The 62,587-nt window shown below is 50.2% G+C and overlaps 4 protein-coding genes and 1 long non-coding RNA gene across 6 annotated transcripts; 2 read left to right on the top strand and 3 right to left on the bottom strand.

Moving 5' to 3' along the window:
- Positions 1-14,882: 14,882 nt before the first annotated feature.
- On the top strand, positions 14,883-19,641 carry LOC123045606 (probable protein phosphatase 2C 40). The gene is made up of 9 exons (XM_044468720.1): positions 14,883-15,420; positions 15,526-15,697; positions 15,906-16,056; positions 16,154-16,217; positions 16,758-16,865; positions 17,410-17,535; positions 17,645-17,892; positions 18,784-18,986; positions 19,064-19,641. The coding sequence occupies exons 1-9, from the start codon at positions 15,199-15,201 to the stop codon at positions 19,096-19,098; spliced, it is 1,329 nt and encodes a 442-aa protein (XP_044324655.1). The 5' UTR covers positions 14,883-15,198; the 3' UTR covers positions 19,099-19,641.
- Positions 19,642-20,591: 950 nt separating this feature from the next.
- Positions 20,592-22,769, bottom strand: LOC123045607 (mitochondrial uncoupling protein 3). The gene is made up of 2 exons (XM_044468721.1): positions 22,359-22,769; positions 20,592-21,283 (listed from the first exon to the last, which is right to left on the bottom strand). Exons 1-2 carry the CDS (start codon positions 22,731-22,733, stop codon positions 20,747-20,749), a joined length of 912 nt encoding a protein of 303 aa, XP_044324656.1. The 5' UTR covers positions 22,734-22,769; the 3' UTR covers positions 20,592-20,746.
- An 888-nt stretch (positions 22,770-23,657) lies between these two features.
- On the bottom strand, positions 23,658-30,153 carry LOC123045605 (zeaxanthin epoxidase, chloroplastic). 2 transcript variants are annotated; one of them, XM_044468718.1, is made up of 16 exons: positions 29,455-30,153; positions 27,139-27,301; positions 26,958-27,032; positions 26,759-26,859; positions 26,558-26,673; positions 26,191-26,402; positions 25,919-26,010; positions 25,632-25,746; positions 25,322-25,425; positions 25,058-25,103; positions 24,903-24,967; positions 24,707-24,796; positions 24,560-24,614; positions 24,339-24,427; positions 24,159-24,246; positions 23,658-24,030 (listed from the first exon to the last, which is right to left on the bottom strand). In XM_044468718.1, the coding sequence occupies exons 1-16, from the start codon at positions 29,931-29,933 to the stop codon at positions 23,950-23,952; spliced, it is 1,971 nt and encodes a 656-aa protein (XP_044324653.1). In that variant the 5' UTR covers positions 29,934-30,153; the 3' UTR covers positions 23,658-23,949. The 2 variants fall into 2 exon arrangements, with proteins under 2 accessions (XP_044324653.1, XP_044324654.1); XM_044468719.1 differs by lacking the exon at positions 29,455-30,153 and adding an exon at positions 27,768-28,360.
- A 1,182-nt stretch (positions 30,154-31,335) lies between these two features.
- Positions 31,336-35,990, bottom strand: LOC123045602 (mitochondrial phosphate carrier protein 3, mitochondrial). Its single transcript, XM_044468717.1, has 6 exons — positions 35,561-35,990; positions 34,673-35,034; positions 34,540-34,583; positions 32,068-32,282; positions 31,848-31,972; positions 31,336-31,689 (listed from the first exon to the last, which is right to left on the bottom strand). The coding sequence occupies exons 1-6, from the start codon at positions 35,864-35,866 to the stop codon at positions 31,632-31,634; spliced, it is 1,110 nt and encodes a 369-aa protein (XP_044324652.1). The 5' UTR covers positions 35,867-35,990; the 3' UTR covers positions 31,336-31,631.
- Positions 35,991-36,423: 433 nt separating this feature from the next.
- On the top strand, positions 36,424-37,535 carry LOC123045603 (uncharacterized). The gene is made up of 2 exons (XR_006421521.1): positions 36,424-37,050; positions 37,153-37,535. It is a non-coding gene; the product is annotated as an uncharacterized lncRNA (long non-coding RNA).
- Positions 37,536-62,587: the final 25,052 nt, after the last annotated feature.

The raw sequence follows: 62,587 nt of genomic DNA, 5'->3' as shown, positions 1-62,587 counted from the left end.
CTGGAAGGTGCAACAAACTCATCAAGGTCAATTCCGTCGGCGATCCGAGTGGCAGCCGCAAGGAAAGTTTCCATAAAGGACCTGAAGTCGTGTTTCTTGGTGTTGGCCACCCGGAGGGCCGCCAGCTTCTCTTCTCGCGCATCTTTGCAGTGGACTCGGGCCAGACACAGAGCAACATCTGCACCACACCGAGCCGAGGACTTCTTCCATTCCTGCACTCGACCAGGGGTCGTGTTCAAGCGAGCCATCAGCGACTCAAGGTCATTCTGAAGTGTCTCCCCAGGCCAGAGCGTCGAGTCGATGCGAGATGTGGCGGCCTTCAGCCTTGCGAGATAGTCCACGACAGCTGCAACACGAGACTCCAGTCGGAAAACATCCATGGCAACTTCGTCGTTCACCGGAGAATTGACGGGGTCGAGGTTTGGCTCCAGCCGGCTAGTTTCTTCTTCAAAGTTTTGGCAAAATTCTGCAAGGATGATCACTGAGTCAAGGGGATGGTCGAATGGAAAAAACCACGATTGGAAATGTTTGCCGAGCATAGAGGTTTACCTTCAAGCATAAGAAACAGCTTCTTGGCAAGACCACTCAGGAAGGCCTCCAGATCATTTTTCTTCCCAGTCAACTTACTGACTTGGTCGGTCAGGGCAGCTTTATCAGTTTTCAGTCGACTGACCTCCTTGTTGGCGATCCCAAGAGCAGCTTTCAGATTGGTATTGTCTTGTTCAAGCTTGGTGACTGAAGCTAACTTCTCGTCAGCAAGCTTGATCTTCTCAGCTAGTTCGAGGTCTTTCTTCTGTTGGGCCTCCCTTACCTTACCTGCAAGTTACAGCAAGATCAGTTTTTGAAACAAGCAAGGGGAAAAGCAGTCATCAGGGTCTCACCAAACATACCTTCGGTCTCCTCCTTTGCCTTCGTCAGTTTCTCCTGAACCAGCTTCAAGCTCAGCTCAAGTTGAGTGTGCTTGTTTTCCAGCTCAGAGTAGTGAGCCACAAGATCACAGGAGTTCTGCGAAGAACCAATCGACTAAATGTCAAATATAATTCACTTCCGAGTGAAAAAGGAAAAATCACACGTTTCTAAGACTACAGCCGAATACAAGCATTCGACCGTAGTCTCGGGGACTACACCCAGTGGGTGCACTCAGCGTGCCCCCACTAATCCTGTTGAAGATAAAGTTGACCAGTCGACCTCAAAAAAAAAGAGGGGGATGTATTCTTTAAGACTGTAATCGACTGCAAGCAGTCGACCACAGTCTCGGGGACTACACCTAGTGGGTGCACTCAGCGTGCCCCCACCGGTTTGTGAAGTCCAGTCGACATAGTCAACTGACAGAAAGATCGACATCATACAGCCTAAGGCCGACTGCCAGCAGTCGACCTTAGCCTTGGAGACTACACCCAGTGGGTGCACTCAGCGTGCCCCCACTAATCCTATTAAAGACAGAGTCGACCAGTCGACCGGATTGCGAAATCCAGTCGACTTGGTCGAATGACAGAAAGGCTGAAATTATAAAGCCTAAGGCCGACTGCCAGCAGTCGACCTTAGCCTTGGGGACTACACCCAGCGGGTGCACTCAGCGTGCCCCCGCTAACACGGAGTTTAATCGACACACCCAGTGGGTGACTATTGTAAATTCTGGAAAGGAAAAGTTTTTGGTAGCATATCCTAACAGAACAAACGGTGGTCGACTGACCTGAACATTGCTTTGGAGGGCAGAACTGGCGTCATAAGCCGCTTGGCTCGCATCCCGGATGGTCTTCAACTGCTCCATCATGATTCCTGCCTGACGTATCGCCTCCTTCGCCGCGCCAGCTTGGTCCTCTGGGACGTGGTGCGTCGTGAAGAGGGAGGGCTGCTGAGCACTCGTCAGTGGATTTGCGAAGGACACCGTGTGTCGAGTGGTGTTCTCCTCCTCCGCAATCAGAATCTCAGGCGCCGTCACATCCTGGGGCACCCTGCTGGCGGACGCTTTCCTACTCCTTCTGCGCTTCAGCGGTTCCTCATCCTCATCATCATCAGGGAGATTGATAACAGCATTGGGTGGAGCTACAGAGAAGAATCAGGATCAGAGATCGTGAGTCAGTCGACTAAAAACGGCGTTAAGAATATAGTACCTGGTTTTGAAGTTGATGCGTCCTCCATCTCATGGTCATCAGCCCGGGCTGAGGTCTCAGAAGTAGCAGCACTGCAACTCCAAAGAATCAGTCGACTAACTTCAGCGTCAACCAGAGACAAAGTTCACACAAAATAAGAAGACTTAAGCAGCACGATTACCCTGATATGGTGGGGATGGACACCTTCATCTTCGGCAGGAGCTTGGTCGGCTTCGACGGGGCCGCCCTGGGCTGCTTCGGCGCCTTTTCAGTCGGCACTGGAGAGGTGGTCCGAGGGCGCTTGGTCGACTGAGCAACGGTCGCAACCCCCTTGCCACGTTCAGTCGAAGGGTCGTGGACAAGCTTCGACTGCCTTTCTGAGCGCGGTGGTACGACCTCCTCCTCCTCTTCTTCCTCGTCTTCAATGTCATCTTCATCACCGTCATCATCATCATCGTCATCATCATCCTCAGCAACGTCCGAGTCCCATTCCTCCTCCTCCTGGCTCTCGCCCCCACTCGCCTCACCCTCCTTAGTCGGAGCTTGTGCCCCATTGGGCATCGAGTACAGCTCGGTGAGGGCCTGGTAGATATCAAGACAAGGATCAATCGACCAGTCGACAGGATAAACAGAAACGAATATGACAAGAACACAGTGGAGAGCAGAGCAGACATACCTTGTTTGGATCGCTGTTGTGGTCGAGTGGAGGAATCCTTCTGGCTCCGCGTGGGTTATCCTTGTTTCCGGTAACGGCGGTCATCCATCTTTCCAGAGTGACATCGTCGACTGCTTCTGGATGGACTCGAGTCTCGTCTTCAGTCCCACAGTACAACCACATGCAGTGGCTCCGGAACTGAAGGGGCTGGATTCGACGCCTAAGGAAGACCTCCAGGAGATCCATGCCCGTCACTCCCTCCCGAACCAACTGCACCACGCGCTCCATCAACATCTTCACGTCAGCTTTCTCCTCCGGGATCAACTTCAGAGAGGAGGGCTTGTTCACTCGGTCCATGGTAAACTGAGGGAGTCCACTCGACTGCCCCGGCGTCGACTGGTCCTGGCAGTAGAACCAGGTCGACTGCCAGCCTCTGACTGACTCGGGAAAGGTCATGGGCGGGAAGGTGCTCTTATTCCTCACCTGGATCCCCAGGCCCCCACACATTTGGACGACTCGGGTTCTTTCGTCGCCTGGTCTCGCCTTCTTCGCGGTCTGAGAGCGACACGTGAATATATGCTTGAACAAGCCCCAGTGCGGTCGACAGCCCAGAAAACCCTCACACATGGACACGAACGCAGCAAGATAGGCGATAGAATTTGGGGTAAAGTGGTGGAGCTGCGCTCCAAAGAAGTTCAAGAAGCCACGGAAGAAAATACTCGGCGGCAAAGAAAATCCACGATCAACATGGGTGGCCAAGAGCACGCACTCACCCTCTTCTGGCTGGGACTGCCACTCCTTCCCCGGAAGCCTCGCAGCTCCATGGGGGATCAAGCCCTCGTTGGCCATGTCGAGGAGATCTTTCTCTGTGATGGTCGACTGGATCCAATCTCCTTGGACCCAGCCCTTCGGCAGGCGGGATCTGGACGAAGACTCGCCGCGGCTGGTGGATCTCCCCTTCGCCTTCTCCGTTGCCGACACCTTCTTCGCGCGTTCCAGCGCCGCCGTCTTCTCCTTGGCCATGGTTGCCGGTGAGACGCGCAAGGGGAAGTTGTGCGGAGGCGAGAGCGAGCGCGCTGGGCGGAGACGAAGGAAGCAGGGAGGGAGAATACTGAGGCACAGTACAAAAACCCTCGCCGGGCGCATTTATAAGGTCCCTTCCGAGTGGATGACAGGTGGGCCCGGTCGATCTAATCATATCCAGGAACAGTTATGCAGGCGGGTTACGTGGCGAAGAAAGTGGCGTAGAGATCGAGGCGTCTCTGTCCCGTCCCATCCGAACGCCGCGGTCCGCTCCGCTTCGCGCGCTTCCCCAAATTTCGCATCCCGCGGAATCCGCGAACGGCAGATCGGTCTGTCAGACGCGGGGTTTCCTGCGATCCGTCGCTCGGAGATCGCGAAGCCCGAAAGATCACTCGATGAAAGAAGAGAATGGATCGAGTCGACCGAAGACAAGTTGCTCACTATCGACGAAGAGATTCTTTGGTCCAGAACAACGCACGACCAGTGTGCAAAGGTTAATCGGAAACAACATCAACTCCATCCTCACTCGAAGCCTCAATCCATTCGGGGGCTAATGATGGGGTCATGTACCTAGGGTAGGGTCACAGACCTGATCTAAGTACCTTGCTCAAGGACACCCTTGGAAGAGGTCACCTTCCAGTCGACCAACGAGGGACTCACTCGACTGACTTGAAGGACTCGACCACAAAGACTCACTCGACCACCAGAAGGTCAAGAGGCACTCTCCATTGCAACGGCCTGTAATTAAGTAGACTTTATGATAGTAAAGACACTTTATGTGGGGCGTAACCAGTAACACCCCGGACTTAACTCACCTTAAACCCTCTCCTACGTGGGCTGGCTGGGGTCCTGGCGCACTCCATATAAGCCACCCCCCTCCACAGGTCAAGGGGTTCGGCACCTTGTAACTCATATACTCATAATCCACTCGACCGCCTCCGGGCTCCGAGACGTAGGGCTATTACTTCTTCCGAGAAGGGCCTGAACTCGTACATCCCTTGTGTTTACAACCTCTCCATAGCTAGGACCTTGCCTCTCCATACCTACCCCCCACTCTACTGTCAGGCTTAGAACCACGACAGTCGGCGCTCTACCGCCCGTAATGGCCATACAAGCTCAACCGTGTCCCTTCCGAGGTGGCCTAGCGGCCGCTGGAGCACCGTAGCTTGCTGCCCGACCGCCGCGGCCGAACGGATCAATGACGAGCCTGGGGCGGCGACAGCACGACGTCGTCGCCTTCCCCACGCCGACGAAGGACATCACGTGGCCTTTTTCATCTCCTCCCAACAACAACTAGCCACCGAGGTCCCGCCAATCGGATATCCCCTCCTCGCCCACAAGATGTTCGATGAAATTCTTACAAAGGTCAAAAACATCTTTTGCGTTTTTTGTAAGCACTTGTAGAATTTTAGCTTGATAGATAGTTTCGTGTTATGGATGAGTTTGTGTGACTCCAACTATTGCAAAGATTCCTCGTCGGATGAGGATTTTGACTTGACCGAGGAGGAAGATATTGATACGATCATGATGATGATGCACAAGAACAAGAGACAGAAGCATGGCGGTTCAATTTTCGGTCGTGAGTTTATATGGAGAGAACTGAAAGAGGTGGGCGACCGATTGATGCGCAACTATTTTGGCTCAAATCTTCGTTATCTAGAGAGGTACTTTCGACGCTGATTTAGAATGTCCACGTCCTTGTTTATTCACATTTGCAATGTTGTGAAGCAACATACCACATTGTGCATGATGGCCTATGGTATTCCGGAAGATTCCAGCGATGATAGCTTGGCAATGGGAGAGCACTTCAGTCTTCTTCGTCGGACAATTTTGCGAAGACGGTAGTCAATGCGTTTGGTCTGGAGTATTTAACAGCACCTAATGGTCACGACACAACAAGACTTTTGGAGATGAACAAGCCTCGTGGGTTTTCGGGTATCCTTGGCTCCATTGATTACATGCACTGGAAGTAAAAGAACTACCCTGTTGAATGACCTGGACAATTCAAAGGACGCAACAAGAATGCCGCCACCATTTTCATTTTTGATGAGGCCGTGGCCGATCAGGAGACGTGGATTTTCCATGACTAATTTGAAATGTGTGGATCCTGCAATGATATCAATGTGCTGAAGCAACCACCTCTCTTTTCACAGTCAGCCAACCGAAGAACTCACACCGATGAAATTCCAAACAAATGATCGCACATACAACTTTAAGTATCTCTACTATTAAAGGGGAATCTGTCGTCGTCGTGATGGTTCAACCAGCACCCCCTCCCTGCTATCGCCAGAAAAATAGCCGCGATCAAAACCACGCATGACTAAAAAAAAGATTTGGGTCAACGAAACTCCACGCACATGCTACACGATTCCCATCGCAGCACTTCCCACGCGAAAATCGCTCGCTCTCTTTTCCCCTCATGACCCCTTTCCTGCAAATGACAATTGCCGCCTCTCAGTATCGTGCACATCCGCCATCTGATCCCTAACCTTCACTTCCCTTCACTTCTCTCCCTTGTCTGCCCACGTCGTGCTGCACTTCACAACTCGCCGTCGCCCTCCGATGCTCCAAGGACGGAGCCCCCATGGCTACCTCTCCATTGTCGTCTCCGTCCAAGCACCAACACATGGCAAACCACTGTCGTCGTCGGAGGGCGATGGTGTTGGCTCCTCCCGCCACAGCGCCCCAGAATCTCGCCCCGCTACCCGTCGACATCGGACGACACGGGGCAGGCGCAACAGCTCGTAGTGGAGCAGCCAAAGAAGACAACAGGCTTGGTCATCGCGCTCATCAAGGAGGAAATCGTCGTCATCTGCTACCTCCGCTACTCTCCGTTCTACCCGGCCATCGACGTCTTCGGTTTGCTTCCTCCATGAAATCGACGTCGCGCTCCCGTAGACAGGGTTCTTCCCGCTAGCTGCACCCGAACAGGTGGGTCGCGTACGACGGCGGCTCCACGGTGTCTGACCTCTTGCACCGGCGCCACCACCTCGCGAAAGCATGTCCTCCTAGCGAATGGCGCTAACTGCGCGGTGGCCGTCGTCGGCCACGAACTCGGTCCTGACAGTGCAGGCAGTCAGGCTTCATGTGCAAGCAGGTTTTCGAGCCTCCAACACACGTCATGCAAGTGGCAACAGTAGCCACGGCCCACGGGCGGGTAGCCGATGGATGGAATGGGGAGAGGGAGAAATCGAGGATAGTGATGTTGGGGTCCTTAGAGCAACTTCAATGGGGCGACCCATTTCGTCCGCCCGCGTTCGTTTGGATCGGCGCGGACAAAAGTGGCGGCCCAATGCCCCGATCCAAACGGACGCGCGTCCGTTTTTCGTTCGCGAGCGACCCATTCTAGGCCCAATTTTGAGCCGGATTTGCATCGGCGCGGACACGAGACGGACGCGTGCGCACGTGCCTACTCCTCTCCCCGGGCCCGCCTGTCGGTGGCAGCCACCACTATTTCCCCCCATTTTTCCCAAAAAGGCTCCCGCCCGCGCGCGCCCCCGCCCCCCAACCAGCCATGGAGGACTCCATCGACCTCGACCTCGATCTCGATGCCGCCGCCGGCCTCGCCTCCCTCGCCTCGTCCGACACTGTCGCCCCCTCCGGGAAAGGCAAGCCTCGTGCCCCGCGCAAGACCGCCGTGATGGCCAAGCTGAAGAAGACGCTGACACCCGAATAGCGGGCAAGGGAGTCGGCCAAGAGGAAGGGCCGGAGGCACGCTGAGGACGCGAGGGATGAGGCTGCTGCGCAGGCCGCCGCTGTCGCCGCCACGCAGCAAGAGTTCACCAACGCCCGCGTCGCCGCGACAACGAGGGAGGCGCTCTACATGCTTGGGGTAAACCCTAGCCAGCACGGCCTCGTCCAAACCGCCGTCGCCGCGGCCAGCACCGGCTCGTCGGCGTTTCCTCGGATGGTGATGCCCGACTCACCCCGCGCATCGGCTTGCAACCCGGTCCCCGGCTTCCACGTCTACCCACGGGCCTCCCGCCTCTTCGGGGAGTGCTCACCCCGCGCAATGGCTTGCAACCCGGTCGCACCTTCCACGCCCGCGCCCGTGCCCATCGACCTCAACGCCACCCCGGTGGTTGGTGGCTTGTCGTCCGGCGGCACGAGGAAACGAGCGCGACAGGCGCCGGCCGGCGGTCTCCCGGACGCCCGTAACCTGTTCGAGGAAATGATGTCCGCCGTCGACGAGGACTACATACAACACCTCATCTTCAAGGGTGGTGCGCCGGGTGCTGGCTCCGATCCCGAGGAGACGCAAAGCCAGGACGGCCGCGGGGCGTTCACGCCGGCCGCTGGTGATTAGGTCGGCATCGACCTGGATGGCTTCCCCCTCGACCACGAGTTCCCGGACGACTATGGGCTAGAGGAAGAGGACGAGTGCGACATCGAAGTGGAGCCTTTGTTCGAGGACGAGCTCGCCAACCAAACTGCCGGTCCTAAGTCGAAGCGCAAGAGCAAGCGCAAGAAGGCGTACACAGCTGCCGAGGACAAGGTTCTTTGCAAGTGTTGGCGAGACATTGGACAAGACCCAAAGATGGGCGCCGAGCAAAAGCATTCAACCTTTTGGACTCGTGTGCACCGTGAGTTTCATGAGCGCAAGAAGTTTTCACCTTACCAATTTGTGAGCACGCGTGGGTGAGTCTCCATTTCCAAGCGGTGGAGGGTGATCCAACAAGAGTGCAACAAGTTTTGCGCCACCCTTGAGAGTGTCAAGGCCCGCCCCATGAGCGGCATCGGCGTGCAAGCCATGGTATGATAGCAAGTGAAAGATCGAGGATGTCGCCTAGAGGGGGGTGAATAAGCGCTTTAAAATAATTACGGTTTAGGCTTGAACAAATGCAGAATAAACCTAGCGGTTAATTTGTCAAGCACAAAACCTACAACAACTAGGCTCGCCTATGTGCACCAACAACTAATGCTAAGCAAGATAAGCAACTATGTGATAGCAAGATATATGACAAAGAACAATATGGCTATCACAAAGTAAAGTGCATAAGTAAAGGGGCTCGGGTAAGAGATAACCGAGGCACGCAAAGACGACGATGTATCCCGAAGTTCACACCCTTGCGGATGCTAATCTCCGTTTGGAGCGGTGTGGAGGCACAATGCTCCCCAAGAAGCCACTAGGGCCACCGTAATCTCCTCACGCCCTCGCACAATGCAAGATGTAGTGATTCCACTAAGGAACCCTTGAGGGCGGTCACCGAACCCGTATAAATGGCAACCCTTGGGGGCGGTCACCGAACCCGTACACTTTGGCAACCCTTGGGGGCGGTCACCGGTACCCGTCAAATTGCTCGGGGCGATCTCCACAACCTAATTGGAGACCCCGACGCTTGCCCGGAGCTTTACACCACAATGATTGAGCTCCGAACACCACCAACCGTCTAGGGCGCCCAAGCACCCAAGAGGAACAAGCTCAAGGGTACCAAGCACCCAAGAGTAATAAGCTTCTCAACTTGTAACTTCCACGTATCACCATGGAGAACTCAAACCGATGCACAAATGCAATGGCAAGGGCACACAGAGTGCCCAAGTCCTTCTCTCTCAAATCCCACCAAAGCAACTAATGCTAGGGAGGAAAATGAGAGGAAGAACAAGAAGGAGAACACCAAAAACTCCAAGAACTAGATCCAAGGGGTTCCCCTCACATAGAGGAGAAAGTGATTGGTGGAAATGTGGATCTAGATCTCCTCTCTCTTTCCCCCCCAAAACTAGCAAGAATCCATGGAGGGATTGAGAGATAACAAGCTCGGAGAAGGTCAGCAATGGGGGAAGAACACGAGCTCGAAAGGATAAGGTTCAATGGGGAAGAAGACCCCCTTTTATAGGAGGGGGAAAATCCAACCGTTACCCCACTGAACATCCCCGCACAGAGCGGTACTACCGCTAGGGAAGGGCGGTACTACCGCTCCGGGCGGTACTACCGCTCAACCCAGCGGTACTGCCGCGCTGCCAGGGCCCTAACCCCAGGGCGGTACTACCGCTAGGGAAGAGCGGTACTACCGCTTAGGGCGGTACTACCGCTCCTACTACCTCCCTTAGTGCCGCAAAACCCGACACAAAAAACTTCGTTCGAGAATCGAGGCGGAAGTAGCCCAGACACACAGCGGTACTACAGCCGAAAATCCCAAGCGGTACTACCGTTCGGAGAGCGGTACTACCGCTCTGAGAGCGGTACTACCGCTGGGGAGCTTCGGCGGTACTACCGCTGTGGTCGCGGTACTACCGCTGGGGCCAACCTTATGCCTCAACCACGAAAACAAAGAATACTCCAAGGAAAACCAGAACTGCCATAACTTCTTCATATGAGCTCCGAATTGAGCAAACTCAAGCTTGTTGGATAGGGCAAGACGAGTAGCATTAAAACAGCGACTGGTTATAGTAAGAAGAGGCAGGGGAGGTATGCTTAGCAAACAAAGGAGTGAAACCTCCAACCGAGAAGAACCGGCATACCCTCCAACATCGAAAACATCATAGAAGATGCATGAGAACTCCGTTTTCGATGAACTCGAGCTTGTCATAAAAAAGACCATGAGCTCCAAATCTCACAAGGAGAAGAACCAAACAAGAACCAAAAAGATGATGCAAGGATGCAATGGTTTGAGCTCTCTATGAACGATACGATCAAGCAACTCAACGAGAGCCCCCCTTGATGGTACGGCAATCAATCCTATAACCCGGTCTCCCACAACTACCGTGAGACCGGTAAAATAGAAAACCTATCAAGGGCAAACCTTTGCCTTGCACATGATCCACTTGAGCTAGATGATGACGATCTTCTCCTCCTCAAGATGGACCACCTTTCTTGATTGCTTTGGCTCGATGAAGACTAGAGATTGCTCCCCCATACTCCACTATGGGTGAGCCACTCTTCTGCACATCTTCACAAGTCCATTGTCGCCACAATGGACGGCAAGCTTCAAGCATATGATCTCTTCGTGATGATCCTACTTGAACTTGCACACCGCAACCTAACCCCACAAAGAACTCTCACGAAGACCATGGGTTAGTACACAAAGCGTGATTGACCATGTTTACCATACCATGGGATCGCTTGATCCCTCTCGGTACATCTTCTATGCTTTGTGTGTTGATCAACTTGATTCATTCTTTGACTTAGTCTTGATCAACCTTGAATCTTTCCAACTCTCTTCATTTGGATGATGTCTTGAAGGTAAACATGAATGATCACACAATCTTCTTCTTCAAGACATGCTTGCAATAAGCTCAACACTCACATGACCAATCTTTGGATAATTCCTTAATGGCACCTTGGTCAACTCATAAACTCCTTGAAACCAACACATGGAATTCAAGAAAAGCCTATGGACAGATCCTTCAAATATAACTCGAGACAACCATTAGTCCATAGAGATTGTCATCAATTACCAAAACCAAACATGGGGGCACCGCATGTTCTTTCAGCAAGCAAGTCGCCCTCTTTTGTGCCATCAAGATCATCCTTTTACGTCTTCATTTTGCATGGAAACATTTTGTAGGCATTTCAAGCTTTGGAGGCATTCAAGGTTCAACACAATGGCAAGTGCTTCAACCTCTCCCATTGCTATCGGGTCATCAAGGACGAAGAGAAATTCAAGGCACAATATACCGCGCTCAAGGCATGTGGGGGGAAGGGCGCCGTGGAGGATGTTGGGGAGGGCGATCCGGCACGGCCGCGGGGGAAGACCAACTCCAAGAAGGAGGACAAGCGAGATGCGGCCACCAACGCCTTGATCGCAAGCGTGGACGGCATGATGAATAAGAAGGACTCAAGAGAGGAGGAGCGCCGGCGTTTCAAGGCGGAGCAAATGGATGCTTTCATGGAGATCCAAAGGAGGAGGCTTGATCTTGACGCCGAGAAGCAAGCCAAGATGTTCGAGTTCGAGGCGGAGAAGCAAGCCAAGATGCTAGAGATCGAGACCGCCAACGCCAAAACAAAGGCGAAAGAAGTGGCTCTTGCAAGCATGATGACCGGGGTGGAGATCATGAAGGTGGATCTCAACGCCTTGTCGCCAAGGAAGAGACCGTGGTTCGAGAAGATGCAGGCCGACATGCTCAAGTTCAACGACGAGTGATCTATGGCGTTGAGGGGCCATCTTTTTTGTATGCCAGCAGGTGTGCCGGCATGACCACGGGAGCCGCGATGGCGTGGTTGAACTCAAGTCCCACCATTTTTTGTGTGCTGGCATGTGTGCCGCTCGGCTGGCGAGTGCGCCAGCATAAACTGTGGTGCTTTCTGAGACCGGCATTGTATGCCGGCGCTGGCATGGTGTCGGCATGAGACATGAACGCTGACATGATCGGCCGCGGGTCTTTTTTATTTAAAAGTTGAATGCAGACATGAAATGGGTCGACGCATTGGGCACATTGCCGACCCAAATGCAAAACTGGGTGGACGGTGGACGGGCGACCGACCCAAACGGACAAAAAGCGGACAAATTCGCCGTCTGTTTGGATCGCCCCATTGAAGTTGCTCTTAGCGCGCACATACACGTTGTTGTCGCGTGGGATGGAGGAACCAGACGGCCGGCCGGGAGTACAGGCAGCACAGGCATGGTCCTATGGTCCAAGGGGTGGGCGATGCAAGCGGTAATGACCCAGCCTTTTTTTCTCGTTGCTAGCTACGTGTGTTTTCCAGTTCTGTTTGTTTCCCCTTGTGTGACGAAAACACAAGAGGCGGCTTATACTATCATAAGTTCAGAACAGACAACTCTAATCTATTACTAATACTGTTACTAATGCACTCCTAATATTCAGTGGAAGGACAGGCAAAGAGTTTGTTTGCATTCTTTTTGCTTGATCTCTTGGATTACATATCACACATATAATAACATGCTTGTGTAAGTTCTTCTGTTTTTGCAATTTATTTCAGCTTTCTATTTGTGATAGTGCTCATTTGCATATGCCAAAAGAACCAGAATGTGCTTGCTCACGTAGTCACGTCAGTCATCTGATCGATGGCATGCTTGCAATCAGCAGAAAATGCTTACTTTACCCGCAAAAAAAAATATGCTTACTTACTTAGCACCTTGTTGACTGCGAGCTCAACAACCATGGTGGATATGTTGTATCTATGTAGCAGAGATGCAGAACTACAGGTGCAAGCAGACACCACATACTGAAATTCAAAACTGTGCAATGCTTAGTGTAAACAATCCGGTTATGTAGAGTTTTGATTTAAGTTGTTTGTCAGTTGAGAAGACTTATCTACCGACCGATGTAGCTGGCACTATAATCTCTCGCTCAAAAGATGTTGAGAAAATGCAAAAACAGTCATGATGGCTGAAATATATCTGATGGATCATCCAACATCCAATTTACCGAATATTTGACATAGAAAGGACATCGTATGTCACTATGCATGTGTCAATTTTCATGTTGTTTGTGCAGTTGAAGACAAGGGCTAGCAATGGAGAAAGAGTGCACATGGGGGCCGAGAGGGAGGTAATGAAAGAAAATGTTTATGTTTATAGCTAAACGGTGAAAAACTGAACATATGTTATGTTTGGATGCATTTGACAAATAGAATAAGTGATGCACACATACTGAGGTTATTGCGCATCAAGGGAGAAGATATTATAAGCTTGGTGGTTGTTAAGTTGCAGTTGGAAATTTAATGTGGGCAGTAGCATTGCTAATCTATCTATATATCACAATGGGGTCATTGTTAAACACTAATAGCAAGTGTGACACGATGGCACAACAAAAAAATCGCACTTGGGAGGTTAGGAGGACCCGGACCTGGGCGAGAAAGTAAATGGGAGCGAGACCGCAATGTTCTGGGGTGGTGTGAGTGCTCCAAGTGACCGAGAAATATGACATCCACTGTAGGTGGTGCTATAGAAGATCGGATAGGAAGGCGCGACAGAGAAGGCTAAATATGAAAAGAAAGGCGAGAGCTCACCATTATTTTATTTTATTGCGGGGAAGAGCTCACCATTATTACGCTTAGAGTGGTAGGAACAACATGATAGAACGGAGACATGTCTGGCGTTAACAACAAGCGATAGACGAGAGGCGGTCGTGAGCAGACATTTCAAGATGATATCTCAACATATTCAAATACCACGTACAACATGCACATTATAAATTACAATAATATTTGACATAGATATTTTCATCTCTAAATTTGTTTCTTCGTGGCAACGCGCGGGCATGGAGCTAGTTACCTTTAGGCTAGTCATAGTGGGGAGTAACTTAGAGTAGTAACATACGCATACATATGTTACTAGTCTACTCTCTCCATCCGCGAATAAGTGTACTTCTAGCTTTTGTCTTAAGTCAAAGTTTTAAAACTTTGACCAACTTTATGAAAAAAAGTAGTAGCACTTATGACACTAAATTAGTATCACTAGATCTGTTTTGAAATGTATTTTCATAATATATCAATTTGATATCATATATGTTACTACTTTTTTGTATATAGTTGGTCAAAGTTTTAAAACTTTGACTTAGAACAAAAGCTAGAAGTACACTTATTCGCGGACAGAGGGAGTATGTTACTACCTTCATAGTGGGTAGTGTCATAGGTGTGGTAACATAGATGCTTTCATTTATTACTTTTTAGACTCATTATGCATTGGGAAGCGCTATGTGATGGTAACATATTATGTTACTCTATTTGCCTCTCTTCTTATTAACTACTTGCCACATCACCATTTTTACTTACGTGGCATCTATGTTACTACCTATATTACTCCCACTATGACCAGCCTTAAAGATGACATAACTTTTGTGAAGCCAGTTTCAAAATATCTCAAGGCGCAGCCACCTGTTGCTGCTACTTTTCCATGTCGTCTTCCCCTATGTCGACCCAGCCGTGCATAGAAATGGAATCGTCGTTACAGTCCAAACTCGTTTTTGTAGATACTCACGGGACTCACTTGGGACTACGATCGGGTAGACTACGCCTTCTACTATCCTCTAAAAAAAAAAACCGACCTCGTCGTGTGACAACGGCAGACCCAGACCCGACCCAGCCCACCTTTGTGGCGCGGCGCGTCCGTTAAAAACGCAACGCTGGGCGATTTGATTGGTGGCGCGCAATAAATTTGTCCGGCCGGGGACGGCGCGCGTGGGAGCGGGCTGGATTTGCGCGTCGTCTTCCTCTCTCTCTCTCTGGGAGCGGCGCGCCCCATGTGAGTGCCGGGCCCCCCACCACCCTCGCCGATCCCGCAAAGCAACAGCTCGCCCTCGCCTCGCGCGCCCAGGCAAAAAAGGCAGCGGAAAGTTTTGGGGCCGCTTGCTCGCTCGCGCTACCCGACCACACCACCACCGCCAGGCCAACCCTCCTGCCTGCCTGCCTGCCTGCCTGCCAGCGCGAGCCAGAGACCCGTCCCGCGCGCGTGCTCTCTCTCGCCCAGCCAGCTAGCTAGCCCGCCTGCCATGCGCGCCGGATCCGCGGCTGGGATCTGAGCGACGATGGCGGTGGCGGAGGTGAGGACGCCCAGGCGGCGCCACGGGAGCATGGCGCTCGCCGACCTGCTGCTGCGGGAGGCGTCGGCGGAGCGGGCCGACGCGGCGGGGGGCGAGCGGCCCGGGGTCGCCGCGGGCCAGGCCGCGCGGGCCAGGAAGGGCGAGGACTACGCGCTGCTCAAGCAGGGCTGCGAGCGCCACCCGGGCGCATCCTTCTCCGCATTCGCCGTAAGCTCCCCGTCCCCACGCGTCCGCTGCATTTTACACACTTCATCTCGCCCGGCGATCTGCTGTGACTCTGAGAGGTGTCTGTCTGGCTCCCGCTGGTTGCAGATGTTCGACGGCCACAACGGGGCCGCCGCCGCGGTGTACGCCAAGGAGAGGCTCCTCGCCAATGTGCTTGGCTGCGTCCCCGCCCACCTCACCAGGGACGAGTGGCTCGCCGCGCTGCCCAGGGCGCTCGTCGCCGGCTTCGTCAAGACCGACAAGGATTTCCAGACAAGAGGTCAAATTCCCAGCTCCCATTTTATACATGGAGCTAATTAAGACCCTCCATTCCTAGTACTACTACTAGTACCAATTACTGCCATGTCTAGAAGTACACACAGCTTGGGTGGTCATCAACTCAAATTGGGCATGGCCATGCTCTCGTGCTGCTAGTACGCTCCTACAGTACCAGTGCTGAACCTTGTTTGTCCTCTCCTGTCTTTCAGCACACTCTTCGGGGACAACCGTGACGCTCGTCATAATCGACGGCTCCGTTGTGACTGCCGCATCTGTCGGCGATTCTCGATGTGTTCTTGAAGCAGAGGGTTTAATTTACTACCTGTCGGCTGATCATCGTTTTGATGCTAGCGGGGAGGAGTAAGATTTGTTTATATATCACGAAAGCATTAATTCCGTTGCTCTCTTCATGAGTATATGTCGCTGCTTCTTATCACTTTCTGGTCTCCATTTGTAGAGTTGGACGTGTAACAGAATGTGGAGGTGAAGTTGGCAGGCTAAATATTGTTGGTGGAGCTGAGGTTTTGCTCTTCATCTTTTGCTTCTCCTCAAGTTTTCCCTCTATTTTGCGTGTTGGCAGCCAAGGAACTTTCTGAAGTTGGATCTTTATATTTTCATGACTTTGAAAAGATGTAGCTATGAAAGTGTTGCTATCCGTTAGCGACTGATTTGACTTGTACCAAGTTACTACGCGTAGAATTTTCATTTGGTGACTAGGGCTTGCTGTTTACTTCAAATTCGCCCCTTTTTAATTGTTTGATTGTTTCTTTGTTATTTTAATCTGCAGGGACTAATGAATCAACTTATTATACAAGTACTAATTTTTGTTTAGAACGACACTTACCTTTTTTTTGTGTACCTAGGAATTTTAATAAGTGCCTACTCTACATGCTGTCGAGTGTTCACCGTTCGGTAGTTCATTTCAAAACTTTGCGCGTGCACATTATCACGATTACATATATTGTATATAAATCTTCTCATGTTTCCCTGAACCATAATTGTGTTAATAGGTCTGATGCACACCTTTAGCTTGACCCTTCTTTCCTTCATTGCCCACCCAGATTGGCCCCCTTAGATGTTGGCCAGGAGGTTTATGCCTATCAAGATCAATTGGTGATCAGGATGTTGGTGAATTTATCATTCCTGTTCCTTTTGTGAAGCAGATCAAGGTACAATGTCCTAAAGTTTTCTTCACGTCTGTTCTGTACAGAACCAAATTCAAAACGTCACAATAAAAGTGATAGGTACCAGAAGTTCTACTCTCTGAATATTCTCGTTGTCTTCGTCATCTTTATTTTCTTGTCACTTTGTGAAATATCTATTTTGTGTAAATTTGATAGACATTGGTGTTCTGCAACGTATTGCAGAAGCACAACCTGTAAAATTCAACACCATCTGAAAAAATCCTAGTTCTATTTTGTGTATTGTACGGAAAAGATACGATATATTTGCAAACATAGCAAGAGTCTTGTAGCAGTACAGATTTTTGTGGTTCACAAATAGTTCATATTTTTGCATGATGTTTCTCAAGTGCACATGTATGTGGCACATCCACACAAAATCCATATTGCCTCTTGAAATATACAAGGTGCATTTTGCAAAAAGTTTTGCCTGTACCCATGTGTGAAAAATCCGCATTCTTGTAATAAAGTGTTTTATGAAGATTTTTAATCATATTTTGGAAATATTAATGTCTTCTAATGCTTGCTACAGCTATCTAGTACTGGAGGTCGTCTTATTATTTCAAGTGACGGTGTTTGGGATGCCTTGACTGCCGAAATGGCTTTTAGTTGCGCACGAGGGCTTCCTCCAGATGCTGCAGCGGATCAAATTGTCAAAGTACAGCCACTTAACCACTCATTTCTTAGCATACAACCTGAAATCCTCAGTTTGTACCATGTCTTTGTGCATTAGAATAAAATTGTTCTTTACTGTTGATCTTTTGCAGGAAGCAGTGGATTCAAAAGGATTAAGGGATGATACAACTTGTATTGTTATTGACATAATACCACCAGAAAAACCGAAATCCACTATACATTCTCGAAAGAAGGCACGGAATGGTTTTAGTCTTTTGAAAAATATATTCATCAGAAAAAGAACATCAGACACATTATCGCATGCTGATACGGAACGTACTTCTGAGCCCGACTTGGTGGAGGAAGTCTTTGAGGATGGGTGCCCATCTCTACTAAGATGGTATGTTCCCTTTCTCCATCGCGTCGATGGATCCATACTAGTTCACACACAATTATAAGGTGAACCCAAAGCTTCCTGACTAAACAATAACTCGTACTTGGGAAACACTTCCTCGCTACTCGTGCTAAACTAATAGTAGTGGTTTAGCTTTCTGATAATTTGTATATGCTGGAAGCCTGGAACACAGGTTCTGTTAGATTCTGTGACAACGGTTGATGCTATACATCTAATAGAAAATATCATTTTGATTGAGCATTGGGTACGGGTTTTCTACTATATAACACCTTAACATCCAACGAAACTGGGCATAGCCCTTTCGACTGAAGTCAGGTTGGTACAGGTGTTTCTGTGTTTAGGCTATCACATGTTAGATTTGTGTTTTATTTAGTACATTTGGCTAGCATTACATTTTACCAACCAGGCAATAAGTCTTCTTTCGACAATTATTATTTTAGGGCGCTATACTTCCTTTGTAGCATTGCTAAATATTTGGATTCAGTCCTTCAAGATTATTTTGTCAAAAAATATGATTCGATGTTTGATTGGCAACAATTGTCATGTCTCGTGAAAACACCATATTTTGCCATACGCCTTGTTGGGTTCCACCATAGATTGACAACAATAGGACAACTCAAACTCCCCCACCATAGTGTTCATCCAGAACTTGACACAAACATCAAAAGAGAAAGAAATGTCAGCCATCCAATCCTAAACTTATGGCGAAAGTTCAATTTTCGACACTGAACTTTAAAACCATTTAAAATACTACCTTGAACTATTGAAGCTGTGTAAACACCTTATGAAGCTGAATGGCTTACCAGTTGGGTTCATCCAAACTTTTTTATTGTTATTATCTATTAATTGCTGTCATTTTATTTCTGGTGAATGCAGGCTAGACTCTGAGTATCCAGTCCGAAATATGTTCAAGCTCTTTGTATGTGCAATTTGTCAAGTAGAGTTAGAGTCTGGTCAGGGGATATCGATACACGAAGGTTTGTCAAAGCCAGGAAAGGTGTGTCCCTGGGATGGTCCGTTCCTTTGCCACAGTTGCCAGGAGAAGAAAGAAGCAATGGAGGGAAAGCGGCCCTCACGCGGTATTATATCTTCCACTCTTCTGACCTATTTTTCAGCCTGAAAGCCACATTTGGAATAAATCTTCCTATACTTGCAGATTCCTCCTCAAGAAACAGTGGGTCAAGCGAGTAGTAACCAAGGGCAAGAGTCATCTCCGGAGCAACCATCTAACGATATTCCGAAAGACCGACGCATAGCTGACACTTGGCACTCTTGCAATGGTTGATCTGTTAGATGTATTATCATGGAGTTAGGATCTAAGATGAACAGCTGGATTAAGAGGGAGGGAGGGACTTGTGTTGAAGCGCCAAAGCAAAAGATACTCCTCGTCTTGTGATGCTATGGAGCAAGGGAATTGCCTGTTGATACCAACATGTTCAGTGGGCTTTCTCTCAGTGGCGGCGCATAAACAGGACGAAGGCGTGTTAACGGCTACCTCTCCTAAGGTCAGCCACCATGTAAATTATCCATCGTATAGAAGCGTGACACATAGCCGCCGCGTTGTATTTGTCAAGTAGGATTAGCTGTGAGATCCTGAATTTCATTTTGGGCAGATCTGAATTAAGGTCACTTGGCCCGTCCCCTATCGGAATCATGCCCGTGTCTTCCATGGTTCAATACTGTAATTAACACCTAAGGATTAGCTGTGAGTAAACAAGACATGTTCACCTTTTCTTTGTACCCCTGTATTCCTTGTTAATGACGTGACGGCTCACTCTTCCGGCTGGCAAAATTTATGGTTTTGACTGTATCTAGATTTGACAATATGGGCAAGAGGATGATAAAAGCATGGCTTGTTTGCCCAGTACACGGTGCTTAATTTAGATGGCCATAGCAACTGCTGATAATTCCTCTACCCGGTCGCCGGATTGCTCAGCACTACAGTTCAGCCTGTGTTACACTTGTAGGGATGTTTGAATTGGTTCTAATTTTTATGTACCTACCGGGATTTACCGTGCCAAGCAAGCCCTTGGCGCCTCTTCTTTCTCTCTCTCTAAAAAAACACTAGCGCCTCAATCGAAACATTGACCTGAAAACACGCAGATGCTAAATGAAAACCCCTGAAAATACGCAGGCTTTGCACAACCGTCTCTGCACGCTTGTATTCAAGTGCAATCATTCTTCAGGTTATCTTCAGTTCCTGCTCTCTGCGGTGGCGTTTTGACCAGATTCTAACTTTAGCAGCAACTGAAATCTTTGCAGAACACGCTCATCTAACTTTCACGCTTACTTATCAGATTCCCGCAACAGACTTAGATACTACCACCTTGCACCTGATTCCAATGCCCATGAGTCGCTGTGCAATGAATATGATAGAGCAGGTAGTCCGCACATGAGTCGCCCTGGCTCCCCAAAAGAAGCACATGACTCCGGGGATCCACTTGAGCTCCTCAAAAGAGCTGGACAGAAGCCAGAAGCGACCTGGTCTGCGCACATACACATATTGTGGTGCAAGAGATACCGAGCACCTGCAACAGGTCTGCAGTGCAAGATGACTGCTTGTGCGCACATGAACACAAAAGGGCGAGCTTTCGAATTCTTGTCTGAACAGGGAGTACATGAATAGCACCCAAAATGAAGAGTATGAGGAAATGTGATTTGTAAGGAGTGACAAATCTATGAGCTTGCTGCTGCACCATCAGATATAGACTTCAGAGTTCAGACCCAAATTAAACGTAAATGCACATGGGCACAGTAATACGTGGCCACAGACTAAAGGTTCAGAAATAACAGTATCTTTGATATGTATGCCTCTTGCATGAAAACTCAGCCAGCACTATCAGAACGAAGAAATACCTGATGCCTGTCGGAGTTTTTCGTAGGAAACCCAGAACACAAACTGCCATGGGCCAAGCCTGGCCCATGTAGGTAAGAAACCCTTCCACAATGCTGTCAGGCCCTCATGTTTGACGGTCTTGACCAAACAATCATAAGAATTCCTGTATAGAGCTTTCGCCTCCAGGCCCTGGTTCATCATCCTGGTTTTGATCACATCCGCTGGGCAGCTCAATGTAGTCGCAGACAGACCAGAGGCAACAGAGGCCAGTGTGTGAGCATACAGATTATCGTCGCAGATCTGCTTGCGGATGATGAAATGCTTTGCCTGGTCATAGCAGGTCAACTCGCCCATGTTGACAAGAAATGCTCGCTGTGCATTAGGACCAACCCCCTTCCAAAGTCCCAACAAACCTTCTGCACGGATGATTTTTGTGAAGGCATCTAAGATTCCCGTGTACCGAGATTGAATGCCTTGGGTCAACAATCTGCTGTCTGCTTGCATCCTTACCTTTATGAGATCAGCTGGACTTGCCACCACCTGCACTGCAAAGTAGGAGGCACATTAACTATTGCGTTAGATAGCAATATATAGGGCAAGGAAATACTTACATTTGTTAAGAGACCATGATTCTAAATCTAGCACATAACTATAACATGCTGATCACTCGCTGTTTCTTTCCTTCTTCAAATCACATATTTCTCCAGGGATACAACCATGCAAGTACCATCTATATCACGCAAGGGGTGTAGTGATGAATTGCCAACCATCCAGGGGAGGTGGAGGGGGTTATGTTGACTAGTTCAGTTAGATGATACTGATTCAAATCTGTACATAATTTCTCATCTGGCCATCAGAAACACCGCACCTCACACCTATTTGCCCATTGTGAAGCCTAACAGCGAGCAATATGATTGAGGCCTGGATGATAGTGCTAGTCAAACCATATTGTATCCAGCAAGTTCACAACCCTGATGGGGCATCACTGAGTACCCTGGACCTCAGTCCCGAATCCTACGCTGTGAATTGCAATCCCTAGTCCCTAATCACACTGACGTAGAGTGTGTGACACGCACCGTGTGTCCGTGTCCACTAAAAGTTTTGATCACAATCTTATAGTTCATTGAAGCATTATTAGCCGATGTAGCGGACATGATTGAGGTTGATGCCACGGCCAAGATGGACGCCACTGTGGCTTCATGTACCACGGAGGTATTAGCAAATATAGTCATCACATGAGGATAAGGTGGAATGCCAGCAATATTTATAATTTAAGTTATGTAATGAAAAAGATACACCCCTAATACACTTCTTCATACGTATGTAAAAGAATGGCGATGCTTAGCAGTGTTTAAAATGAATAACGTGTTGCGGCATCCAAAAAGCCATGCTATTTTCAGATATACATTCTCTTAGTTCTCCAACGGACATGATTTCAGATTTACTATTTTGAAAGCGTAATATTACCAAGTTCTCAATCTAGTTCAGGAGATCACATTTCTCCACCATAGCACAGATCAAAAGCTCCCTGATTAGCCAAGCGGAATTGCACACGCCTTGCAGGCACAAGAGCATCGCACTTCTACGGATCTGATATTCACAGAGATATGTTTACCTGCGCGGCGACGCCGGAGGCTCCCCCAGCAACCGCCTTCTCGAGGAGGCCCACCTCCCGGCCCCCGCTGGCAAGGGAGGACCGGAGGTGCTCGTAGCCGACGATGCGGAGCGGGGTGTAGAAGAGGTGCCGGAGGACGGCGGGGGAGAGGCCCCGGTAGAGCCCCCCGTCGCGGACGAGCTCGCCCGCGACGCGTAAGACGCCGCCGCCGCCACCCCCACCACCACCACCGGTGCTGCGGTGGAGCTGGAGGCGCGTCTTGAGGGCGTCGAGGGGGAAGGTGGAGACCTCCGCCGCGGCGGCCGAGACCGACGAGAGGGAGACCTTGGCTAGGGTCTCGCTCCCGCGGCGGTCGCCGGCGGCCCGGGGTGACATGGCTTACGAGGACAGACACCTCACTCGGCGTACCGGTGGAGTATACATGCCTACCGCGCGTGCATCTGGACCGAACAAGGATGATCCAACGGCTGTAGAATCGGTCTGTGCGGGGCTGCGATCAAGTGGTTCCGCCCCAGATCCCGCACCTCGACGGCGAGCCACGGTCGCGGCGGCGAAGACCACACCACCGCGTGTCTTGGATCCACCGTCATGATCCTAAGGTTCAGCCGCTGACGATTACTGGCCTCCTTTGGGAATTTTGTACTGCCAAAGGATAGGAATTTTGTAGATTTTTTTTTAGGATCTTTTGGTTTGTAGGCTTACCCATTCCTATATAGCATTGGAACCAATCCTTCACATTTTGAATGAAAAAAAATTATCATCACATGCATCAAATGACATATATTTTCTTATACGAATTGAGATACATTTCATCTCCCTTCATGTGGTTTTCTTTCATCATATCCTATGAACCGAAGGAGGCTGTCACGACCCAAACATGGATATGGGACGGACAGTCAGATCAGTACCAATATCGAGTACAAATCAAGGGATACAAGGGGAATTTGGGGTGAGGACCAGCAGAAGAGGGATGAGATACAGGTAGCAGAAAGGTGAGGAACGGAAGCAGGGGGGTGAGAAGGTTCAGACTTTTCAATCAGTTCCATGCCTTTCCCATGTGCTGCTCTCTTCGTTTATAACCAGCGACCTCGACTCCTGTAGTTGGGCCAAGCCCAAGCACCACAGCCCCTTCCGAAGTAAAGCCCAATGAGAGCATAGCGGCATGACCACTCGGGCATGACAGAGGCCTTAAGGCCTTTGTTGGTTCCTTGGTCCTAAGTATCGCTCTTACAAAGAGAAAATATCAAACTACAAGCTACTGGTGCATATACCTTAGAACGAATCCATTGCGGCATGGTGTTCATGGTGTATTAACATGTTTTCTGTATTGCAATGTGAACACGTGTTAATAGCACAACAATGTACGTATTACAGTGGCAACAGCTAAAATTGCCTACCCCTATTTTACACCCTGAGTTCTTTTCGTAGAACTGCAACGTAGTAATTCTGTCAGAAACTATTCAAAATCCTGCTTTGGATATCTGGATGAGTACAAAAATTACAATTCTTTTTCTTTCCGTGATGCAGTGTCGGCTGTTTACTGAAGAATGCTGTACAGTGGCTGGTGACAAGGGATCACTGAAGTCCCCACTCATGCTGCCTGCAGAACTTCTTCTCCACCTCTCGCGGAGTCGTATGGAAGCGTGCTCAGCACCTTCACCCGGAACATGGCCTGCAAATTTGCTCAAGTTGATCAGAGTTCTGAATCCAGAAGTGGGCATTTCACGATGAATCATGATTGACTGGGTCATCGGGCAGATAGGAAGCAAAGGTAAGATATGGAGAACAGGATACGGCTACCTTCTTGTCTGAACCAAATTCGATGGCATCAGAAGGGTGGAAACGAACTGGGAAGTTTGGAGGTAACCGGTAGCGTCTGCCTTCGTTGCTGGAGATTTCACACGGAAGAGAACGGGTTAACATTGTAAAGTTTTGACTTCTGGAGCAAGAGAGTGGAATCAGGCTGCTCTCAGAACTTACTCGTTAAACCATGTACCATGCTCGCTTCCGAGATCGGTCAAATAGAAACCCTTATTCTTGCATGTGATAGTAGCATGGATCTCTGATACCTACAAGGAAGTTCAACAGATCAAAGGGAAGTTAAGAAGTTTATCGACAAAGGAAAATGCAGCCATGGGTGCAATTTTGAGGATTAAACGGGTAACACTAAAAATTTGCCACATATCATTTTAATAACTTACTTGTGGCAAGGGGAACGACAACGAAGAATCAGAATTGCTCGGATCTGGTTTGCTTCTGCCAAGAAAAAGAGACATTTGTTTTATTCTGCAACGCCTTGAGGAAAAAAGTGTTGTATAAAGATAAATAGTTTTGCTATGTACACCTACCCAATAGAGAGTGTCCTCTGTTCATCCCTGATCAAACGAATGGGCTGCAAGGCAGAGTCGCCTCCAGAGCTCATAGGGAAGAGGTACCACCTGTGAATAGTGTCACTCAAATAACTACTCTTTTCAAAGGCGCTGAAAGTAGTATGCAGAACATGTCTGGTTCAAAATGAAACCAGAGGATAAGCAATGAACTTACTCTCCACCCATAGCTTGTTCCAATGCATCGTCATCCTGAAACCATCGACCAAGCTGGTTGCTTGCCTACAGTGGGATGCTAAATGTCAGAGATTTTCAAATAGTTATCTTGTTTTGTACAGTTATTAGGTGTTTACATGTCTTTTAGAAATATACCTTGTCAGAAAGCCGGCAACTTAACGGTCTTCCTTCTAGCTTTGAACTGCATATCAAAAACAATATTCATATCGTATTTCCATCATGATTAATAGATGGAGAGTAAGAAGAGACAATTGGGAAGTCCTTCTGTGCATGGTGAGAAGGCATCTAACCCTAATGAAAATAAAATATTGTTCTGTATTTACAAATTCCATTAAAAAGTACAGCACCATTTACTTGTGAGCTCGAAATGGAAACAAACTTATAGCTCAAAAAAATCACCTGTTGCCACCTAAAATCCAGCTCAGCATCAAAGGCATTCCAACCTTGATGAAAAATCTGCCGCCAACTCTTCCAGGATGCGGTATCCTCAACTTTGTCAAAAACTACATGTGACAAATATCCATATAGTAATTTTAGTCTACATTGTTTGATAATACTCTTATGAAGCAGGCAATCTAGTTTTAAACCTTGCTTCATATATCCAATAAAATCACGGGTGGCCAACTCAACAAGCAGTTTTAATCAGGCCGAGAGACAAAAACCAACTAAATGTGTTTAGAAGTACAAAGCTGTGTAGTTCTTGACTTACCGACAAAGGTCCCAGACCCACACCTAGATATGGTCTGTAAGTGGTAGCCATGATTGCCGCCATTCTTGCCAATCCATGTATGATAGCAACACGTAGCTTTCTCTCCTTCTCATAACTGCAGACAAACATGCAAACAAATACCATGCCCATCAGTCAGACTTACCAAGGACATAATAATAGGGCAGCTTTGGAATTGGATTCTGTTAGTATTCTACTGGATGCTAAAAGCAATACCATCTGAACAAACTAACATGCTACGAGTACAACACAAGGAAAGAAATAGTTACCTCCTCAAGGAGGAAATAACGTCCACAGGAGTTCTAGACTTGACACTCTCTTCCCAGGCCTTCTCAAGCTCTACAGCCAGCTGGTAACCATCCTATAGCAAGTGACAAGTTATTTTAGAGCAGCAAGTAGCTGGTAACCATCCTATAACAAGTGACAAGTTATTTGATCAGCGAGTACTATGTCTCACAGCACCAAGGCAAGAAACCTATCCACCGTGCTGAATTTCTGATAGTGACAATGATATCATAGGCATGGCTAAGTAATTATGTACCTCAATAGCCATGCAGCCACCCTGTCCCAGATTTGGCTGCATAGCATGGACAGAGTCACCAAGCAAGGTGACACGACCTTTCCCCCAGTTGATAGTAGGTGGCCGGTCGTATATATCCCGGCGAAGAATTGCTTCCTCCTCAGTTGCATTTAGCAGATCTATGACATTATCACACCAACCGCTAAATATCTCGAGCAGTCTTTTCTTTTTGCCTGTCAATATACAGCATTAGTGGATGAATGGATGACAAGCACATAGGCAATGCCTATCAAATATATTTCCCCCATTCACATCATAAACTATACGACTATACGAGGAAGGTAGCATTTAACTAACTTAGTGCAAAAGCTTCCCTCTGGGCACTCACCATTCTCAGGATCAGTACCACCAGCAGGTTCCTTGTGAAATGCATACCACTGCATTTTACCACCACCAACGTCTGAGGAGACAAAATATTGTTTGTGACCAAGAAACACTCGGTACCTTCAACAGAGGAAGAAGAGGAGGCGCATTAGTATTTCCAATTAGAGGAAATGACAGTGCTCATTCTAAGATCTGAGCCGCATACCCGACTGTGTCAATATCAGGAGGCACAAAGTCTGCAATTCCGGTGTAGCAAGTGTATTCTGAATAAGATGCATCCGTTTCGCCAAAAAGCGACTTCCTCACCTATCCAATGAACTTAATATTAATTCAGGTCCCTCAAAATAAATCTGTGTTGAGGTCATCTTTGATCCTATTTTTGAAAAGGCAACTGACTACATTACCTTTGACCATATGCCATCTGCTCCAACCAAGAGATCACCTTCAAATTTCCGCCCATCCTCCAATATCGCGGTGACCTGCAGTTATCCGCCGAATGTTACAAACATTAGACTTTTTCCATAGCATTGTGAGCCAGTTTTGCACTGAGATGACCACTCAAAGACAACTGAACTGATGGTTCACCTTGTTGCCATCATCAGTAAAGTCGACAACGTGGCAATCGTTCATTATAGCGTCGTCGCCGACGGCACGGGCAAGAATCTGCTGCAGCGTCATGCGGCTAATGACCCTTGTGACCGGGAGCCCTCTGTCAGCCGCAGGAGTGAAGGTATCAAACTTGATGTACCTGCATACCAACATGGCTCGGTCAAATGGATCTTGAAGCTGATCAACTAGCAAATTCAAATATGCAGTAGAATAAGCACAAGTAAGTACTCTACATGTTTAATTTAATTATACAAATCAACATCGATAAGTAAGCAACAAATTACATTGTATTATTCATTCGCTCGTGTTGCTATCATTGACTAATTGCAGGTCTACTATGATTAACCAATCAAGTGTGAGCTGTACTACTTGCTATGGTATGGCGTACTAAAGCAGGTGAGCAAGAACTGCTACCAATCGGGTTGTACCAAGTGGCGATAGTGCACTGTAGCACATGAACAGAGTCTTCTTAGGCTAGCTTGCACAAGAACTTGATGCCAGAGAGAAATCCCAGCATTTTTAGGCGCAAGCGGACAAATCCTTGGTAGTAGTATAACAAGCAACCAAGCAGTGGGCTACTCGTGTGAGTGAAACGTGATTAGTACCAGGAGCCGGAGATGCCGTCGACGATCCCGTTGACGCGGTCGCCGGTGATGCATCCGGCGTCCATGATCTGGTCGGCGGCGGGCATGTCGACGGCCTCGAGGACGGCGAGCGCGTTGCTCTGCAGCTGGATGGGTCCCCGGTACTTGCCCTCCCCGCGGACGGCGCTCATGTCCCTCTCCAGCACGAGCACCTGGAAGCCCTTCCGCCTGGCTGCAAGCGCGAAGGTGAGGCCGCCGATCCCCCCGCCGGCGACCAGGACGCGCGGCTTGGGGTCCGGCGGCCTGGGCGCGTGCATTGCCGCGTCAGCGACCTCCGCAGTGCACCTTACGGAACCAGAAAGGCAGACGCAGCGCCCCTGCGGCGCGCGCGGTGGGTGGAAGGCGAGTACGCGCCGGAGTGTTGTCGACGAGGAGGAGGCGGGTGGGGCGGAGATCGCCGTGCCCGTGGGAGAGACGCGGGCGCAGCTGGAGCTTGGCATGAGGAGGAATTTGTGACAGTAGACAAGCAGCCGGGAAGTCCCCGTGGAAGCTGAGCTTGTGATGAGCAGAGAGTGCTCGCTGCCGGTCAGTGTGTAGTGACTCTCCTCTAAAAATTCGAGTCGGCCCGAGTGGACATGCCCTGGACTGGAGCTCCAAATGTACGCTCTCGGCAGTTAGGCTGGGTTTTGTTTTGTACACAAGGAGAACATCTTCTAGTAGGAGTACCTATTTAGCCTGGCGATCGGGATGGGTGAGAGCAGACACGTGGGGGTGGCAGGGGAGGGATGAGACCGCCGGCGCCGGGCACCGGTACTCGCGAACACACCCATGATTGGTATCGTTGCGCCGACGCGCCGGGATAACGAAATTTTATAGGGGCCGACAGGCAGGGGGGACCGGGCACGGAAACGGAGGAATGAATTTCTCTTTGTAGCGGAGGTGAGCCGAGTCGGATGTGTAGGTCGCTGTCCCGTGGTGGTGGGAAAACGGAGTGCGGTGCGCTCCAGGATTGGTGCCTCGGTGCGCTTGGGCGGTCGGGGAACGTGGCGGCTACGGGCGAATGGGAAGCCGCCGCGCGGAGGCTTCACTCTTGCCCGGCCGGGTAGGGCGGGGCCATCGTGGGCGGCGCCGTGTGTGCGTGCGTGCGTGCGTGCGTGGTGGTGGTCGTGGGATCAGCAGAGAAATCACTTGCTCAGGTAACGCACGTTGCGCGCTAAGGGCATGGCCAATGCTCCACGCTGGACAGCTGCTCCGCCCGTCCACGTTGGAGAATCATCTGACGTGGAGAATCGAGTTAAAAAGACTACTGCCTGCAGACCCAAACGACCTCTTGCAGAGAAGGTAGGCGCTTCATCAATAAAGCAAAGAAAGTGAGGAGAGAGAGGATGAGCCAGAGGGTTGAGCTCATTTGAGGGAAAGAAAAGAACAGGAAAAGCTGGTGAGTGGCCCCAGGGCGCTGCTGCTTCCGTTGGTTCCATGCTCCCATAGATAGCTGCTCCATACGACTTTATACGCATGCATACATGAGGCTACCGTTTGGTATTGCCACCGTTGTACATGCCCTAATACTAATATAGTGCGACCGCGGAACGGTCAAGCGTGCAAGCTCCCTGCAGCGCAGGAAAGGCACGACGAGCAAGCGGGCGACAGAGAGCGGGTGAGCAGCAGTTGATAAGCAGCCACGGCCGATTGAGTTGAGCCGACGTACCATGAGCCGGAGATGCCGTCGACGAGGCCGTTGATGCGGTCGCCGGTGACGCAGCCCTCGCGCATGACCTCCTCGGCCACGGACATGTCGATGGCCTCCAGGGCCGCCAGCGCGTTGCTCTGGATCTGGATGGGCCCGCGGTACTGCCCCTCCCCGCGCACCGCGCTGATGTCCCGCTCGAACACCGTCACGTCGTACCCCTTGCGCCGAGCCGCCAGCGCCAGCACCAGGCCCCCTATACCGCCGCCGGCCACCAGCACGCGAGGCTTCCCCTTCGTGGCCCCCGACGACGAAGCCGCCGGGGCCGTCTCCGTGGCGGCCGCGCCCGGCGGGCGCATTGCCGCCACCAGCCTGGCGCGCGCCCTCTGTTTCCTGGACTGCGGGGCCGAGAGGAGGAGGCCGCTCTGCGCCGGGTACTGCTCCTCGTGGCAGAAGAGCGTCTTGGCGGGGGAGGTGGCGGAGAGGAGCGCCATGGGCATGGACCCCGGTGGTCCGATCGAGCTCGCTCCCGCGGGTTTGCAGAATGAGAAGAGCGTTGTTGGGCAAGTGGAGGCTGTGGCCGGAGGGGAAATGTTAAGGTTGGCTTCTAGAACTCTCGGCTGGACTGGAGTTTGTGGAAGGGGGAAGAGGGAGTGAAGCTGTGAAGGGGAAGGGGAGGGGACTGACTCGTGGTGGTGAGGGGCTCAGAGGAGGACGAACGGCAGCCAATCGCTGGATTCCATTTGGAAGGTCGGATCGGATTGATCATCCTGGCCCAGGATTTTATCCTCCCATCTTCTGCGCGCGTAAGGCTGGTCATAGTGGGGAGTAACTTAGAGTAGTAACATACATATGTTACTACTCTATGTTACTATTCTTATAGTGGGAAGTGTCATATGTGTAGTAACATACACATGTTCATTTATTGTCTTGTAGACTCATTTTGCATTGAAAAGCGCTATGTGATGGTAACATATTATGTTACTCTATTGCCTCTCTCCTCATTAACTACTTGCCACATCAACATTTTTGCTTATGTGGCATCTATATTACTATCTATGTTACTCCCACTATGACCAGCCTAACACAGGGTGCCCAAGCAACTCACTGTTACCCATTTTATTTTACAGTAGATTATTGATAGCTTCAAGTTGGACACACAACCCGCTGTATCCATGCAAGAGTCACTTATTCACCCTTTCGTTTTTGTTCGTCCGAGTCGTATTTCGTTGTTTCTTTGTTATTATTCTTTTGAAAAGTTGCATTTCGTTGTTTCATTTTCGTTAATTCCAGGTTACGTGTTTGCAATTGGAGTTCGTCTTTCCTCCATTCGGCTACGCTAACCATGCAGTATGGAGCCAACACACTTATTTCATTTTGTATTTGCAGATACTGCATACAGAGTTTGCGTGCCTCTGTGTAGCAGCAAGCCGCCACATGGGATCAGGAGAGCAACTAGAGAAGCAGGCGAGGAGACGTGGCAGCTTGGTATTTCATACGAGTTGGGAGATCTTTTTCCTGGTTGGCGTATGGCTTCATCCCTTCTCTTGCTGGGCGTCTGTTTCAGAGAGCGACAGTCCAACATATCTTGCCATTCTACTACGTAGTTTCTCGTACGAAAATAGCGCGTTGTTTGAAACCTTTCTTACTTGGTCGACTGTACAACAACCCTACGCTTGGTTTTTACTTGGTCGACGGTACAACAGCTGTACGCAGTACCCAGACTTGCCAACAACCCTACATTTGTTGATGAACAATCAACAAATGGCCAAAACAGGGCTCAATCAAGTCAATTGCAGTAGTGCTCTGCGCATTTTCTGCGAGATCGCAACAACACCTTCTGACACAGCAGATTCAAAACACAGCAATGTAACAAGCTGGTGAAACCAGACCAGCAAAATATAACCATAAGCAAGCGCTTAATTACAGCTTTTATTGACAGAGCTGAAACATATAATAACACTTCAAAAATGGGCAAGTATGCTATGGTTCAGGCAATCGTCCTAAACCAGACGATCATGTGCCGAAAATTGTTCCTAAACTGCCTTGACTTCTAGTAATTACCAGGGCTGCGACTAGGCAGTCCTGAAAAAAATCGTTTTGCTCTTAAAAGGATGAAAGATGAGCTATTTCGTCATCATCCAATTCGGCGGCAAAAAAATCTTGTTAGATATTCAGTATATATAGAATCAAAGCCTTCAGCCCTTGATCTGCTCTCCAGCGGCAGCAGGCGGAGCAACTCCACCACTAGTTGGCCTGGACAAGACAAAACACGAATAAGTTTCCGTGAGCAAGACAAAGCACGATTAAGTTTCCATGAACAAGACAAAGCACGATTAAGTTTCCATGAAGAAGACTAATAACTGGCCTCTAGGGCCAATGCGGCCGAGGGCCACCAAAAATGGAATACTTACAGTCCAACCATGACTTTGAAAGCATCATAGATGCCCCACTGAGCTCCAGTGAGGGTACCAATCATCACGATACGCAGAGGGAGTCCACGCGTAAACAGACCCCACAGGCCAAGTTTCTTCACAGCCTGCACATGCAAAAAGTAAACATACTGTAAGAAACAAGACCAAGACAAAACGTTAAAAGGTGCTCAATGACTGAGTTACAAAGTAGGAAGCTCACATCGCCCACAGTTGCTCCCTGAGCATTGTTGAGGAATGAAACAAGGTTGTCAGCTGGGTGCGAAACTATTGCGCAGAACACTCCAGCGACGTAACCGCCTGCAAAGCTCACCCCGAGCTGGAGAGACTTGCTGCACTCGCTCTTGGGGGCAGGAATTGCATACTTGTAGATATTCTCGACAATAGTCTCAAAGGAGGCAAATTTCATCATAGTGTCTGCATTTTACAAAATGATCAGATGGTGATAAAGCTGGTATCGCTGCAGAATACAACATCTCCAGTGTTCAGTGTCAAAGCAAAAGAATAATATATACATAAGCAATCTACCGGAAGGTAAAATAATCCAAACCGCAAGTAATTCTCCGTTACTACGAGTTGATCGTTTGATATACCAGAAACAAGGAGAATAGAAAACCCGGTGTTCAAGAAAGAGTTTTGAAGTGACTTAAGCACGCTGAGTGATGGCAAAACACTTTGCTATGGCCCTAAGCGGTACATTAAGCGTTTTTTTAACAAACATGTACGCCACGTAATTGGAGTTTCACTCTAGTACAACAGAAAGAGCTCAAGCAGTGTGAAAATTCTGTGTATGCACAAATAAATCTTGAATGTCATTGCGTGATTTCAAGAAGAACAATACTATGTGCAATGATGAGTTAATATTCCAGAAAAAACTATACTGAAGTTCCAATGGAAGATGTGTTAATAAACAAAGTAATCTATCTTAACAAACATGTATGCCACGTAATTGGAGTTTCACTCTAGTACAACAGAGAGAGCTCAAGCAGTGTGAAAATTCTGTGTATGCACAAATAAATCTTGAAAGTCATTGTGTGATTTCAAGAAGAAAAATACTATGTGCAACGAAGAGTTAATATTTCAGAAAAAACTATACTGAAGTTCCAATGAAAGATGTGTTAATAAACAAAAAGTAATATCTTAGCAAACATGTATGCCACGTAATTGGAGTTTCGCTCTAGTATAACAGAGATAACTCAAGCAGTGTGAAAATTCTGTATATGCACAAATAAATCTTGAAAGTCATTGCGTGATCTCAAGAAGAACAATACTATGTGCAACGAAGAGTTAATATTCTAGAAAAAACTATACTGAAGTCCCAATGAAAGATGTGTTAATAAACAAAAAGTAATATCTTAGCAAACATGTATGCCACGTAATTGGAGTTTCGCTCTAGTATAACAGAGATAACTCAAGCAGTGTGAAAATTCTGTATATGCACAAATAAATCTTGAAAGTCATTGTGTGATCTCAAGAAGAACAATACTATGTGCAACGAAGAGTTAATATTCTAGAAAAAACTATACTGAAGTCCCAATGAAAGATGTGTTAATAAACAAAAAGTAACATCTTAACAAACATGTACGCCACGTAATTGGAGTTTCACTCTAGTACAACAGAGATAACTCAAGCAGTGTGAAAATTCAGTATATGCACAAATATATCTCAAAAATCATTGTGTGACTTCAAGAAGAACATGACTATGTGCAACAAAGAGTTAATATTCTAGAAAAAACCATACTGGAGTTGCCATGAAAGAATGTCTTAACAAATGAAAAAAAAAGTTTGGAGGTTGCTATCCACACATAAATACTCCCTCCGTCCCATAATGCAAGACGTTTTTTGACGATACACTAGAGTCAAAAAACGTCTTACATTATGGGACGGAGGGGGTATATGCTACTTAATTGGAGTTTCACTCCAGAACAGCAGAGAGAACTCAACCAGTATGGAAAATATATATATGCACGTATATAATCTTAGAAATCATAGTATGATTTCATGAATAACAGGAACGATGTGCAACAAAAAAATTCTAGCAAAAATATACTAGAGTTGCACACGCACAAGATGGTAGTAAATTGAAGTGTAACACTTAAAGACTTAAAGCCATGATGAAAATGCATGATCCTTGTATGTTAAAGACAATAAGATTTGTCACCGGCAAGAAATGAGACCATTGTCCATAAATAGTGTACACCACTCCATTGGAGCCTATGCCCAGTTATAATAAGTATAGCTCAAGCAGTGTGGAAATATCAATATATGCACACATAAAATCTTGGAAATCATACTATGATCTCAAGAGGAACTGTGTGCAAGTAAATTCATGACTGTGATGTCAATGCAAATAGTTAGGCTCGTCTTATGTTCAAAAATTAAAAATATAATAAGGCATCATTAATGCACTCCACTGTATCCCTGGTAGCAGAAGTAAGGTTCCTATCGCCATATGTACTCTAGGGGAGCACAACTTATCCGTCAATAACAGAGTAAATTAGTCATTAGATTCTTCAAATAAATTTAGTTTTCAAACATTTATATATGATTTAGAGTAGCGATTGCCTCCTAGGGTGCCCACTGCCCAGACATTATATGATTTAGAGTAGCAAATGTCTCCTAAGGAAAGCAATCTGGATTCATGGTGACAACAGAGTAGGGAGTAAATACTCACATGGAATTTGACGGCCCCAGAGCGGAACAATTCCCTTGTACAATCTGCATACCCAGCATTGTTTCAGAAGAGTGAGACTGCGGTTACAGAGAACAATAGATTTCAATATTTCAGTCACTTGCCTCGGACTTACCCAGCATATCCTTGAGCCTTCACAAACTTAGGGAACCCATCAGATAAACCTTTTGCAAAACCAGGTTGTGTCTGCACACGGACCTTCACAGCCTCCATGGGGCAGAGGGCAACATCTGCAATAACCTCAGCCGAAGCAGAGCCAGCAAGATAGATCAAAGTCTTGTACTTGGCTGCATTCTCAGGTCCAGCAATATCCGAGTAATACTTCTTGAAGAACTCGTAGAAACCAAATTTGCAAGCGCCTTGACCACTGTAACCAATCAAAGTAGGCACCCAGCCTCTGAAGAAACCCTTTGCCCCTTGCTCTTTCAAGAGAACACCAAATCCAGAGGAGATGCTCTTGTACTTGGCTGGATCAATCTAATAAAACAGGCAAAGTGATATTTCATTACTAACTGGTTTCGTACAATGATAAAGCATAGCAGGGAGATCAACTACGCCTACAAACCACACACACGCACGCACACACAAATCATTCACAGTTGGTCCACAAGAACAGTTAATTGTTGAAAATGTAACAAATGCAAACAATTACGTAAACCAACCCTGGGTCTACGCACAAGCAGCTTTGCAGTATCCCGTCCAACCAAATAGAAATATCCACAAGCAGTTAACAAACACGCTGGCAGGATCATTTAGCCCAGATCACATCATGTACAGGAATCATAAGACAAACAGATGTAATAATATGCGATCTGTACGAATCCATTGACAACTGAACCGCATAACGCACAGAATATGCTACGTAGCATATTCCAGACGCTTTATCCATTTTTGGAGACAAACGCACGCAATCAGAACCTAACCAGCCTCCAGTATATCATTTGTTTATATCAGGGATACATTGACGCACCGCTGAGACAAGAAAGCTCTAATAGAAGCTCACCTGCATGTTGCACTTGACGAGGTCGAGGGGCGTGACGGTCATGTGCGTGAGCCCACAGCTGGTGATGCCACCGGCCGTGCACGCCGCGTAGAACGCGGGCGAGTACATCTCGATCTTCCGGGACGGCTCGCTAGGCGCCCGCGCCCACGCCGCCGGCCTCGTCGCCGACGCATGGGACGGTGCGACGAGCCCGCGGGCACCAATGCCAGCGACGGCAGAGAAAGGGGTGGAGGTGGCGGCGGCGGAGGGGGCCGCGTACAGGAAGCTGGGGAGCAGCGCGTTGCGCGATCTATCGGAGACGGCCATGGCTGCGGTTGGGCTGCTACGCGGGTGCTTTGCTTCTTCCCCTGGGGGCGGGGCGGGGGTGGGTTGTCTTGTGGGTCGAAGGGAGGGAGGCGAGCGTGAGGCTCGCCGCCACTTGCTCGCGGGGGAGGGAGACCGGTGGCTGCGCGATTTGTTAGGGCACCTCGCTCCGAAGAAGTGGTTTTATAACGAAGGACACGGATGGACACCTTTTCTCTTCGTGTAAGATGGTGGGCCGGGTCTAATGATGAGCGTGCACCCAGTAAGAAGGCCTGCCAAAAATAAAGCCCATTCAGCCGTAACAAAATATTGGCGTTCTATAGCTACAGATACTAAGCTCCAATAGAGGCAATAGCAGTAAGGGAAGGCCAATCTCTGGCTGAGGATCTTTATGAGAGTTCCATTCAAATTGCTTCAGATTGCAAGAGGGTGGTTGAAGATGTCCAGAAGAACTCGGCGGCTGGCTATGGAGCTATAATGCATGAAATAATTCTTCGTGCAAACTCTTTCCATTCATGTAAAGTAGTTCATGAGTTTAGGATCTTGAATTTCGAGGCTCACAATCTCGCTAGATATGCTTTGTCCTTAGATTATGGTCGTCATGTTTGGCTAGGACAACCAGGAGATCTTGATTTTATTTCTGTAAACATTATGGGCGATGAATAAAGCATGCGAGATTGTCTCAAAAGAAAAATACTAAGCTCCGAGGAAATGAGAACCTCTGGTGCATCGGGGCTATGTACTAGGCGATAAGTTTTTCTTTTAGGAAAAGTTTGTGTAGCGATAGGTGGGTCCGGTTTTGGGATGGTTGGTTCTCTTCATCGCTATCACTATCGCTGCCTCTTCCTTCTTCCGTTCCCAGCGGCGCTCGCCCTTCCTCCTGCCATCTGTGACCCGAACCCGCTGTGGCGCGCCCTTCACAGGAGGAGCCAGAGCCCATCTAGATGTAGTAGCCCAACCCAATACATGACGAGGTGCTTCATGGAGCAAAGTGACGGGAGCGATCGATCTAGATCAATCGATTTGGTCGTTCCCCAATTCCCCACTGCTGCCAATCCCTAGCGCCACCGCCGGACGCCTCCTCCAATCATGTGTATCTCCTGCACCTCCTGCCGCCGGTGTTAATCATCTACATACCTGGGCATGTTCACCGCCGTTCTGGACTGAGCGTCGTCGTTGTTCCACAGGTATGGTTTCCACTGTTGTTCATTCCATATTGCCCAGCCATTCCCCACCACCATTTTTCTTGATTCAACTTTTTGATTCACGGTGGCTGGCCATGTGCGCAGGAGGCGATGGAAGGGTGGGAGGATGTTGCATGGACGGAAGATATATTCCCCATGCCATCTGACGCAGGAGAAGTGATGGACCTAGAAAACCTGGTGGACACCCTCTCCCAGATGCCCGACGAGACCCCATGGTGCTCGATGGTGAGCCGGACAAATTCAGCGGTGGTGCCGACTGCCAAGGATGCACGAGAGGTACACTAGTGAGGTTGTTGGACCAGAACGATGGTAGCAGCTCAGCGGGCTTTTCTGGCTACAAGAGGAGGTAATCCAAAGAAATATATGTCCCAGCCGATTTCTTTTTTCCCTTATCTTGTACTGATCATCTATGTACGTGTACATAAAACTGAACCGATGTATGTAAGGACAGTTCTTGTCGGTGTTAATCGGTACTACTTTTCTTTCATGTGTTTTAATCATCTCTGTAGTATGTACTTCTGCACAAAACCCTACTCTAGTTTGTGGTGTGGTGGATTGCCTCAGGGGCTGATGATGAACAGTACAGAGGAAGAACAACCTCGTGAGGGGTGTTCTTAAGCTGGTGTGGTGTTCTACTTGGGTGGATTCGATCGTCTCTCGATGAGATGAGCTCTCGGTCCGATCCCCTCTACTGTGGTGGTGGCTATCTCTACTTATAGAGGCCCTCGTCCTCTTCCCAAATATTGAGCGGGAAGGGAGCCAACAACGGTTATTTTGAAGGGGAACAGCTGGTACAAGTTATCCTTATTAAAGTTGGTCTTCGACTGCCAAAGGAACTTGCGATGACGCCATCTTGGGCTCCACCGTGACCTCCATCCTGCCGCTCTGCTGGTCTTGGTCTCGTTGCATCGATATGGTAACCTTTGCTTGATGCCTTGGTACTCCGCGCCTGCGCTTGCCCCCTTTGCACCAAAGAGGAAACGAGGACACTGCGTAGGCTGGCGCCCGCCTGGTCTCGATCGTCATGGCTTGCGTCATGATCACCTCGCGAGGTACCCCTGCCTTGACCTCTCTGCCTCCTCGTGAGCCAACCTGGTGAGGCCGCCCCTGAGAAAGTCTTGTGTCGTTCGCCCCGCGAGGCTTGGCCCCTCGCGAGGGTCTTGTGCTTGGGTTGATGAAGACGGGTCGTACTAGGCCTCTGCTTGAGCCACGCCGCTGCCCGCAGGCAGGCAAGTCTGAGGACCCCCGTTCTCAGAACGCCGACAGTAGCCCCCGGGCCCAAGGTGTGCTCGGACTTGGCTTAGAAGCGAAGCGAAAGGGCAAGTGCGGAGCGCTGCGGGCCCCAACAGCCTCCGGCCTTGGTTGTCGCGTGGCGGTTGATTGGACATGGGCGTCTCGCTTCCCCACGCTGCCTCGGCAACTGCCCGACTGACAAAAGGCTGACCTGGGTTAGGCTTACCTTCATTGCTATCACTCGCCTTGCCCCAGATCCCCTTTCTTGCTCTTGCCCTCCTGCTTCTGAAATCTTCAGATCCATCTCATCCTTTCTCCTCCAGCGAGTAATGGCGCCCTGCAAGACAGTGACCGAGGCTCCACCGGCCTTGTACTCACTGGCTCTAGATCCCCCCAACATGACACAGAAGAATCTCGCCCTCACGCGCCTGATGACGGCGGTGCAAGGCAGCGAGATGGGGGAGACTGCGCTCCGTGCCGGCTCCGCCCAGCCGAGGACAAGGGGAGCACCTTCTATCCCTTCTCCATGAGCACCGTCATCGCCAGTCTGGTGCCTCCTTTCTCCGAGTTCTTCTATGTTGTCCTCCGCCATTATCAGCTGCAGGCTCTGCATCTCCATCCCAACTCTGTTCTCCTTCTGTCGATTTTTGCCTACTACTACGAGGCGCATGTCGGGGTGATACCTTCCGTGGCCTTGCTGCGCCACTTCTTCTCCATCCGAGTTACCGGCGCCCATACCTCAGCGTGCGCAGGCTTCATTGCATACTCCAAAGCCAACGCGATCTCGAAGGCCGGGAAGAGGGCCGATGGCTTCCGGAGCAAGTGGGTCATGCTGGATGCCGGATGCATCAATTCTCGGCTGGCACTGCCCACGGAGCAGCCCCAGGTTGACGAGACGTGGTCCCGTGTGAAGCTGACCGACGGGCGAAGCTGGTGCTGGAGAAGATGAACGCTGGCCTGAGGCCGAGCAACATGAAGGCGACGAAGCTGACCGGGGCCACGCTCCTGAGGGAGTACCTGGCGCATCGGGTGGCTCCACTTCAGGCGCACTCGCACCCGTTGTGGGGGCTCGGAGATGCGGACGTCGATTTCCGCCTGAACTCGAAGGCCCTGGCTGATGAAGATCTGACCGCAGCTCTCCGCTTCCTGGTTGGAGAGGATGTGGAAGGTCTGGAGGGCACTCCTGTCCCTTTGTTCCTTCGCGACGACTAGGAACAGGTGGTAAACGCCATGCGCACCTTCGGTGGGAGCGGCCTGGTGCCAAAGGTGCCTCCTGAGGGCCAGGAGGCGACGATGCCGGTGGAGTTGTCCTCCAATGATTCGCACGGAGGAGAGGAGGAAGACGAGGAAGAGGAGGAGCGCAACTCGGAGGCGACCACTAAGGAGACGGGGGAGACTTTCCCCTGGCGCAGGGCCAACATCCTCCGCTCCATGCCGGACGACGACGAGGCCGACACCAGGCGAGGGGGAGAGGACCCGTCCGTGATCCCAAAGAAGGTCAGGTCGGGGCTGATCTCCCGAGGGTCTACTCCGGCTCCGGTACTGCCCGAAGCTAGCTCCAGCCCTTCTGGTGCGCCCCCCTCTGCTGCTGGACCTCCCGAGGCTGCGCCCCGCAAGAGGCTCTCGGGCTTTAAGCTCGGCACGAGGCCGTTGGAGCATGCCGCGATTGACCAGTAAGTACTCGAACTCTTCTTTGCTCTTGTTTTCACTATCAGGGCTTGACATCCTCCATCGCCTGGGTAGGATGTCGCCTGCGGCGAAGAGGCTGAAGGTGGACATGGTGGCCCTGCTTGGGGCAAGCTCGTCTATCGTGGCCGCGCCTTTGCCTGTGGGAAGGGAAGGCAGCGGAGCTCGCACCTCCCCTGCCCGGTATTCCTTGCGAGGCCAGGAGGGACGCTCTGGAGGGGTGCCAGCCCCCGTGGCCCCGCCAACTCTGGAGGCGCCGGTGCTTGATGCTATCGCCAAGGTTTCCAAGGCTCAGGAGCTCCCAGCCTCCCAAGTCGTGATCACGCTGTCGTCTCCTCCTTCTGCTTCTCTGGTTCCTAACTCCTCTGCCTCCTCCATTGCCTTGGACCGTGTTGCTACTGAGCTGGGCCGGCTGCGAAAGATCTCCAGGCGCCAACCCCCGCCCGGTGGCCAGGCGCCTGGAGCTGATCTCTGGCTGGGTTCGCTCTGACGCCTCCGTCTGAGCGACACTGAGCCAGGCTGTGGCGGCTTTCGAGGAGGAGAAGCAAGTCGCCACCCAGGCCATAGCCGCTCGCGACGCGGCGTTGAAGGATGCTTCAACTGTCCAGGGCCGCTGCAAGGCGCTGGAGGACGAACTGCAAGGCCTGTGTGATGAACTCACCAAGGAGGTTCACGACCGTCAGGCGAAGGAGGAAGAGATGAAGGCTCGAGAGGCTGCCATCGGGGACCGTGACACCGAGCTGTCCGCTGATTGCAGCTGGCTGAAGACACTGGAGCAGAAGCTGAAGGCGGAGAGGACTGAGCTGGACGCCAAGGCGAAGGTCTTGGCCGAGGATCGCGTGGCCTTTGCGGATTACGAGGAGAGATCTCGCAGGGCGCTGAAGTCGCTTTATGATGATGGTCTGGAGAAGCCGCTGGCCGGAGCCACGGACGGCCCCACCAAGCTACTTCCCTTCCTGGTCGAAGTGCTTGAGGAGGTCGTGACCGGCAGCGGCCCCATGGCCGAGGTTGAAGCTTGCGTCCTTTCCTCCGCAGTGTTGACGCGGATCCTCGGTCACATCTACCTTTGCAACCCCGATGCCAACCTTGACGATTTGCTGGAGCCTGTGGACGCCGAGCACTCCGCCGCTGCTGCTGAGGCCGTGAAGGGCTGAGCTGAGGCCTTGCTGGTGAAGTTCCGCACCTTCGCCTCTGCGCCCAAGGTAGGTGTTGCTGGTTCCGCGGCCTCGGGAGGTGGAGCTGACAGGCGCAACTCCACCATGGAGGCGGGGCTTCTGGTGAACGACGGATCTGCTCAAGGGTGATCTCCTCGCGGCTTCTTTTCTTTTCTCAACTCCTGCAACATGCATCGTGCCTCGTGGAGACGTTTAAACTTGTGTCTGGTATCGTGAGGACAATTCATGGTTTGTAATATTTGCTTTTGAATTTGCGAGATTTTGCGGTTTCCTTCCTATTTGCTTTGTGTTCTACGTCGGCAGGGCCCGACCCCGCGCATACCTTAGCCGCCGTTAGCCCCGACCGGATCACCAGGACGGGACCAAGGAGTGAGGGGCTATGTGGCAAGTTAGGCTCCTGAGTCGCGATGCTCAGGAGTCCCCCTTGACGCGCGAACAACAAATAGGAAGGGGGTATAGGAGTAGATCTGTCGTTCTACGTCGGCAGGGCCCGGCCCCGCGCATACCTCAACCGCCGTTAGCCTTTCGGAACTAAGGAGTGAGAGGCTACGTGACCAGTTAGGCTCCTGAGTCGTGATGCTCAGGAGTCCCCCTTGATGCTCAAACGGTTTTCATACCTTGGCTCCGCTCGGGGAGGGGCGCGCAACGACCAGGTCTGAGGGACCTGGCTGGGTGGCGTGCGCTCGGGCGTGACCCGGGTGCAGCCCCCGTGTCTAGCCCCCTCACGTGGCGCTCCCGAGGGGAAGCGTTGCGATGAGGCCAGACACTGAGGCCTGGGCTCCCTGAGGTTGATACAGCCGTGGGCTACCCTCAGTTGTTTATCACCAGCGCGGAGCATAGCGCTTTTATATGTGTACGGGCATAGCTGCTCCTCGGCAGTGTCGTCAGCTAGCGTGGAGCATGGTGCTTCCACTGGTACGTGGGAGGGGGCCCCTCCGGGAGGAGCCCCCGGGGCGTGTACAGCCCCGCCCTAACACGTGGCTGGCACGGTAGGGCTAGACGAGGTGTATCTGGACACCCGTGAGCCAGCGCGGGACTCACGAGGCCCTACCTCAAGGCGGGTTGCGCCTAATCTTGAGCCTTGGGCGGCTGAGTGTTCCTGCAAGGTGGTTAGATGCAAACGCTCTACGTCCTCAGGTCCCGGCCCTTGAGCAAGCTCAGCCGCCGCTGGTATGCCAGTGCGCGATGCTGTGGACAAGGCCAGGGGGTGAGGGCTGGAGAGCCAGTAAGAGCCCCTGAGTCGCGATGCTCAGGCGCCCCCCTTTTAACATGCAAGCGATTTGCATAAGGGAGAAAAGAGGGCCGCGACATGCGGAAAATGATAATCATGGATAGGTTAAGCATGAAGGCAAACCAACTTAAATAAATGCAGGAAAGATACATGCCACTGGGTCCGGCCCGAGCGGCTTGGGGATGATGCAGCCCGAGGGGCGCCCCCAGCAAGGTGAACTAAAGACATAAGCAAAAGAGATACATGCCGCAGGGACAAGCCCACATGACCTGGGAATAATGCAGCCCCGAGGGCGCTCCCGGCTGAAATGAGACTCGAAAGATGTCACCTGATACCATTGCAGAGCTGGTGTTGAAGTAGCTGATGATGCGCGGTGAAGGGGCCGATCCTCACGAGCCGCCGGAGCCCTGAGCCTCGGGAGGCTCTGGGGGTCCGGGTGGGAGGACCATCTCCATCTCTGCCAGGACCGCGTGGTGCCTGGCCTCATGAGCTTCCAGCATGCTCCGCATAAGACGCTGGTGAGCAATAGCCGCGTTTGGCAGGCCGAAAGGCATGCAAACGTAGTTGTGTGGCGGACCCTCGCAGCGTCCCATGTGCGAAGGCCAGAAACGCTCCTGAGACGCGACTCGGTTGAGCCCTGGGTAGTCGATGCAAACACGCAGCCCGCCATCCTCGCCTAGACGGGGAGCTACGCCAGGCAGGCGGCAATCGCTGCGCATGACTCTTGATCCCTGCAGCTCGTGAATGACCTTGGTGATGAACTCCTGAGGGTTGGGCCCTCCTTGCCTCATGCCTTCCTGAGGGAAACGTGCCACGAAGCACGCCTCCAAGTGGTGCCCGAGCGCCTCCCTCGTGACCTTGGCAAAGTCTGAGGCCCTCTAAGAGAGAGCCCCCGAGCCTTGCCCGAGGAGGGCGCCGGGCGCGCCTTCCTATACGATGGAGGGAGGCGCCCCTTGCACGAGCACAGATCCTGACGCGGCACCTCCGGAAATGCCAACCTCCTGAGGCCTTGAGCTGGGTGATGTCTTCTTCTTCTTGGGAACTGCCTCGGGAGGGTTCTCACTCTTGCTGTTTGGGTCCTCAACTGATGCAGCTTGGAAGGCAAGCTCGAGAGAGCATACCACATCCTTCTCTTCGCAGGGGACTGTGATGACTCCACCGCTTCCCGGCATCTTGAGGACATTGTAACCATGGTGAGTCACTGGCATGAACTTGGCCAGGGCTGGATACCCAAGGATGGCATTGTATGGCAGGCGAATGTGGGCAACGTCGAAGTCGATGAGCTCGGTACGGTAGTTCTTGCGTTGCCTGAAGGTGACAGGGAGGCGAACCTGCCCTATCGAGGTGGTGGAGCCGTCAGTGACTCCTGAGAAATGCTTGGTTGGCTGAAGCTGATCATATGGCACTTGGAGATTGTTGAATGTCTCGACGGACAGAACATTGAGCCATGCGCCGCCATCGATGAAGGTCCGGGTAACTTGCACATTGCTGATGACTGGGGAACAAAGCATTGGAGGACACCAGCTGTAGCCACACACTTGAGCTGATCCGCTGAGCTGAACATGATGGCGCACGTGGACCACCTGAGAGGGCACGTGGCCTCAAGCTTGAGGAGGATTGCGTTCACCTCGTGAGCAAACTGCTTGAAGATGCGCTGAGAGGCTGGGGCCTGGGCACCGCCCATGATGCAAGCGATAGCACGTGGCTCCTGGAAGCCCCCAGCCCCCTCGTCCTGGTGATGGTCGCCATTCCTTCTTGGTGGTGGTGGCAGAGGAGGAAGGCCTGCGTTGCCCTGCAGGCGGTCCTCACGAGGCTGATCCCTCCAAGCCCCCTTGCGAGGCTGGTCTTGCTAGCGATCCTCGCGAGGTCGGTCACGCCACTCCTAGCGAGGGCCTCGGTCGTCCCATCATCCTACACTTCTTCCTCCTCCTCGGACGTAGCCCCGGTTGTTGCGCTCGGGGCATCGACCGATGCGTCCTTCTCGAATGTCCTTGAACTCTTGGCATTCGTTGGTGTTGTGGGTGTGGAGGTCGTCATAGGCACAATATCGGTTGCCCTTGGACGACTCCGGCTGGTCCCTGCCGTGCTTCATGTCTGGTTCTGCTGCGAGCACAGCTGCTCCTTTGTGCTTCACGTCCTTGGCCTTGGCTTTCTTCTCTTTTGGGTCAGCAGCTGGAAGCTCAAGAAGGTAGAGACGCCCCTCCTCAGCCCTTGCGCACTTGGTCGCTAGGTTGAACAACTCCAGAGATGTGCACAGATCCTCGTGGATAGCTAGCTCCTCCTTCATCTTGACGTCGCGGACGCCGTCAGAGAACGCTGAGATGACGGCCTCCTCAGTCACCTTGGGAATCTTGAGGCGAGCGTTGTTGAAGCGCTGGATGTACTTCTCCAAGGTCTCTCCAGGTTGCTGCTTGATGCGGCACAGGTCACCCACGACTAGAGGATGGTCGCGAGTGCCCTGGAGGTTGGCGATGAAGCGGGTGTGCATCTCGTCCCAAGAGGAGATCGTGCCGGGAGGCAGGTTCAAGAGCCAGGTGCGGGCACCATCTTTGAGCGCCATGGGAAACCAATTCGCCATGACCTTTTTGTCTCCGTTGGCCGCTTCGATGCCCAGCTCGTAGAGCTGCAGGAACTCCGTGGGGTCGGCAGTGCCGTCGTAGCGAGGAAGCAGATCCGGCTTGAACTTGCCCGGCCAGGCGACACTGCGTAGCTCGGTGGTGAAGGCGCGGTAGCCTGCGGTGGCCACCGGAGCCCTTTGCAGACGCGGGGCTTGCTCTTGGGAATTCCCGCACGCCGCCGCCAGGGGCAGCGCGGGGTCTTGACGTGCTGGCGCAGGGATGCGGTCCTGACGTGCTGGAGTGGGCAGCACGCGAGCACCTTCTTGGGGACGAGGGATCTCTTGGCAGCTCCTTTCTTGTCGCGCGGGCGCTGGACGCGGCGGGTCCCGTCCAGGGGCCGCGCGCCTTGGAGCCAGGGCACCTTCTTGGGGAGGAGGTGGTGGAGGCACCTCCTGAGCTGCATCACCCATGCAGGACGGAGGGCGAGGCAGCGAGAGGGATGGCGCAGGAGAGCCCCCTGCGACGCTGACAAGCTCGGTGATGCGAGTGAGCCACTCCTCGTAGAGGTCGTCGACGGGGCAGTAGTGCAGGAGCTCACGTGCCAGGAGCAACGCGGCCTGCGCGTCCGTGGGAGCACGATGAGCGTGAGACGATGAACCAGCTGGAGTTAGCTACGGAGTGGCGGTGCGGCCTTCCCGCCGCACCGAGGGATGCAACAACGACGCTTGCTGCTCGTTCCCCGCTGGGCCGGTGGCAGCGTTGGCAGCAGGCGGCAGAGAACGACGGGGAGAGAGCCGTCTGGGCGATGCGGGCGGCGAGAGCAGCCCGATGCTCAACACGAGCTCGGCGAGCGTCAGCCATGGATACGACGAACGATGGAATGCGGAACAGCAGACGAAAGATTCCGGCGCACCCCTACCTGGCGCGCCAAATGTCGGATATCGGGTTCCGGCAAAACCCTTAAGGTTTGAACTCTGGGGCGCGCGCGAAGATCTTCCCCCTACCGATCCACGTCCCAACGCCTCACTGTGAATCTAAGCTGCACGATGAACAACACAAGGGACACAAGGTTTATACTAGTTCGGGCCACCGTTGTGGTGTAACACGCTACTCTAGTTTGTGGTGTGGTGGATTGCCTCAGGGGCTGATGATGAACAGTATGGAGGAAGAACAACCTCGCGAGGGGTGTTCTTGAGCTTGTGTGGTGTTCTACTTGGGTGGATTCGATCGTCTCTCGATGAGATGAGCTCTCGATCCGATCCCCTCTACTGTGGTGGTGGCTATCTCTACTTATAGAGGCCCTGGTCCTCTTCCCAAATATTGAGCGGGAAGGGAGCCAACAATGGCCATTTTGAAGGGGAACAGCGGGTACAAGTTATCCTGACTAAAGTTGGTCTTCGACTGCCAAAGGCACTGGCCATGACGCCGTCTTGGGATCCATCGTGACCTCCATGCTGCCGCTCTGCTGGTCTTGGTCTCGTTGCACCGATATGGTAACCTTTTCTTGATGCCTTGGTACTCCGCGCCTGTGCTTGCCCCCTTTGCACCAAAGAGGAAGTGAGGACACTGCGCAGGCTGGCGCCCGCCTGGTCTCGATCGTCATGGCTTGCGTCATGAGTACCTCGCGAGGTACCCCTGCCTTGACCTCTTCGCCTCCTCGTGAGCCAGCCTGGTGAGGCCGCCCCTGAGGAAGTCTTGCGTCGTCCGCCCCCGAGGAAGTCTTGCATCGTCCGCCCCGCGAGGCTTGGCCCCTCGCGAGGGTCTTGAGCTTAGGTTGATGAGGACGGGCCGTACCGGGCCTCTGCTTGAGCCACGCCGCAGGCCGTAGGCAGGCAAGTCAGGGGACCCCCATTCCCAAAACACCGACACTCTGTTTCCTTTTTGTAACGCTTCGGTCCAACCGAGACGAGCGAATCGTTCCCGCTGACTTTGCCTAACCAACTCTCTGTTAGCTTATTACCAAAGTCGGTCCAACAGAGTTTGAGTAATCGGTCCAACCGAGATTACGTTATGCCCTAACCCTAATGATATCGGTCCCACCGAGATGACATGTCGGTCCCACCAAAATTGCCTAACAGTCACATATGTACTAAATCGGTCCCACCGAGTTTTCTGATTTGGTCCCACCGAGTTTGGTATAATGTGTGTAAAGGTTAGTGAAAGTACAACTATCCCTAGGTGGTTTTGGTAGTTCCTAACAATATATAGCTCATTGGGCTAATACTATTCCAAGACAAATATTTCAGGAAAGCTCAATGAATGGCATGGCATGGATGAGGAAAGTGGATCCCTCAAAATACTAAGGAAAATAGGATTGGCTCAAGCTCAAAAGCTCAAGACTCTACATTTTATATTTTAGTGATCCAAGATCACATTGAGTCTATAGGAAAAGCCAATACTATCAAGGAGGGATGAGGTGTTGCTTAATGAGTTTCTTGCTCCACAGTGCTTAGTGATATGCTCCAAAAACCCTCAACTACTTTCTCATATCCATATATGACCTAAACCAAAAGTCAAACTCGGCCCCACCGATTCTTTCTATCCGGCGCCACCGAGTTTAGATGTCATAGCCACTGCCACAAACCCTAGGCAAATCGGTCTCACCGATAGGGATCTCGGTCTCACCGAGATGGGATTGTAATCTCTCTGTTTCCCTTCGTAACGTTTCGGTCTAACTGAAGTGAGCTATCCGTCCCACCGAGATTGCAATGTAAACTCTCTGTTTCCTTTTTGTAACATTTCGGTCTCACCGAAATGAGCGAAACGGTCCCACCGAGTTTACCTGACCAACTCTCTGGTTAGCTTATTACCAAAGTCGGTCTCACCGAGTTTGTGTAATCGGTCTCACCGAGATTACGTTATGCCCTAACCCTAACCATATCGGTCCTACCGAGTTGCATGTCGGTCCCACCGAAAACCCTAACGGTCACTAGGTTTACTAAATCGGTCAGACCAAGTTTCTCAATTCGGTCCCACCGAGATTGGTAAATTGTGTGTAATGGTTAGATTTTGTGTGGAGGCTATATATACCCCTCCACCTCCTCTTCATTTGTGGAGAGAGCCATTAGAACAAACCTACACTTCCAACTTACCATTTCTAAGAGAGAACCACCTACTCATGTGTTGAGGCCAAGATATTCCATTCCTACCATATAAATCTTGATCTCTAGCCTTCCCCAAGTTGCTTTCCACTCAAATCTTCTTTCCACCAAACTCAAATCCTGTGAGAGAGAGTTGAGTGTTGGGGAGACTATCATTTGAAGCACAAGAGCAAGGAGTTCATCATCAACGCACCATTTGTTACTTCTTGGAGAGTGGTGTCTCCTAGATTGGCTAGGTGTCACTTGGGAGCCTCCGACAAGATTCTGGAGTTGAACCAAGGAGTTTGTAAGGGCAAGGAGATCGCCTACACTACAAAAAAAGACACATCCGTGACATTTTGGGCCGAATGAAATTTTTTCTATCATACATATGACACTTCTATGACGATAATTGTGACAAAACCCGGTATCATCATAGATGTGGTGGGCTCCTACTTCTATGACAAAAAATCATGACAGAAAATGGGCTTTTCGTCCTGGGCGGGCCGGAGATGCAGCTGCATGACATTCTTTGGGCTGTCCATGACGGAAAAAACCGTGGTAGAAGCGAGGGGGAGGAAAATTTTGGGGAGTTTCCGGTTATGGTGGGAGGTCGGGGGCGGAGCGATGCGCGTTTCTCTCGTACAGGTACGCGCGTGTGTGCGAGGCGTTGGCTCTAACCGAACCCGAGCGAGGCATTGGGCTCTAACTGAACCCGAGCGATTTCACTGCAGGCTACGCGTTACTGAACCCGAGCGATCGATCGATGGCTGTTAACTGAACCCGATGGAGCGATTCCTTTGCTACTGCTACTAACTGAAGCCGATCGATTGGATGAACAGTGAGCGTTGCGGGGGGAGGGGGGGTGGATGAACAGTGAGCGGTGGCGTTGCCTCTGGATGAACAGGAACTCATGGTGTGGAGGGCTGGATGAACAGTAGACGGTGGAGGGGTGGCCGTGGAGGGGTGGTTGAATAGGACCCCGTGGTGTGGAGGGCTGGATGAACAGTAGACGATGGAGGGGTGGCCGTGGAGGGGTGGTGGAACAGGATCCCGTGGTGTGGAGGGCTGGATGAACAGTAGACGGTGGAGGGGTGGTTGAACAGTAGCCGGTGGAGTAGAGCGCGGTGGAGGTTGGATGAACAGGAGCCCGTGGAGGCTGGAGGAGGTCGATGGTAGCCCGTGGAGGCTGGAGGAGATCAACGGTAGCCCGTGGAGGCTGGAGGAGGTCGACAGTGGAGATGAACAGTATCCCGTGGAGTCCCGTTTTGCGGTACGCCACACCCCTCCCGATGAACAGGACCCCCGTTTCGACTGTAGCGCTCCACCACAAGTCCGCTTCGTCCGTTTTGCGGTACGCCACACCCCTCCTGATCAACAGGACCCCCGTTTCGACCGTAGGAGGTCTGTTTCCTCCGTTTTGCGGTACGCCAGGCCCCTCCCGATCAACAGGACCCCGTTTCGAACGTGGCCGGTCGAACACAAGGTTGTTTCCTCCGTTGTGCGGTATGCCAGGCCTCGTTTCCATCGCTTGTTCCGTCCAAGCCGGTTGGCTCCCACGCGTTCCGTTGCCTCCCGATGAACACGACGCATTTCGTTGCCTCCCCATGAACACGACACATTCTGTTGCCTCCCGATGAACACGACACATTCTGTTGCCTCCCCATGAACACGACGCATTCTGTTGCCTCCCAATGAACACGACGCATTTCGTTGCCTCCCCATGAACACGACGCATTCCGTTGCCTCCCCATGAACACGACGCATTCCGTTGCCTCCCCATGAACACGACGACGACGCTGTTTCTCCGTTCCGACCCAGCCATGTACGTATGCGCGAGTAGGCGTTCGAGACCCTGCCCGTATGTACGTACGTGGCCGTATTTTCTTTCTTGCACGCTCGCCGTTGTATGTACATGTACATGCTACGTGCGCGCCTCTACTACGACACGTGCGCGCCTCTACATTGACTAGTATGTACGTACACGTTCGCGACCAGAATGACAACGGTACGTACGCTTCGACTAGGTGGGTCCTGACTGTCAGGCACTTCCTTGCCTGCGAAGATGTAGCTGGTGGGTCCCAGCAGTCAGGGGGGTGAATCATTTTTTTTGCCCGGACGCACTTCCTTGCGTGCGAGGATGTAGCTGGTGGGTCCTAGCAGTCAGGGGGGCGAATCGTTTTTTTTGCCCGGACGCACTTCCTTGTGTACGAAGATGTAGCTGGTGGGTCCCAACAGTCAGGGGGGCGAATCGTTTTTTTTGCCCGGACGCACTTCCTTGCGTGCGAAGGTGCAGTTGGTGGGTCCCAGCAGTCAGGGGGGAAATGTTTTTTCGGGAAATATTGTGGCCCGTCCGGTGGGTCCCCGCTGTCAGGTGGAGGAATAATTATTTTCCGCGTAATAAGGAGGCACATCCTTCCTGCGGCCGTGGACCCAACTGTCAGCCTCTCCACATACAGTCCACGTCCGATGGAAGTCGTTCCTTGACCACGTTGACCACGCCGTGCCAAGAGCACCAGGGCGGTGGACGACGAGGAGGCCTAGGAAGGGGACGACGGGGAGCCGGGGAAGACGCAACAGTGGAAGCCCGCGCGGAGAGGAGTACGATGGTTCACTGGTTCGGCTGCGGTGTGAGGCTACCGTCGCCGTAGGGCCTGGCCAGCGGTGGGAATAGTAGGGGGCGGTGAGGCCTCTGCGGCACCACATCCGGCCACGGGAAGCAGGAGCATGCGGCACGACCGGCGCTACTTTGGGCGGTTGGAGCAAGAAGACCAGAGGTTGAAGAAGCACTACGGCCGTTGGATGGACATCGTACGGTCACTGGAGCTAGAATCGTTTATATTGACTAAGTTGACAAAGCCCTTCGTCCCCGTCAACTTAGTAGGCCCACAAGTCAGCCTCCCACCAAGGTGGGTCCCAGCTAGAAGGGGGTATTCATTTTTTTGTGTGTAATAAGGAGGCACTTCCAGTGGGTCCGAGTTGACAACAGGGGGAACGTTTTTTTCGCGAAATACGGTGGCCCGTTGGGTGGGTCCAAACAGTCAGGGGCAAACGTTTTTTCGCGAAATACTGTGGCCCGTCCGGTGGGTCCCTGCTGTCAGGTGGAGGAATAATTATTTTTCGCATAATATGGAGGCACTTCATTGCGGCTGCCGTGGACCCAGCTGTCGGCCTCTTCACATACAGTATTCTTCCGATGGAATTCGGTCGTTGACCACATTGACCACGCCGCGCCGAGAGCACCACGGCGGTGGATGACGGCGAGGCCTAAGAAGGGGACGAACGGAGCTGGGGAAGACGCGGCAGTGGATGCTCACGCGGAGAGGAGTACGATGGTTCACTGGTTCAGCTGTGCTGCCGTCGCTGCAGAATAACAGGGGGTGTGGGTGAGTGGAGTGGAGGGATGGCCTAGCCAGCGGTGGGAGTAGTATGGAGGCGGTGAGGCCTCCGCGGAAGCACAACCGGCCACGGGAGGCAGGAGCAGGCGGCACGACCGGCGCTGCTTTGGGCGGCTGGAGCAAGAAGACCAGAGGTTGAAGAAGCACTACGGCCGTTGGATGGACATCGTACGGTCACTGGAGCTAGAATCGTTCATATTGACTAAGTTAACAAAGCCCTCCGTCCCTGTCAACTTAGTAGGCCCACAAGTCAGCTTCCCACCAAGGTGAGTCCCAGCTAGCAGGGGAAGTATTCATTTTTTGTGTGTAATAAAGAGGCACTTCCGGTGGGTCCGAGCTAACAGCGCGGGGGGGGGGGACGTTTTTTTCGTGAAATACGTTGGCCCGTCCGGTGCGTACCAACAGTTAGGGGGGAAACATTTTTTTTCGCGAAATAAGGTGGCTCGTCCGGTGGGTCCTTGCTGTCAGGTGGAGGAATAATTATTTTGCACGTAATAAGGAGGCACTTCCTTGTGGCCGCCGTGGACCCAGCTGTCAGCCTCTCCATGTACAGTACTCTTCCGATGGAAGTCGGTCGTTAACCACGTTGACCACGCCGCGCCGAGAGCACCAGGGCGGTGGACGACGGCGACACCTAGGAAGGGGACGACGCGGAGCCGGGGAAGACGCAGCAGTGGAAGCCCGCGTGGAGAGGAATACGAGGGTTCACTAGTTCGGCTACGGTGTGAGGCTGCCATCGCCGCAGAATAACAGGGGGTGTGGGTTAGTGGAGGGATGGCCTGGCCAGCGGTGGGAGTAGTATGGGGGCGGTGAGGCCTCCGTGGTAGCACAGCCGACCACGGGAGGCAGGAGCAGGCGGCACGACTGGCGCTGCTTTGGGCGGCTGGACCAAGAAGACCAGAGGTTGAAGAAGCACTATGGCCGTTGGATGGACATCATACGGTCACTGAAGCTAGAATCGTTTATATTGACTAAGTTGACAAAGCCCTTGGTACGCTCCAACTTAGTAGGCCCACAGGTCAGCCTCCGAAACGGTGCGCCCCAGATGTCAGGGGGAGGAATCATTTTTTGGGCGGCCAAAGCTAAGAATATCCGAGATTGAAGAAGAAGCACGACATCCGTTGTATAGACATCCAATGGCCACTGCTGCTAGAACCGTGTGTTGACTATAATAAGTTGACAAAGCCTTGCATACGCGTCAACTTATTTTTTCTAGGGGACGCGTCACTTAGTAGGCCCACAAGTGTGTGGCAGAGAACTTATAGTCCATTTGCGTCTTGTAAGAATGTACAACCCTTTTTTGAATTCTAATGGAATTTACAACAGCCCATTTACAGTTTGTTAAAAATACATCCCATTTTCTAGCTAGGACAATGATTAATAATTTCAACCAACTGTTGTAGACAGAATTCAATAAAATTTCCCACATTTTGATGGGATCCGAAATATTTTTATCCCGAAATTTCTATTCAGATTAAATATAAATTTGTATTACGTAAAAATCCAACGAAACATTGCGCGCACAACAATGAAAATTTAAGATTTTCAAAATCCATAAATAATATTTTATAAACTAATTTCGTGTTTGGTGCATTTTTTTATAGTTACTGCCCAGTTTTTATAATTACATCCCATTTATTATTTTTAAAGCCCATTTTCCTGTTAAGCCTAATGCATCCCTCCTAGGAAAGATTTGCAGCACAGCGGGGTGGAGAATAACAAGTTGACCTTGCGTGGGTATTCCTCAAAAAGACGTATAGCTGGGCTAGCCATTTTCATCTTGAAAAAAGTAGTATCTGGGTTGGATATCTGGCCTGGGCTAGACGGGCCACAACCCGCCCAGTTAATACCCTGCTCTCCTCTGAAAACAATGAAATCATCGCCAAGAAAAACTCTGCAGTGCTCACGCCTCAAAAACACAAATACTGCTCGAGCTGCTTGGTCCCAGCTGTCGGCCGCACCTTGTGCAATTCTCTCGTTTATATTGACTACATAGGTTGACAATGGTGTGGGACCGTGATGTCAGGAAACCAGGAGAAAGCAAAAAAATATAGTTGTACATAATAAGGAGGCACTTGCATACGTACGGCTATGGCCCTAGTGGGTCCCTAGTGTCATCCAGTCAAAATAAAGTCATCTCCTGAATCCTCATGTTCGTTGACCATGTTAACAATGCTCGGCGCCATGGCGAGCGCAACAACTCGAAGGACAACAGAGAGGGCCTCGCGGGCCCTACGGAGGTCTGATACAGCGCCCGCTGCTCATTCAGGAAACCAGGATCATCGGACACCTATGAGCACCTTCGAGAAACTGAGACGACATGAAACGGTAAGGCCGCGCTTGGGAGCTCTGGTTTATTCAAACCTGTATTAACATACAAGTGTAATTTACTCATCATCGGAAGGCCCGAGGTCTGTAAGTAAAATCGGTGGGTTACGCGTGTAATTTGAGAGACCAGTGTATATTTTACGAGCATTCCTATATGGACGACATTACCAGATGATACATGCACAACGTGCGTATCATGCCATCCATGGGCATGGCTGAAACAATAGCTAATGGCTAGATTAGCAATCGTCCGAGTATCGTTCAGCGTTTTTATCGTGTGTGAAGTACTTCCGATATTTTACTAGTTGAAATCGACCAACCAAGCGCCTTTGCCCGAGACCATCTGCTTTAATTTACAAGCGTCAGTTTTACAAGCGGTTTTGGTTGGAAAACGACGATCCAATCATAGCCTAATATCATGAGTTGCTCGAAAGATCATATGGTTTCACGTCTAACCTACCCGACATGTCGTATAGGCTATGAATGAAACATCAGACGATGAACTTCTTATGCACAGAAACAACAGAAGAGGATGATCTTCTTAACAAGCAAATCACTGGCATTAGATCGACATGCAAAACAATACGAAGCATTATTCTCAGGAGGCACGGTGAACAGCTCGTGATGCCGCATGCCACAACATTCCAAGCTCAACTTTGCAATCAAACACAAGGCCTGGCATTACATAGACAATATTCAGAACAAACTCTTAAAATTGCTCCGATGCAGATTCCATGATATCTGCTCCAGCTTCATCAACATAGTCATCATCGCTGTCGTCGGGATCCGAGTCGGTGTCGTCGATGATGATATAATTATCTAGGCAAGTAGGTTCATCCTCTTCTCCTCTGGGTGCTGATCCTCCCATGAATACTCCAATCTTCTCCTTAGGGTCGCCGTTCTGTCTTACTAGAGCGACGATTTCTTCCATATAGTCTTTACGTGTAGCCTTGAGTTCTTCTTCTAGCTCCTTGATCTTGGTCATAGCCTTCTGCAGATCCTCCATATCTGTGCACATCTGATTTTCCTGGTGTCGGATGTGTTGGTTTAACTCCTGAATATAAGCTGCGATTGATCTGTCCCTCCTGGTAGTGATCATCTCCCAATGCTCATCTCGGCGCCCACAAATCTGGTAGATAGTATTCTTGAGATCGTTGTAGTAAACTTCTCCAATTCGTCCCATGGCGATGTGAGCTGCCATGCTCTTTCCTAGGCTCCATGTTGGTGCATCAAAGGTAAATTCTATTGGTTCCGTGACTGGTGCAAATGTCCTTCCTGGAATGTAGACTTGAATCCTCCAGCGCTCCTCTTCGGGTAAAGTGGCGTTGAAAGTCCTAATGAAGCTTGGTACTCCTATGTTCAGGTATCTAGTGGCTTCCTTCAAGTGACATCCAAAAGGTGAATTCTCATCTGGTTGTGCGAACTTGATCCTTGCATCCGCCATCCTAAAGAATAGAAAAGATGAGGAGTAAGAAAGGGAAGAAAGAGTAGTGATCTAAGGCTTAAGCTTAGTGGCCGTGTCCTACAGTCAGCCTGTGCTCTGATACCACCTTGTAGCGACCAGACCTCAAACAGTCTGATCTCTGTGCTCAGTGTCATCCCTGAATCAGTAATGCTGATACCACACAGTACTTGGAGGATTTATAACAGAGTAGCAATCACACACTTATTACATCGAATGTCTCAAAAGAGAACTTATTGAAATAAATATGGCTTAAGGCCATCTAAAATCGATAACAGCAGAAGACTTGGAAGATAAGCAAGTCCATCAACTCCAACGGCATCACTGAGTATAGAACCATGACCTAAAAGCACCTTACTCGTCGTCTGAAAAGTCTGCAACATGAAACGTTGCAGCCCGAAAACGGGTCAGCACATGGAATATGCTGGCAATGTAACACATAGAGGATAACAATGGATTAAGCTATACTACATGCATATTTGGCTGGTGGAAAAGCTCTATGGTTACAGTTTTGCATAAAGCCAATTTTTCCCTACTGCAAAGGAATAAATTTATTTAACTATCATGGTGGTTGTTAAACATTGAGAATGGTTGACAGCATTCTCAATCCCAATTAAAAGTACTCATTAAACCCAACAATATTAAATTAGAGTAACATGATGAGATTCACATGATATCCAGGTACTAGATACTCAAAACGTCCATAACCGGGGACACGGCTAACCATGATTAGTTTATACACTCTGCAGAGGTTTGCGCACTTTTCCCCACAAGACTCGATCGCCTCCGTTTGATTCCTCGCACTACATGATGTTTGAGAAACGGATGACCGAGACATAGTCTTTCGGAAGCACTAGCACCTTACATGTGGGTAGACCGGTACACCTACTTTCCCCTACATCTGCTAGTCTACCCGTAAGAGTTCGCACAACTTAGTCAACTATGCCAGAGCCCATAATGGCTTGTGGCTGCACACGTAAGTTTCTAGTTTGAATAATCTCATGATCCCTTTGAGCCTGGGTGGCGGTCCGAAGAAATACAGGCAAGTCCTGATAGAAACCAGGTGCCTCAATCCACCCAGATGTGTGTTTAAGTTGCCACCTTAAATAAACCATTAATTTAACAATCTCACATCTGTCATGGATACACTCACCCAATCCACGTCTACTAGCATAGCATGGCATAATAAGCAAACGTAGAAGTAACTCCCAGGGGTTTGAAAATAAAACAGGTAATAGGTACTACCTCATCTACTTCCCATCCCACAATTTAATTAGATCCTAATCATGCAATTGTTTGAGGATTGGTCTAATGCATAAAAACTGGGTATGAGAAAAGGTATGATCAAAGTGTTACTTGCCTTGCTGATGATCCGCGAAACCTAGAGACTCGAAGTAACAGGCGGCACACTCCGGGTATTTTACCGCAGACAAACAAACAAACAAACATACAATAAGTATTCATCTAATGCACAAGTAAAACTCGAATAAAAGATCTAGCCTAAAAAGTTCAACTTAAGAACTCTAGTTTGCAAAAAGAACCAAATCAAACAAAGCAACGAAAGTCAAACAGCGAAAGAAAACAACTTCGTTTTACTAATCTGGATCTAAGTCAAATTTTACAGAAGCAAAAACTTGTTTAAGTTGATTATTCGGAAAGAGGGTTTCGAGACGAAACTCCAGGCGCTTGAATCGCCTGATTCCGATAAACGAGCGAAAAGTTATACTAAAATGAAAATCGGATCAGGAATCGCGATCAGAAAAATCGCGGATTAAATCCGAGAAAAAGAAAAACGACGAACGGGCTGACGAACGAACGTTCGCTGACTAAACAGATTTGACGAGTACGTTCGTTAAAACGAACGAACGAGCGAACGCTCGCTAATTAAACTAAACCGAATATAAAACCGATCTAATAATAAAAAAATGAAACTAAAAAATCCGAAAATAAACCGACGGAAAACCGATCGGTTTTCTAAAAAAGAACCGGCACGGAAGTCGAGGCGGCAGCGAACCTCGGCGAGCGTGCGGGCGGCGGGGTCGGCGGGGTCCGGCGACGGCGGCAACGGTGGCTCGGCGGGCGAGGCGGCGGCGCGGCTGGCGGCTGCGGGCGGCGGCGACGGCTGCGGCGGCGGCGGATCGGGGCTGGGGCGGCGGCTAGGGTTTTGGGGCGGCTGGGCCTGCCTGGCTTATAAAGCCCCGTGGGCCGGGAGTCCTAGGCGGACACGGCCCGTAGGTCGGTTACGCGTTTTTTTAAAATAATTCCGCGCAGAAGAAAAATAAAAAGAAATACTAAACGGACTCCAAAAATCCCGAAATAAATTTTCCCCGGCTTCTAAAATCAAGCCGGACAAGAAGAACATTTATTTGGGGCCTAAATGCAATTTTGAAAAACACGCATTTTTCCTAAATCCAAATAAAAGGGCGAAAAACTCCAAAATAAATCTTATTTGATATTTTGTTAAATCTTCATTATTTATTAATTTTGGGAAAGTCATTTTATTCCCTCTCTGAATTTTTGGTAGTAGAAATAATTGAAGATAAAATAAATAAAATCAATGATCCTATTTTCAAAATTTGAGAAAAACTCAAATAAGAAAATAACGAAATCCCCAACTCTCTCCGTGGGTCCTTGAGTTGCATAGAATTTCTAGGATCGAGCCAACAATGCAACAAAAATATGATATGCAATGATGATCTATATATAACATTCCAAATTGAAAATTTGGGATGTTACAAACCTACCCCCCTTAAGATGAATCTCGCCCTCGAGATTCGGGTTGGCTAGCAAATAGGTGAGGGTGGTCCTTGAGCAGATCTTCCTCTCGCTCCCAGGTGGCTTCCTCCTCGGTGTGGTGGCTCCACTGAACTTTGCAAAACTTGATAACCTTACTGCGGGTAACTCGACTGGCATAATCCAGAATTCTAACTGGTTTCTCTTCATAAGTCAAATCATCCTTCAACTGAATTGCTTCCAGTGGCACTGTATCTCTCAGTGGTATATCAGCCATCTCTGCGTGACACTTCTTCAACTGAGAAACATGGAACACATCGTGAACTCCTGACAATCCCTCAGGTAATTCCAACTTGTACGCTACTTCTCCCATGCGTTCCAAAACTTTGTATGGCCCCACAAAACGTGGCGCTAACTTCCCTTTAACTCCAAAACGCTTAACTCCTCGAAGTGGAGATACTCGAAGATAAACTCTGTCTCCGACTTCGTGTTCTGTCTCCTTGCGTTTCGAATCTGCATAACTCTTCTGTCTTGACTGAGCTACCTTGAGCCTGTCGCGGATCAATTTTACCTTCTGTTCAGACTCCTTAATCAAATCCGGTCCAAACAACTGGCGGTCTCCCACCTCATCCCACAACAACGGGGTTCTGCACCTCCTTCCGTACAAGGCTTCGAAAGGGGCCATCTTCAAACTGGATTGATAACTGTTGTTGTAAGAAAACTCCGCGTATGGCAAGTTGTCATCCCAACTTGATCCATAATCCAAAACACAAGCTCTAAGCATATCCTCCAAAATCTGATTGACTCTCTCGGTCTGTCCATCTGTCTGTGGATGGAATGCTGTGCTAAACTCCAGCCTGGTTCCCAATGTTTCGTGCAACTGCTTCCAGAACTTTGAGGTGAATTGGGTTCCTCTATCTGATACGATACTCCTCGGAACTCCATGCAAACATACAATCCTTGTCATGTATATCTTAGCCAATTTGGCACCGCTGTAGGTAGTCTTTACTGGGATGAAATGAGCTACCTTTGTCAAACGATCGACTACAACCCAAATTGAGTCATAGCCTGAACGAGTCCTGGGCAATCCCGTGATGAAATCCATGCCTAGTTTGTCCCACTTCCATTCGGGTATAGGCAATGGCTGCAACAATCCGGCTGGCTTCTGGTGTTCTGCTTTCACCCTCTGACATACATCACAAACTGCTACATACTCTGCAATATCCTTCTTCATTCCGGTCCACCAGAAAGTTTCCTTCAAATCCAAATACATCTTGGTATTTCCGGGGTGAATCGAATATGGTGAATCATGTGCCTCTTGCAGAATCAACTTCCTGATCTCCGGGTCATTGGGCACATAAACACGGTCCTCAAATCGTAGGGTATCGTACTCATCCTCACGAAATCCCTTAGCCTTCCCTTCGCTCATTTTCTCCTTTATAGAGGCAACTTCCTTATCTGTCTTTTGAGCTTCTCTGATTTTATCCATCAACGTAGACTGAATCTCCATTGCTGCTACATAGCCTCTCGGAACTATTTCCAAACATAGATCATGAAGATCCTCGGCTAACTCCTTGGGTATTCCTCCCATCATTAGTGTATTGACGTGGCTCTTACGGCTCAACGCGTCTGCTACAACGTTAGCCTTCCCGGGGTGATAATGCAATCTCATATCATAATCCTTAATAAGCTCCAACCATCTCCTCTGCCTGAGATTTAACTCCTTCTGCGTGAAGATGTACTTCAAACTCTTGTGATCCGTGTACACCTCACAATGATTCCCAATGAGAAAATGTCTCCACGTTTTCAGTGCGTGCACTACGGCTGCTAACTCCAAATCATGAGTAGCATAATTCAACTCATGAGGCTTAAGCTGTCGTGAAGCATACGAAACAACTCTTCCCTCCTGCATAAGCACTGCTCCAAGTCCTCGACGTGAAGCGTCGCAATACACTTCATAATCCTTAGTCTGATCTGGCAGAATTAATACTGGTGAGGTAACCAAACGTTTCTTCAATTCCTGGAAACTAGCCTCACACTCCTCAGTCCAAATGAACTTAGTATCCTTCTTCAACAACTCTGTCATAGGCTTCGCAATCTTCGAGAAATTTTCAATAAATCTCCGGTAGTATCCTGCGAGTCCAAGGAAACTCCGGATTTCTCCAACTGTTGTTGGTGCTTCCCAGTTTGTCACAGTGACAACTTTAGTGGGGTCTACTGCGATACCTTCTCCGGATATAACATGTCCGAGAAATCCAACTTCTTTCAACCAAAACTCACACTTGCTGAACTTGGCGTATAGCTGATGTTCTCTGAGCTTCTCGAGTACCATACGCAAGTGTTCCTTATGTTCCTCTTCATTCTTCGAGTAAACCAAAATATCATCAATGAACACCACGACGAACTTATCCAAAAACTCCATAAACACCTTGTTCATCATGTTCATAAAATAGGCTGGGGCGTTAGTCAGACCAAATGACATAACGGTATACTCATACAGCCCATACCTGGTGGTAAAAGCCGTCTTCGGTATATCTTGCTCCCGAATCTTCAACTGATGGTATCCTGATCGCAAATCGATCTTGGAAAACACCTTAGCTCCTTGCAACCGATCAAACAGATCATTGATCATTGGTAGTGGGTACTTGTTCTTGATTGTTACTTCATTCAATCCGCGATAATCAACAACCATTCTTAACGATCCATCCTTCTTCTCCACCAGAAGTACTGGCGATCCCCAAGGCGAAGAACTTGGGCGAATAAAACCTTTGTCCAACAGCTCCTTAATCTGCTTCTTAATTTCCTCCAAATCTTGGGCTGGCATCCTGTACGGTCTCTTGGATATCGGCCCCGTGCCTGGCAGTAGTTCAATTAAGAACTCAATGTCTCTATCCGGTGGCATGCCTGGCAACTCTTCTGGAAATACATCGGGGAAATCCTTTACCACTGGTACTTCCTCCTGCACAACTCCTGATAAGGAATTTACATGTGCTCTCCTCGGCTCATGCCGTGATACATACTTGATTCTTATTCCTTCTGGTGTCGTAAGCAAAATTGTCTTGCTGGCGCAATCAATGTTTCCTCCATACATCGACAGCCAATCCATACCAAGAATTACATCCAAACCTTGGGATTCCAATATAATTAAATCCGTTGGGAAAACATGCCTTCCTATTCTTAATGGCACCTGAAAGCATCCTTGACTGACCATAAACTCAGCTCCCGGTGAACTTACTAGCATGGGTGTCTTAAGAGTCTTAGTGGGCAGGCTAAACTTATCCACAAATCCCCTTGATATGTATGAATGCGATGCACCAGTATCGAAAAGAACAACTGCAGTAAATGCCTTAACCAAAAACTTACCTATTACTGCGTCTGGCTGAGCTTCAACCTCCTCCACGGTAACGTGGTTCACTTGCCCCCTGTTGAAAGGGTTCGGCTTCTTTCCTGAGCTTCCATTGCCATTTCCATTTTGGGCTTCCGGGCAGTCATTTGCATAATGCCCCGTCTTACGGCACTTATAACAAGTGATATGACTCAGGTCTACCTTGGATGGTGTGGACGGGTTGGTGCGGCTTTGTCCATTGCTTCCTCCATTCCCGTTTCCATTCTTTGTGCCATTATGATTGTGCGAGCTGCCTCCTCCATGAGTATGCTGAAAGTGTCCTCCTGACTTTGGGGTAAAGCGTGGCTTCTGCTGAGCTCCAGAATTGTTCTTCCCCTGTGCATACTTTCTCTTACGATTGTCAATCTGCTGCTGCTTCCCTTCAATCATAAGAGCACGATCTACTAACTCCTGGTAGTTATTGAAAGTGGCTACCATCAACTGCATGCTCATCTCATCATTCAGTCCTTCTAGAAACTTCTCCTGCTTAGCTGCATCCGTAGCAACGTCATCTGGGGCATAACGTGCTAGCTTACTAAAATCATCCACATACTGGCCAACTGTCCGTCCTCCTTGGCGTAAGTTGCGAAACTCACGCTTCTTCATGGCCATAGCTCCTGCTGAAACATGGGCAGTACGAAAAGCTTGCTGAAACTGATTCCATGTGACAGTGTCTACAGGGTAAGTGGCTGTAAAATTCTCCCACCATGCTGCTGCGGGTCCGTCAAGCTGATGTGCGGCAAACTTCACCTTTTCTCCATCCGTGCATCCTGCAGTGGTCAACTCCCTCCCTATCTTACGGAGCCAATCATCTGCTACTATCGGCTCGGTGCTACTGGAAAACACCGGCGGATTCAACCTTAAGAAACGTGCCAGATGGTCAACAGGTGGTGGTGGTGGTGGGTTGTTGTTGTTGTTGCCTTGGTTCTGTACCAATGTTTGAATCAAGGTATTCTGCTGCTGAATCAACTGAGTGATCTCTGGCGGAAAAACAAACTCGGGGTCGCGTCTCGGAGGCATCTGAGGGTTTAAAGGGGAGAGTTAAGAATAGAATGAGGTCTAGTGAGATAACACTACCCATATGCACATGAGACAAAACACACAATATCATTCCAATCAATTCAAACAAGGGCATACAACGGTCTAACTATCGTTACAAAAGTGCTTGGACTAAAACTAATTAAATGGTGGAAAATTCTACTACTGTTATGGTGGTCAACTAGAAAAACTGCTCCGATGCAGATTCCATG

The sequence above is a fragment of the Triticum aestivum genome, chromosome 2B (genome assembly GCF_018294505.1).
Source record: "Triticum aestivum cultivar Chinese Spring chromosome 2B, IWGSC CS RefSeq v2.1, whole genome shotgun sequence".
Classification (NCBI taxonomy): domain Eukaryota; kingdom Viridiplantae; phylum Streptophyta; class Magnoliopsida; order Poales; family Poaceae; genus Triticum; species Triticum aestivum.
The sequence above is the reverse complement of the archived record's forward strand: the minus strand, read 5'-3'. Positions and strand labels throughout refer to the sequence as shown.

What these genes read in the sequence shown, in the direction of transcription:
- LOC123045607 (XM_044468721.1), bottom strand. Translation starts at nt 22,733, where the DNA reads ATGTCACCCCGGGCCGCCGGCGACCGCCGCGGGAGCGAGACCCTAGCC. An exon ending in CCTCCGGCGTCGCCGCGCAG is followed by an intron (nt 21,284 to 22,358) that starts GTAAACATATCT and finishes TTTGCAGTGCAG; the next exon opens with GTGGTGGCAAGTCCAGCTGA.
- LOC123045602 (XM_044468717.1), bottom strand. Translation starts at nt 35,866, where the DNA reads ATGGCCGTCTCCGATAGATCGCGCAACGCGCTGCTCCCCAGCTTCCTG. An exon ending in TCGTCAAGTGCAACATGCAG is followed by an intron (nt 35,035 to 35,560) that starts GTGAGCTTCTAT and finishes CTGTTTTATTAG; the next exon opens with ATTGATCCAGCCAAGTACAA. An exon ending in CTGGGGCCGTCAAATTCCAT is followed by an intron (nt 32,283 to 34,539) that starts GTGAGTATTTAC and finishes TGTAAAATGCAG; the next exon opens with ACACTATGATGAAATTTGCC.
- LOC123045606 (XM_044468720.1), top strand. Translation starts at nt 15,199, where the DNA reads ATGGCGGTGGCGGAGGTGAGGACGCCCAGGCGGCGCCACGGGAGCATG. An exon ending in CAAGGATTTCCAGACAAGAG is followed by an intron (nt 15,698 to 15,905) that starts GTCAAATTCCCA and finishes CCTGTCTTTCAG; the next exon opens with CACACTCTTCGGGGACAACC. An exon ending in CTTTTGTGAAGCAGATCAAG is followed by an intron (nt 16,866 to 17,409) that starts GTACAATGTCCT and finishes TGCTTGCTACAG; the next exon opens with CTATCTAGTACTGGAGGTCG.
- LOC123045605 (XM_044468718.1), bottom strand. Translation starts at nt 29,933, where the DNA reads ATGCCCATGGCGCTCCTCTCCGCCACCTCCCCCGCCAAGACGCTCTTC. An exon ending in TGGGTCTGGGACCTTTGTCG is followed by an intron (nt 25,426 to 25,631) that starts GTAAGTCAAGAA and finishes TGTCACATGTAG; the next exon opens with TTTTTGACAAAGTTGAGGAT. An exon ending in AATTTGGTTCAGACAAGAAG is followed by an intron (nt 24,031 to 24,158) that starts GTAGCCGTATCC and finishes GCAAATTTGCAG; the next exon opens with GCCATGTTCCGGGTGAAGGT.